Source organism: Mytilus galloprovincialis, chromosome 3, assembly GCF_965363235.1.
Source record: "Mytilus galloprovincialis chromosome 3, xbMytGall1.hap1.1, whole genome shotgun sequence".
In the NCBI taxonomy this organism is placed as follows: Eukaryota; Metazoa; Mollusca; class Bivalvia; order Mytilida; family Mytilidae; genus Mytilus; species Mytilus galloprovincialis.
The window spans coordinates 48,214,747-48,286,835 of record NC_134840.1 but is presented as its reverse complement, the minus strand read 5'-3'; the positions used below and the strand labels follow the sequence as shown (position 1 = coordinate 48,286,835).

Below are 72,089 nucleotides of genomic sequence, written 5' to 3'. Positions count from 1 at the left end.
AAAAGACCTGTACGATTTTGCCTGCAAGGGGTTAAAAATAAAAGGTGTTACCTTTGTTTACAACGAAGTCGAAATAAACCTCTACCTCTGGTATAAAGATCCTCGTAGAGAATCCCGGAATTTGGCCTACCAGCTACAGTTATTTTGACTTTAATGTGAACAGAGGTACCACCTCCTCATTTTAGCTCTTTACTGACAAACTCGTACGGGTGTATGCCATATAAGTGTTATAGGCTATTTTAAAGGCAATGACCACCTATACCTCTGGTAGCATGGCCCATGTGATGAATCTCGTAGTTTGAACAGCCGGCAATATTTCATAACGACTTTGCGATATACTAGAATACCCTCCTTTCCTTTTGCTGGCATAAGTGCTATAAACCATTTTAAAGGCAAGGCCCACCTCTACCTCTGGTATCATGATAAACGTGGATCATCTTTTATTTTTGGCCATCCGGCAATAGTTTATTTCGACTTTGTTATATACCAGGGTACCCTCCTTACCCTTTGCTGACAAACTCGTACAGATCAATGGAATAAGAAGTATGGGCCATTTTAGATGCCATGTCCACCACTACCTTTGTTATAATGGCCTATGTTGAGAATTTCTTTGTTTGGTCAGCCGGCAATAATTCATTTCGACTTCGTTGTAAACATAGATACCACCTCCCCCTTTTAACACTTTGCTGAAGCACTGGTACGGGTCTACGGCATAAGTGGCCATTTTTGAGGCTATGGCCACTTCTACCTCTGGTATCATGGCCCATGTGGAGAATCTCTTCGTTTAGCCAGCCAGCAATAGTTTATTTCGACTTTGTGATATACTTAGGTACCCCCCTTACCCTTTGCTGATTAACTTACACGGGTCTGGAACATACGTGTTATGGCTATGTTAGAGGTAATGCCTACCTCATCCTCTGATATAATACCCCGCGTATAGAATCTCTTAGTTAGGCCAGTCGGCTTAATTTATATTTTCGTTGTAAAAAGAGGCATCGCATCCCCCCTTTAACCTTTTGCTGACAAACTCGTACAGGTCTAGGGCGTTAGTTTTATCAGCCATTTAAAAGGCAATGCACACATTTAACCTAGGATTAATGGCCAACTTGGAGAATCTCATACTTAAGCAAGCCGGCAATAATTTATTTCGACTTCTTTGTAAACAGAGGTTCCAACTCCCTTTTAAACCCTTTGATGATACCGCGTACTTCTCTAGGGAATAAGTGATTTAGGCCATTTTAGAGGCAATGACAACCTCTACCTCTGGTATCATGGCCCACGCGGAGAATCTCTTAGCCATCCAGCAATAGTTTAGTTCGACTTCATTATATACTAGGGTACCAACCTTACACTTTGCTGACTAACTCGTACGGGTCTAGGTCATACGTGCTCATGGTCATTTTATAGAGGCAATCCCTTCCTCTACCTCTCATATTATGGCCCGCGTGGATAATTTCTTAGTTTAGCCAGCGGGCAACAGTTTATTTCAACTTCGTTATATACCGGGCTAATTCATCCCCGTTTTAACTCATTGTTGACAAACTCGTTCGGGTCTATAGCATAAGTGCTATGAGCCATTTTTAAGAGAATGACTACTCCAACATCTGGTATAAGGGCGCACCTAAAAATGTCTTAGTTTGGGCAGCCGTCACTATTTTTGGTGGACTGTGTGATATACTAGAGTATTCCCCTTACCCTCTTCTGACCAACTCGTACGGGTCGAGGACATAAGTGCCATGGCCCATGGACCATTTAAGAGGCACTGCCTACCTATACCTCTGGTATAATGGCCAACGTGGAGAATCTCTTAGTTTGAAGAGCTGGCAATAATGAGGTTTATTTTTACTTCGTGATATACCGGCGAAACTCATGCCCCTTTTAATTCGTTGCTGATAAACTCGTGTAGATCCAGGACATAAGTGCTATAAGCCATTTATAAGGGTTTGACTACCTCTTCTTCTGGTATAATGGCCTACCTGGAGTATGTCTTAGTTTAGCCAGCTTTCAATAGTTGTTTTTTAGACTTAGGGATATACAAGAGTATTCCCCTTGCCCTCTGTTGACCAACACCTACGGGTCTAGGATATTAGTGCTTCGAGCCATTTTAGAGGTAATGCGATATATTGTAATAGACATGAAATGTCATGTACAGATCATTTATAATGTGAGTATGGTCTGTATTTAACTCCTAAAAGGACATGGTATTTTGAAGTTCAAAATGAAACCTGCCAAAAATACACACATTTTATATCGGACATAAAGCAAAATTATCGGACAAAAAGCAAAACGGACAAAAAGCAAAAGTTTCGGACAAAAAGCAAAATAATCGGACAAAAGGCAAAACGGACAAAAAGCAACGGACAAAAAGCAAAAGTTTCGGACAAAAAGCAAAATAATCGGACAAAAGGCAAAACGGACAAAAAGCAACGGACAAAAAGCAAAAGTTTCGGACAAAAAGCAAAATTATCGGACAAAAAGCAAAAGCGGACAAAAATCGAATTGCGGACAAAAAGCACCGTATCATATACTTAAGAGACAATGAGTAATTTAACAGGGTTTTTCATTGACAGAAAACAAACTGGTTTACTGTATCTTTTGCCAACATGTTATATCATAACGACTAAATACCTCTTTAAGTGGTGTTAAGCTGCCGTTTTATTATTTTTTTTTTTTTTTTTTTTTTTTTGCATGTGATTAACCAGCATTTGCTTTTAGTGCACCACACTTATATATTAAAGTAAAAGTTATAAAAGAATATTTTTCAAATTATGCAACATAGGATCGATTTTATATGAGACTGTAAAGCATAGTTCAGGAATATGATATGTTTTAAAGCAAAATTAATGATTTAATTGATCACACTGAACGTTGCCTTCTTAAATAGCTATAGAAGAGATTTGCACTCTTACTTTGCAATTAAGTGTCTTAGCCTCTGATGGATGCCACTTATAGTTGACAAAATTCGTCTGAATAAAGATAAATGTCTATAATATTATTCAAAAGAATCAATTATGTATATTTCAGGCATTGTATGTAATTAATGTCAGGAGATTTCCCTGTGTCTTTTAAGTACTGAGTGGTGTTCTGTGGTCCAAAATGAGAGACTAATAGAAAAATGTGTTTAGCGATCTTTCGAAAAGTTTTTAACTGTTAACAGGGATTTAGTATTATAATAGTAAGAACCGACTATACAAATCATTGCAGTTATGAGACATTTTTGGTTTTGGTCGTTAGAATATTGCCTAGATTTTAAAGTATATCCTCGTAGAAATAAAACAAAAATTGTCCCTAATAATTTATTCCCAAAGTCAACGCAGACTGTTTTTTCGAAATGCTTTGCCAAGTCTATAAAACAAATACAATGCACAACTTAATACGTTAACGAGAAATCTGATTCATATATATTGCATTATTGAAGTTTTTTAATGAGAAAAAGAAAACATTACCTGCTAAAAATCTATATCTATATGAAAGACGCATTATTTCTGAATCCATATAGATAATCAGTGTTAGGAATATAAATTGAAATTAATTATTTATATATAACTTTTGATGTCGGTAACATTAGACACCATGGTAAAACATCAATAACTTCGGTCTAAAGAACAAAGCAAAGTATCTGTTGTATCATATTAGAAAAAATAATTTAAATTCTGATTGTTGTTCTTGTTTACTTAACGTCCAGTAGCAAATATTTCATATATATTCAGGACCAGAATAGATAAATAATATATTCAACAAGTATGTTCTGTGAGTTGGGTCGACCAGAATGAATGCCTAAAGTTAAACTGACACTGAATCGCTACATGCATGTTGAATTGTAAAATAGATATAGGAAGATGTGGTATGAGTGACAATGAGACAACTCTCCATCCAAGTGACAATTTATAAAAGTAAACCATTATAGGTCAATGTATACGACCTTCAACGCGGAGACTTGGCTCACACCGAACAGCAATCTATAAAGGGCCTCAAAAATTATCAGTGTTAATATGCATATCAAGTGTGCCTTTTTTTACAGAGTTCTGCAAAGCAGGCATGTACTTTCTCTACACGTATAGGTTTTGCTAATTGGTTCGACCTAGAAGGAAAGAAAACAATCCCACTAAATTATCCAAGATTTTCCAAAAGCCACCGTACTGCTTTTTGGCAGTCTCAAAGTCTTAATGGTTTTCTTGTTATAGCTGGTTTCACTCTTAATATTATATTATGTATTGTGTTTACAAAGGAAAAAGAAATAATAGTGGTAATTTTAAAAGATCACGTAATAAGACTTTTTATCAAACATTTTGTTTGTATTATTACTTTATAAAAATGACTAATTAATTTTCTCATAAAAGAAACAAAACAAAGGTATCGTTCGTATTATCTATTAATACAATTTGAAAAATAAAATTTTAAATAAACCAGCATATTTCACTAACAAGCCTGTCACAAACTGTATTATCACGAATAATCTAAAAATATACATTAAGAGATAAAGCTTGAAATGATCTACTTCAATACAAAAAAAATCTTAAAAATTTTAATGTTATTTCCTGAATATACTGCTCAAAAACAAAAAATTAAACATATTTAATTTTCTGTACAATGCACCCAAATGGATGGTTTTGTATGTGAACAAGTGAACATTTTTTTTACATACGTATTCTTTTTGGGCCGATAAAATCGATTTCATGATTTGTTCTACTGAAATAACACCGATTAACCGTCTTATCGTTTGGAAAATACCACTAATGCTTACACAACCATTTATTTGGACGTATACGCAAATCAACAATTTTGTGGTTAACGCTTTGCCTACAATGCATGCATGTATCTTGTATCAGATCACCATCAAGGTTTATGTTTAACGAATTCTTTACTCGTTACAAAGGGATTGATACAAAGCATCACCTAAAACCTGTAAAAAAAGGCCAGAAAGAAAAATGAGTAATCAATGCAAATATCGAGTTAGTAAATCCGTGCATATCATGCATAACAGCATTACGTTCGATTTTGGTATAATTTATTTATGTAAATGCACTGTATGTTGTGTGGTAATTGACCGTAACACGCTCGTTGATCAGTGTAGTCTAGCAAAACTGTATTGTAAAATGTACAGTAAACAACTTATTCAGCAATAACCGAGAAGCAAAAGTCTTAACGTTTGCATCCGACTAAAAGTTTAGACAACCTTTCGCGTGACCAGACATACATATGTTCACAAGATAGATTGTTTGTCAATAACAAACAGATCTGGCAATTGCATTTGATTATAATATGTATCAATAATCTGTCTTTGTCAAATTGTCCCAAGAAAAAAAAAAAAAAAACTTGTCTGCAAACAATCATGTATATCGTTGCTACAAAAGTTTAATTATCGTGTTGTATATTATAAAGAATCTGTACCCACTGATTGATCACATATATCGTATTAAAAGAACACATAAAAAACAAACCACAGCATCGAGTTCTGTGAGGATGAATGGATGCTGGTTTTGATTTATAAAAAGTGATTGAGTAAAATACATTTGTACGCTTCGGCACAAACAAAACCGAAACTTATTATTCGGCTACAATTTATAATGCGACCAGTAACAAATTTATAGCTAGATCAATTCATAGGATCTTAAATGCATGTAGATTAACCTGTAGAAAGGTGTAGAACTTGAATTGACGTTTGAAAACAAGATCAAGTTTAATTACTGGCTTTCTGAAAGTCCCTAAAGTCTCATTGACGTTTATAAATACCACATTTTAGCATTCGGCAGAAACAGAAACGATAGCCCTTAGGATTCACCTGAATAGTTGTTCGACGCACTGAAATCTTTACAGTTTTCTTCTTACAAAGAGCATTTCCCCCATTATTAAACATCACATCTTATTAGTCCTAAAACAAACGAGTGATGTCTGCGTTTTAAACATTCCGTACAGTCAAACTGAAGTCCCATTATCATGGTTTGGGGAATAGTTGCTGCCATGACCAAGCTACAATTGATGCCCAATCTTATATTATTACTTTTAAACTGATATGTGTCAATGTGTTCGGGGTATTTTCATTGCGAGTAAAACAATATTCGAGCAGCAAATATTTTTATGAACATCCATTATTTCAGACGCAATTTATTCAGTGACAATGTATCCACTCAAACAATCTGCAATAATTTAATTTTGGATGTAAAGCGTCTTCTGATTGGCTGACGTTATTTTGTTATGAGCCCATAGACATAATTTAGTCATCAACGTTTTTTCATGGTTTTCTACGGTTTGAAATGGAATTTAGAATTAAATTATAAGAAATGACTGTAATATTTTTTCTGTCTATTCGAAATAACATAAAAAATGTGGTGTACACTGTTAAATAACCCGCTACGCGCGTTAAATTCAGTGTGCACCAAATTGTTTATGTTATTTCTTCATAGACAGAAAAAATATTACAGTCATTCCTTAAATGTGGATAGAAATACAGCAGTAAAAAAATATTGCGTCATTAGAAATCAAATGCGCTTTTGGTAGGATAATTTAAAATGGTAAATAAGGGCTCTTCGAGGCTTTTCTTGGAATTCATATTCCAAAGGTAGACTTTTCCCAGAACATGCTTTTGATTTAATGTATCAACTCAAACAATCTGCAATGTGGATAGACAGACAGCAGTAAAAAAAATATTGCGTCATTAGAAATCAAATGTGCTTTTGGTAGTATAATTTAAAATAGTAAATAAGGGCTTTTCGAGGATTTTCTTGGAATTCATATTCCAAAGGTAGACTTTTCCCAGAACATGCTTTTGATTTATATTCCAATAAAATAATAAGTATACAAACGTGTTTTACAGCCATTAGCATTTTAAAATTTTATAAGTAAAAATGCCACTAAGATATAATTAAGTAACTCGAACTACAAGACTTAAAGACATGTTTCAGAGCATATTTCAGTAAAATTCAGTGTAAAGCAAGTTTGCACAACGCTGATCAGTTTTTTTTTTTTTTTATAAAAACTTATCTCTTCCCCTCCCATTCCTTAGTATATCTGACAAAAGAACAATCACGACTGTATCCCAACCTACCGGTGTTTTAGTGATTCTTATCCCATCCCAGATTTCTCTATGTTTGTACCATATTAGCTTTCATTTTTCGCATAAGATAACGATGTATCTGGATTATAGCCCTATCCGCTTACCTTATAAAGGGAACGGAAATGAGATCGGCATTTCCTAATCTACAAGCATTGATTTTTCCCAATTTTATGTCACTTTCAAACCTCCTAAACAATACTGATAATGATTGTCTTTCCATTCAGAATGTATCAGCAATCAACGCTGGACTGCTTTCTTGTATTTTATTTCGTCTTTTGATACTTCTGTAGACATTTGGACTAATCTAGACTATAGTAATACGTGATTTATTTCTACATTTCTGTGATTATAATGTTGATTTACACTCCGTAATATTGCTGCTTCCAATCAAAACTAGATTAAAAGATAACATTGTACTTTGAATACATATGTCCATCTTTAAAACTGTACGATCTGTTGTTGCCCTTAAGTTGTTTTAAATCAAGCGCCCCTGATGAGTCTTGCGTAGACGAAACGCACAACTGAACTCCGAGACAATCAAAAAGGGGAAGTTCATAGAAACGAACAAAATCAAACGCTATCAATTGACGAAACAAGTACTACATTCCTGACTGAGTACCGACATTTCCCGAAGAAAATGGTGGGTTAAACCTGGTTGTATATAGCTAGCTTAACCTTCCACCTGCATATTAAAATTGTTTATATTACAGTTCCATTGACAATATTGAGTGAACAACCCAAAATTACAAGCCTGTTATCTTTTTTGTGATATTTCAGAGAAGAGAAAATACAAACATTCCCATGCAGCAATGTACAATTACAGTTCTATTGGATTTACGATGTCTATATACTTCAGATTTTTAATTCTGATTTTCGGTCAGTTTTCAAATTAAATGAAAAGCGTGGATTACAATATGACCTTTAGTTGTTAATTTCTGTGTCATTTGGTCTCCTGTAGAGAGTTGTCTCATTGACAATCATATCACAGCTTCTTTTTTATATGTTACTCCCAAAAGTAGTAAAATGATTTTCGATTCTATTTTGACAGTGTACATGCACTACGTAGTAAATATATTTTCATGTATTTCGTATTATTCGTTTTCCTCACATCTTGGGGGGGGGGGGAGGGGGGAAGAGAGTAATTTTCACCTCTATATTGATTCATAAAGCAAGGAAATTGAAAATTGTTGAACACCTTTCTTATTGTGTTATACATAAGACATCTTTTAAGCGAAATAACTAATGGTTTGAAGGAAGAACAAATTTGACCTTATTGTCATAAGTACCACTTGACTATAATGACTTTTGGCATGCGAAACCCTTAAAAAATTATCATTAATCTATTTTATTCAAATCATTACACTTTAGAATATAAAGGTATTGCAAGGACTTCCTCGAGAAAAAAATTAATGATAATAATTATCTGATTTAATTCACAATTTGTAAGAACACATGCAATAAATGCCGACATTTTGTCTGATCAAGGTTTCAAATGATTGTTATAGCTTAGCCCCTGAGTCAATGAACCCTGCATGCATTCCATACACAAAGACTATACAGATGAAGTGTCGTACTTTGAATATCACAAAGTAGTAGAACTTCACACACATGATGAGAAGAATAAAGTTAAACCTTCGAGTGCTATACATATCATATAACTTATCATTTAGCCTAACGAAATAATGTGCGCTACCACTAATGAATTTGTTCTAAATCTGAGACAACCCTATTTCGTTCAAACCCAAACATGTGACATGCTTACAAAGTATGAGTTCTAGAAATAATACAGACTTCAAGTTACCTTAAGTCTTTATCCTAAGACAAGATAGATAAATTATATTAAATTTAAATGAACTGTACCATTTTAATATTTTGAAAAATGGACTAATGACACCCCACTACTATCGTCTGATACACATTTGACATGGCATTTTACTGATGACTATCAGCATGCAGCGCTGAAATCCAACGTTTTCTATAAATGTTTGTGTCTGTAGAAACTGAATCATCCAATTTATCTTAACTCAGTTATTTCCTTTTTCGGTAATTTGAATCCTAAAACTATTTGATTTTTAATGAGTGATGAAACCTTGTATAATAAATAAAGTCTTAATTGAAGATCAAATAACACCTGTCCTTATTGTCATTTATCATATCGAGGAGTTGAAATTCCGTAATTCAACGTTTCCAATTCCTTGTAAGCATACCTCCAAACAACTCTAAAATTAGATTGTCATTCAAACCCAAGATACCATGCATTAGTGAGAGTTCCATGGCAAGAAAAACGTAAAATGATAAGATGTGTATAATTCACGAACAATAAAGAATGAGAAAGAACCGTGCTGGCAAATTAAGATAAAATAACAGTTTCTGTATGAAATCACAGTAGCCTCCGAGATGTTTAATTAGATTTAAAGTCAAATTAACATTACAGACTGTGATACCAATTCAACAAGTGACAAAATACTAGCTACGTTACTGTCAAATCAATAAAGAGGAAAGTCTGAAAGCTATATTTTTACAAGATTGCAAATGGATATGGTTTACCGTCGTTACAACGAAATTGATGTCCTTTCTAAATATCAAATAAACACAATTAGACCAATTTGTTAAGATAGTACGTGTAATGGATTTATTCAATAGCTGAATAAGTTTCGACATTTTCACCATCAAGTTTAGCAGATGAACCTCTTTGTGGTATATCGCCAAGGGAGATAAGTAATGCAAATATACAATTTACCGTTAATCTAACCTAAGTGTGGTTTGTTGACGTTAAATCTCGCGAGACCTATGGAACTGATGTCGATTTCATTTGGTCATTCCAATTTCAAAGTTGTATACTTCGTGGAATCGTAGCATTTGACTTGATCCAGACCAATTAACTTGATGACAAATGTATCTTGTATTGCAGTACCTGTCATGCATGATTGGACACAGGGTATTTAAATCTCCGAGCGTTCTATGGAGATTTCTTTTCATCCAATTACAAAGATTAGTGCTGTTTGTAGATTTGTTTTGCATTGTAATTCCAATAGTAATGATGGAGATACCGGTGACAACGGCATTTTTACAGTTCAAAGTCTACACTGAGAGTGTATCGATTCCGTGTATCAATTTCAATGTTTTACGGCCAAGTTTATTTTCTTACGCATAGCGACTTTGTCATTATAATTTTATTATTACAAGCATTATTTCCTTAAAGCACATTTGAAGATTTTTTTCATACTTTTGTGTTTAAATATATAATATTATTAAGTAAAAGACAGAAACATAATGACTTTTTATACCACTAGATGTAGACAGTCTGTAATGTGAAATGACCAATATGTCTAAACAGTCACTGACGGATAATGACCAAAAGCTACAAACTGCCTGTGACGGGTTTAAATTAGTTCCATTTTTCTGCGGATGATTTCTGGAGAGTTCGTACAATCATCTTTGAATAATCAAAATTATTGAAATGTCCAAAATGTTAATGATTTCATCCTTTAACTGATGACTGATGTTTGATCGCACATTCGGTTGTTTATCCTACTTTATATTTCATTGAATCTCTTAGGAGTATGTATCGACAAGTTTACTAAGCTTATTCGTAAAAAGGCTAAATGCTGGTTTTTCCTTCATTTCCATTTAGAAATCTAAAATAACCATTTAAATTAAACATAAAAATAGTGTATGAATTGTTTTCATATCAAATATTATCTTTAAATTGCAGAAGTACATACGAGAATCATTTTCATAACAGCGTGGACAATAGCAATGCTTATGTTGGTAATAATACTGAATCATTTACCTTTAACTTGTTTGTCATCGACTATCGATAACAGTGAGGCCTTCCAACGGGGATTTAAATGGAATAAAAGAGAAATTCTGTATAAAGAGTTGCACAGAGAAGAAAAATAGAAAGTTTAGGTATTCAACATTAAATAAACAGACAAGGGTTAGTGGGCGTTACAGACGAACGTTCACCTAATCTAATCCAGTTGATTGATAACCGGAGCTCGCCAAGAAATGATCTTGTTCACGCTATTATGAAAATGATTGTACAAACATTTACTGAGACGGTACGGAGAAATCAGATGTGATAAAATTCGACTTTGAGTCCTTTCGAAAGTACAAACATACAGGCACTCTACTCATTATATTGAGGTTTTTCTTTGTTTCAGTTAATAAACTTATTATATTTTTATGGTCCATGGGCTTATTTGAGTACAACAATACGTGTTACACAATGCAACTTTTTTGTATAAATATACATATTATATCTTAAACGACATTTGGATCTCCAACCCTTAAGTCCTTATATTTCTTGCCAAAGGAAAATCAGAAATTTGTGCTTATACAAACGAAGCGGTTTTATTATTGATTTTCAGTTGGTATTTTGTTCAGTGGTTTATGAAAGAAACAATTCTTACAGACCTATTATTTTATTCTACCTTCCTTCTTGATGTTTTATGAAGTGGAATCCTCATTGTAATTGGAATCTTACGTAATTTGATTGTCTTATGTCTGTTTAATCTGTAATCTACTGAAAATTCCCGTGCAAGTATTAAATCTAGGAAACGTAACCGTTTGTAGAAAAAAGGTTATGATTATCGTACTCATTTTCTTTTACGAAATTTTAAAGGGTATATTGAGAAAACCAAGAGTATTAACATTTTTTTAAACAGACGGAATTGTAGCAATCAGCCATGGATATAGAATGAAATTCAAACACTGTGGCTGTGGCCATTGATTGACACATTAAATTCATCCATTGACTGGGACAATTTAGGTGAACGTTTGTATGTGACGACCACTGCTCACTATGTACTTTTTAAAGATACTTAAACTATGGGGTCACCAAAGGTTCTCAACACCTTACTAAAGTAATTCAAAAAATTAATCAGAAATAACACGATGTTTTGATTTATATCAATTATATAAATCAAAACATAAAGGTTATTCCTGATTAATTTTTCGAATTTTTTTATAATTAAAGGCGTTAAGAAACCTTTGGTGACCCCACAGTTTAAATGTCTATCGTAGGTACGTCGTGAACAGTGGTCGTTACAGACAAACGTTCATGTAAATTGTCCCAGTCAATGGATGAATTTAATGTGTCAATCAATGGCCACAGCCACACTGTTTTGAATTTCATTCTAATTGTCCTGTCTGTTAGTAAAAGTAAAATCACAAAAATACTGCACTCCGCGGAAAATTCAAAACGGAAAGTCCATAATCAAATGGCTAAATCAACAGCTCAAACAAACGAATGGATAACAACTGTCATAAACCTGACTTAGAAGAAGACTTTTGAATTCTGTGTTTCTGTTTTGGCTAATCTGCATGCTTATTAAAACTTTTAATTTTGACATAGATTTACTAGTTTAAGAAAATAAAAAAATTCTTACTTATCATACTTTGAATATAACATTGAGAAATTTATTTACCATATCTGAAGTATTAATTTAAAAATACTCCCTATCGATTATTTCAAAATTCTTAAAATTATAAAAGCAACATTGGATTTGTAGAAAAATCATATTGTTGTGTATAGTAAATTGAAGACAGGGAAGTCTGCTTTCAGCTTATGTCAAATGATGAAATACAAAAGCTTCTTTCCAATCATTGTATTCATTGCAGCTGTAACGTGACATTTGCTCTTGGGAACTTACATTCAGTAGGGGATTAGAATCATTTTCATAACAGCGTGGACAATACCATTTCTTGATGCGCTCAGGTTATCAATTGACTGGGTCAGATTAAGTGAACGTTCATCTGTATGCCAACTTGTCATAATGTGTTATAGACATTTAAACTGCGGGGTCACCAAAGGTTCTAAACGCCTAAATCAAATAGCAGAGGATTAAACCTTGTGTGTTGATTTAAATGGTGAAATAAATTACCTAAACTTTCTTTTTTTTTCTTCTCGTGCACCTGTATGTGTTTACTGTTTTATTCTATTTAAGGGTATACGATACAGTTTTGATCCCATATTGAAACTTTGATGAAAATTTGCATATAGGTTATTTCTTACCTGATTAAATCAAATATGTAATAAAAAAATATACCATCATGTACTACTTTTTGAGTAAATTGAGGTAGAAAATTACAGATATTTCCTCAAAATTCGGATTTGAGGACGTATTTTTTGACAGAAATACATAACTTTTTTGCATTTTAAAAAAGACAAAAACAAGCTGTTTTTTGTTAAATTATTTGTAATTTAATTTTTATATTTATGTTCTATAAATTTGAACATTTCACATTTACTAATAACTCATATTTATTAAATGTTCATGAATGTAAAAAAATAACGTCATTTTTTTGCTGTGTATGTATCATATTGAAAAAATACACTATTGACATATTCAGGAAAATGGTTTAGATAATCTTCATACGTACTCAAACCAAATTTCACTTTAAAAAAGAGGTGTCAATGAACTCGTTTTCAAGTTAAATTAGTTTGCATGATAACAATCAGTCGAAAACTGTATCTTTTCCCGATAACTTGCGGATAAGTCATAGTTTCACGTTGCAAAAATAACAATTTACGCTAGCAACGCAATTGCCTCGCCTATAACTGTATCGTATGCCCTTAAGCCCCAGTCTCACTAGACCACGATCGCACCACGCTCATAAATATAAATTCAGATCGTGGTGAGGTCGCTACAGGCTACGATTATACCACGTTCTCACCACGCCTTTTCTACGATTATCACGATCCTACTACGTTCATCACATTCTCACTACGACCATACCACGAGTTATCCGATTGCAACACGATCTTACATCGCTTCTACTGCGATTATAGCACGATCTTACCACGATTATTCTACGTTCATACCGCGATCTTACTACGTTCTCAGCACTAACGTCAACATCGTGTTCAATATCAATACTGTTCAATTCCTTCTACTTCTGATTAATACGTAGATTTCTCGGAAACAACTCAGTCATGCCACCAAATTCTACCAGAACACGTGGGCGTGGTGGTATGAGTAGATGTAGAGGCAGTGAGACCTTTGATAGTAACGAGTCCTGATCCAGCAGAGATGTCGGACCGACCAATCCAACCTGAATCACAACCTTATGCTGGTCAATCAAACTTAAAATAGCGATGTTTTAGTGAAGGATAGCAGGGATGACACATATTTAGAGCCGTTAGAGAAAAAGAACAAGAGGTCCAAATTATATATAGACAAACAAAACCTGGAGAGCTTATATATTTTTTATGAGAAATTGACAATGAGCAGGTCGTAAGAAGAGCGTGACGAGGACGGCATCGGCATGCTAGAATCGTACTATGGTCTTGAACAGCGTGGTGTAAACGTGGTATAGTCGTAGTGGAAGCGTAGTTGGGTCCTGGTGAGAACGTGATGGTCGTAGTGAGCTCGTAATAACGTCGCTGTGAGATCGTAGCGAAGTATCTCCGAATAGAATCACTACGCTATTGCTACGATGGTACACCGATCTTTGAGATCTAACCACGTCCTTACTGCTCTCGCACTACGCTTCTACTACGACCTGATTTCGCCACGACCGCACCATGATTGTTTTGAACTTGTTCGAGCCACGCTCATCACGATCTTGAAGACCTCACCACGACCGTGATACGACCTTACTGCGATCTACACGATCGTGTAAATTTGCATGTTTTTCACAGATCGTAGTGCGATCGTGGCCTAGTGGGACTGCGGTATTAAAGACCTCTGACAAGACTGGGTGAACGTAAAATCACTGTTATCGATAGCCGACCACAAACAAGTTAAAGGTAAATGATTCAGTGGTATTACCAACATAAGTATTGCGTTTGTCCACGCTGTTGTAAAAAAGATTATATATACCATAACACCCATTGGCAAATAAAGATATCTATAAATTAAGCCGTTAGATGTTCTCAATTGATTTGTTTCATTATTGAATGCTGTATTGTTGCATTTGAGTGCTTACACTCACTTCATCTTAACTTTGGTGGATAGCTTATTAAATTGTATCATTGGCAATTGCACCACATCTCCATATGTTTTATATATGTAGTTGATGTAAGAATAATTTTCTAGAATTAAGACACTCTAAACAGTATTACTTGCATATATATAATATGTAAGCATTTACAAGGCTTTGAAATTGTTCTGTTTGTTTCCAGGTTCTCTGTTGTGTGTTGCTGTTCAACTGTTTCACATGCTGTTGAAAACTGTAGTCGTTGACATCATTATTATACGATTTCAGCGAGTTATCGTTAAAAGTCCTATGACAATTTTTTACAGTCAGGTTGCTGTGTACTTTATAAATATCTCCCTTTAGTCATATGAGAATGAAAACTAATATTTAACATCCCGTGTCTGGTCAATTTTCAATCCACTCCTTTCTTAATATAATAAGTTAACTATTTTTTTAAGTCTATATATATGAAATTATTTTGATTTTTTAAAACACTTTAGTTCTCGGGACAATTTCTCAATTTGATCAAGCGTGTTTATGTCTCATATATCTAAAGTGTCTAAATGTATATTACAGTACACAATTCAAAATCGGACAATAGAGAATGAGTTAAATCTAGTATTGACATTTTTATAAAATATACGTTTCATTATATGTAATTTAATTGTCTTTGTTTGATGTTGTATTAGGTAGTCCATCATCCCTTCCAATTCACCGAAAGACAACTGGCATTGTTGTGGTCATATGGTGGTGAATGAAAAATGCTTTTATACATCGTAAACAATTACAAAGATAGGAATAGTGGCGTTTTTATAGAGACAGAAATCAATTACCAGACTAATTGGCACGGATTGAGAACATATGTCACTTTCCAATGGAACAACTTTCCCCATTAATTCTATCTTGTCCAGCAATGGCTGTCGTCAATTCTTCGGTTAACTTTGTTTTTTTTTCAGTTTGCGCTTGAGAGTCTTGATATACGTGTCAACAGTTCCCTGACAGAGTTTAAAAAATACTTATCTTAAAGAGCAGATGTTGGAGTGAGCAATATACATTTGGATAGAAAACCCTTTTAATACAAATGTATGAATAGATGTTAATCACGAACTTGACAATGTTTCCGGTTCTGCTGTAAACGATAATAGTTGTTCATGTCAAATACTTTTGCTGGTAGTGAGAAGCTACGGTTTAGTAGATCATTGACTCTCAGTCTTTGTGTAACAAATCTATAGACACAGAACAAAATATTTACATTTGGTGTTTTTTAAATTAATAATGTAGTATACATCTATTTTGAAAGAGGTATATTAAAAAGGAACACTTTTTGATGACCGTCTAATTTGCTGATCAGTTTATAATCTCTGAAAATAATCTCTTCATAGCTACCAGGATTAAAGGTTTGTACGCCAGACGCGTGTTTCGCCTAAAAAAGACCCATCATTGACGCTCAAATAAAGTTCAAGAACATTGAGGATTATTCCCGGGGTAGAAAATCTAATATGTTTCAAGAAAGATTGTTAACTATCAATTTAGAATTATGACCACATAAATGATAATTCATGTCAACACAGAAGCGCTGACTATACTGGGCTAGTGAGCAATTGTACTAGGGTCAAACATAAATCGATCTGGACACATTTAAACTAATAAAGACCTGAACCAATAGATACAGTATGTTTCTAACCGTACACAATCCTTTAAAAGTGATATTTTCACACTAACCATTTTCATCTTTGCCAATTTAGATACCACAACAGCTTAAATATTGGTCACATGTTTGAACACCTTGAATGGTCTACCCATCAAGAATGAAACTCAGTCTCTTAATAATGCGTTATAGGCTACAGAACAACTATGTCAAAATCGATAGATCCTAAGCTAATACCAAGTGAGCGCGCGTCCAGAATTAACAACAAAAAGGCATTTAGAATTCCATCATGTTCCAACTGTATGGAAGGAGTCGTTAACTTCTATCATTTAACAATCAGAGGTTGGAACACCTTGCTCAACTGTTCTGTCTCCGCCCCCAAGTCCTGAATCTTTCAAGGCTCAGCTCCGTCATTAAATTGAAATGGCATGTTTTTAATTGCAACTGAATATATATAGTTAAATTGCACCCCATGTTGTTTATTACATTTCAATAAAATGTCATGCACTCACTCAATAATGTGACAGAATAGTCAGTTAACGATGACCGCTTACTGGAAGATGAAGAAGATAAAATGTATGCATGATTTTTTGGTCATGTTTCGTCAATTACTTATAATGTGTATGTCTATTGACACACGTTTCGGAAGTTTTAGATTATACTTTTTGGTTTAGATGTTGTAATGTACTATTATATTATTTATAATTTAATTATTCTCTCCTGAGTGTATTTGCGTTTATCTGTACTGTATTTCTGTCACGTAACGTTGTGTTTCAGCGGTATTTTTAACATTGTCATATAAGCGGTTGGTTTGGTTAGCCATAAAACATAGTTTAACCCATTATGTTTTCTTAAAATGTCCTGTATCAAGTCAGGAATATCGCAATTATTATCAAATAGTCCGTTTCTATGTATAGTGACGTTTGTTTTCGTTGCAGTTTAGCGTTTCTGTTGTTCCGTTGTTTTACCTTTCTTACTCGATGCGTTTCTCTCAGTTTTGTTTGGTAACCCGAATTTATTTTCGCCTTTATATTTATGACTTACAGCGGTATACTACTGTTGCATTTGTTTAGAATAACTTCAAATGTTCTAATCTTGGCAAAAATCAAACCGATGAAAAAAAAGTTATTTTTAAAAAATGCGTTTTTCGGTTTATTAGGAACTTGAAAAACGAATATTGAGATCAAATTCTCGAGTGTTAATTTCACAAGCATGATCCTTGAAATTTAACTTAAAAACATTGTATCAGAAAATCACTTGTATACATCAAGGGCTGTCATTATATCGTATTCTGGAACATGAAATCAAATTGTTAATGCTTATAAATGGCTCAAAACTCTAACCCTTGTTTCAGAATTTCGAGTATTCATCTATAACAAAAATAAGACATTCCTTCCACAAACAAGATTATATTAATGATAATGCTATCGCATTTTGTCTTTCAGATAGAAATAAATTAAATTTGGTCCGTTGAGACAAGAATCCAATTTTAAAGATCAAACAGCTGCGTTAAAATTTTTGTTATCAAAATATGAATGAGGTCCATATCTAATACATTACTTTTAAAGGGCAGCAACATTTTAAGTGTAATTACTTAGACCGAAGGAATGCAATGTAATTACATTGCTTGTATTCAGTGTCTATAAATTACTCAAACGCTGTATTTTCAAATCATCAACATCAACCAGTTTGCCTTTAACAACACTTATATTATATATATATACATATATGCCATATATAGCAATAAGGTTCGTCTGGCGTATCAAATTATATTAAGCCTGGTACCTTTGATAACTATTTACACCACTTGGTCGATGCCACTGCTGGTAGGCGTTTCTTCCCTAAGGGTATCACCAGCCCAGTAGTCAGTACTTTGGTGTTGACATAAATATCAATTAAATGGTCATTTTTATAAATTTACTGTTGCAAAAGTAGGAATTATTCGAAATACTAAGGATTTCTAATCCCAGGCATAGATTACCTTAGCCGTATTTGGCACAACTTTTTGGAATTTTGGGTACTCAATGCTCTCCAACTTCATACTTACTATTTTATCTGAGCGTCACTGATAAGTCTCATATAGACGAAAAGCGCGTCTGACGTAACAAATTATAATACTGGTACCTTTGATAACTATATTATTGCTGCACACTTAGTTTTTTATCATAACAATGCTGTCACATGTAGGTATAAAAACCTGCAAATAACATACTTGTGTATCTATAGGTGACCTATTTATAAACAGAAACTTTACTGTGACAGTATACACTAAGTGTGTGTATCATATCGACTATTTATAAACCAAAGAATGTGCACCTTACTTGATGTAGTCACGTTCAAAATATAGTCAGAAACGTCATTGAAATTAATAGGCTTTAAGTACGTGTCTGTTTTGACGGTTCAAGTAGACTACCCTCACAAGTCAGATATTATACCTTTTCTCGTGTTGAGCGCTACATCTGAATTGAAACACTTAAAATGAATACTAGTAATTAGTAAACGACTAAAAATATCTTTCTTTAGCTTAAACGACCGAGAAGATCATTCTTCCTTCAGCTTTGAACGAGAACAAGTACATTTGTCTCCTTAAATGTTAAATTCAATGTTACTATGTCACATACACGTGAACTTACATAAAACATTGCCCATAAACTAGACATTACTATATATAATTAATCTATAGTTATGGATGAATTTATAGTTTTGAATGAACAAATAAAAGTATACCATGTAAAAATAGAAAATATCAAGATAACAAACAAAAATCATAGTCAAAAGAAAGGCAGGCGGACAACGTCTTTGTCAAGAGATGATAAGAAGAAAAAAATGATTCACAAAACGCTGAACGCAAACTAAAGAATTACCCAACACTATTCCAAACAAGGTCCGGATGAATTCAGATGCTCTAGAAGGATGAGAAGTTCCTGCTCCACTAATGGCACATATCGTGTTGATCATGACACATACATATGTCTGGTATTAGGTCGGAATTAAAACATGTCAGTGGTCAACAGATATAATTATACAATAGTCAAGCAAGTCATTATGGAGAACTTAAATCTTCGAAGGACTGCCTTTTTCTTATTCAGCAATGGCGTTTCCATTTTATTTCCGATTTATGAGTTTGAATGTCACTCTGGTATTTTTTGCCCCTCTCTTTGACATATTAAACGAAAGGACATCATCTGTATAGTGGAATGTGAAGGTAAAGAATCAAGATATGTGATTTTGGTACTGAGAAATAAATTTAAAGCGTATATTCTGTAAAATTGTTTTTGCAAAGATGGTTTGTACACGAGTGATGGAATGCTGCTTTAAAGTGCAACAGAAACATTGCTATCATAGGAAATAGCCAACGGTTAATTGATATTATATCGGATTTTAAAAGAGAGAAACAAACTTCTTTGATTGTACAAAATTATAGCAGCTTACAGTTAATCCTCCTTTGAAATGGAAACATTATTATAATTCTTTTAACCCTAGTGTGCTTACTTCTCAGTTTCAAACGGAAACACAATATGATTTCCTGTGCTGGTAAATGAAACCTGATATCCGGATAACATTTTATCTTTTACATGGACATTTCTGAGAGAGATTCTCTTGATATCACAGTGCTGATGTTCAATATTGATCCCATTCTTTTAATGTCTTTGAAGCCTGACTAATGTAATTACGAGTTTGCATTTTCTATATTGCCTAGAAATTGAAAAATGATAAATATATAGGCATTTTACCGATAGGATGTAATAAATTACATATTGATACACTTTAATTTTAAACACAATCATCGTTAATTATTTTTCGAATATGCCTGGTTGTATAAAGTTTGTTCAATCAACATGACTAAATCAAAAGCTACCGATAAACATCATTTCATCAAGTAATTCGAAAAATAAAACTCCCTTTTACAGCTTCCTCAAAAATGCTATGGCAACATGACAACCCTACATTTTGTATGACAAAATCACCATTAAGAGCTGGAAAACCACATTTTTTTTGTATTTCGATTTTAGCCTTTGTTCAAACTGATATATTCCAGCCAATATCAGATTCAAAAGTAAAAGCTTAAATTCATAAAACATCTGATCCATGCAGTATCCTAGATAAAAACGTTCTGGCTTTGTGTTGAAATGACAATGAAATTGACATGACTACGGAACTCCTAATAAAGCCTCGAGACTTATGCCATAAACTTGTCATAAAGGTTTTATATGTAATACCATTTTATAGTTTACGCCGTTCGATTTCGTTTTATAACATGGATAAAAATTGATTAATCAAGCAATTATTTCAAATCTAAAGCGTTTGATAGATCGTCGAGGCAATCATCCAAACGTTTAATGGACAATATAGCCAGTTACAACTTCCGTTTACAGGATCAACGTAAATATATATGCGCATGCGTGGGAGAAAAGTTCATTTCAACCGCACGAATTCTGCATCTAATACATTGAACAAATTGTCTATTACTGTGACTCTTTCAGTTCTGTTATGCAATAAAAGCTATATTTGGGTTTCAAGTTAATCCATTGTCAACCGTTTTCTGTCTAATCAAAGCTGAATTACTGTCCATAGTTCCAATATCTAGTTAAGTGTAGCAATATATGTTCTTAAGCTTTAAATGTGAAGAGGCAAAAGCAAGTAATTATTTTCATTAAACTCGTCTTGGAGATAATATATTTGGCAGTATTTTTTTAATTCTCCCTTGTATTATTCTTTTCACGTTTATTTTTATCTATAACTTGTGTAGTTGTCTTGTATTTCGAACATCGGTATACTACTGTTGCCTTTATTTGCCCCCATTGTAAACAAAATACCATTCATGACATTTTTTTCCAATATCTTCTGAAGATCATATATTGATATTTAAGAAGATAATAATAAAACGAATCATTAAATTTGGCTCTACACTGTAGTTTAATGCCTAAACACAACCTGGTCTGGAGCCTCTGGCTTTTGTTAGTCTTGTATGTTTTTTGTTAATTTTAGACATATTTTGTTGAGGAGCCAGCTGAAGCTCGACTCCGGGTGCGGGAATTTACCGCTGTGTTGAAGACCAATTGGCTGTTTTCCACTCTCTGGTCGGGTTGTTGTCTCTTTGATACATTCCTTATTTAATATTCTCAATTTCATTGTTTTGCTAACTAATTAAGAACATAGTACTAGCAGTCTTCAATATTCAAAAATGTTCAATTATCTTTAACTTCATTTCAAAACAGGCCAACAAATTCTCTGAAGATTCGTTTCAAAGATTCTTAAAACTCAAAGAATGCGATATCCTCAAGATAGTGTTTATGAAATAAAATAAGAAAACATGTCGCCCTCAACTTTCATTTGGGGAAAATATCACTTTATTCATAATCACAAGGAAAGACCCTATCAAAAGCATGTATTTTTTTGACACGACTCTTCTTACTCATACAGTGGCAGTGTAAAACAAAAATGATACGTGGCACTGTGCAAAAAGCATTGCGTGGTATACTAAAGTCTAAATAAAACGCAGGATGTATTTGCATCAATATAAATCAATCTAACCAGGAATCTATGTTGTATTTAAATTTTCCATTTTCTTTAAGTTCTTGGATTTATAACTTAAGTCTTTCTTGATGACTCTAACATCAGTTTTATGAGCATCCTCCGATAGTTTACATGTAACAGTAATTAACTTTTAACGACCTGTCTATTTCTAAATCTAGCTAGCACAGTGTGTTAAGGTTTTACTAATAAGTGTTGAACATTTATTTTAGAAGCTTTCAAATAAAATTGTTGCAATTAGTAAGACAAAGTTAAGTTGATAAAATGTTTTTAACTTTCAGTGTCAATTATATTTCATGCATGCTAGTATCTATGAAAAATAAAATTAGAAATACATGCGATAGTCCGTTTATTCAAAGTGAGCATATATGCATGATCAAGTTTTGACTCATGGAAGATGCTTAGTAGATGCAGACGTTTCGTACCTACACGTTCAGACAATGCAGTGTACAGATCATAGAGATCTTTGTAAACAATTAAGATATTCAAAGCATTGTCTGAAAAGTACCACATTTACTTGATAAACTCGAAAATCGACACAAAGAGTCTGCAAATGGTGTATAGTTCGGAAAGTACCAAATTTACCGCAGTTTACGGATCACAGAGATCATGGTAAACAATTAAAATATTTAAAGTATTGTCTGAAAAGGTACCACATTTACTTGATAAACTCGAAAATTGACACAAAGAGTCTAATTTGAGTGTTCAAATAAAAATCACCGTTACCGACATTTTTTTCAATTTGGTACAATATACCTGTATTAACAAGTTTTAAAATCGCCTAAAGTCAGGTTAATATTTATTTACTAGTGATATATCAACCGCAATTCAATATCTATAAGCAAGTGATATACCAATGAAATCTCTGTTCAATATGTATTTGCAAGTGATATCTCACCTTGGTTCAAAATCAATTTACAAGTGATATCCAAACTTTGGGGTTCAATATATATTTACAAGTGATATCTAAACTTCTGTTTAATATCTATTGACAAGTGATATTTTAACCTTGGCTCAATATCTAGAATCATTTTCATAACAGAGTGGACAAGGCCATTTTTTGGCGCGCTCAGGTTTTTTATTTACTGGGTCAGATTAGAAAAATGTTCGTCTGTATGCCCACTTGTCATATCGTAAGTGTTATATACATTTAAACTGTGGGATCCCCACAGGTTCTAAACGTCTAAATCAAATTAGACGAATAACTATATGTGTGTTTATCTTAATGATGAATACTTCAACTTTGTTATTTTCTCTACTCGCGCACCTGCATATACTTTAATACTTCTTTTAAATCACCATTGGAAACCTTTGACAGACTGAGTGAGCGTAAAATCAATCTAATTAAAATATGGATCTCTGATTACGTTATATTACATATGTAGTATAACGTAATCAGAGATCAATATTTTAATTAGATTGGCGTAAAATCACCGTTAAAATCAGCCGATAACAAACAAATAAAGCATTTGCGTTATTCACGTATTTAGATACGTGTATGAATTGACGTATACGTATCGGGAAGATTTGTTTAAAATAACGAATTAGCCTCGACCTCAATTAAAACTAAATTAAAAGTATATGCATTATAACATTTCTTCATCGGACCAACTGGACTAAATTTGACTAAAAACGATACGATTGCGGTTGTCCACAGTGTTATGAAAATGATTCCATTTAAAAGTGATATCTCAACCTCGGTTTACATTTTATTGACAAGCAATATCTTAAAATCGGTTCAATGATTTTCTTTATAAGATATCTTATAAACTACAAGAGATATCTTATAAACTACAAGAGATATCTTATAAACTATATGAGATATCTTATAAACCAAATGAGATATCTTATGAAGTATATAAGATATCGCATAAAGAATAGTATATTAATGATATTACATTATTAGTTTAAATTATGTGTCCTAGTGATATTACCCTCGGTTCAATATCTACTTACTAGTGATACCTTCTCATTAGTAAAGTATCTACTAGCTAATGTTATCTGATTTCATCTTTAGTTTAATATAAATATATATTGTATTAACTAATGATATCTTAATTTTCATACAATGATAGCACACAATACTTATTCATAATTGTTTGTTGATTTATGATGCCGTCAGCTGACCATACCTATCTCTTTTGTAAATCCGTATTTGATGTCATATAAGATGTGTCCACAACATTACAGAATTACTCACACCAACCATTTTGTATCTTACAACCATGCCGTATGGCATTACCTTCGGGTACCATTTAACGTTGTTTAAGTAATGCTATTCAAATCCCACATGTATTATTTGCTTTCAAAAGGCAAGCTAATAAATTCCACCAAGTTAATGCATCCTTTGTCAACATCTCTTTTGTTCAAATGAATTCATCATTAACCTGAAAGAAAGAGAAAATGATCAGGTAACCAAATTTCCATATTTGTCATAAAGAAATAAAAGATCTTTATTTTGCTTACAATAAATATCTGTTTTAGGTTGACAAGGAAGTGATAGATTATTTTCACAACTTTTGTAATAATCTTTATTTGCATGCAATATTCAATTAAAGGATTTGGAATATTAAGATTCTTAAAAAAATAAGTTGAACTAGTACACTGCTTGTGTTTTTATTTTGCGATGTTCATGTAATCCTTCTTGTGATTGTAAAAATATATATTTTACAGGATATAACACTGTAACGTGGGCATAACTTCACAAAGAACATACAAAAGGATTAAACCTACGTATATTCAACAGATCATTATCGTTATAAATAATCACGATTCGTTGGAATTTCTTATTTTAAACTTGTTAAAGTTAACATAAGACTTTAAAACACGTGGATTAAAATAATATAACATGCATGCTTACTATTTCAAAAGTATATTTTGTAATAATGAGTTTTCCGCTCCAATTTCTGGACATTTGCACAAACTATGTTAAGGACCCAATCTTTTTCCACATAGAAATAAGCTTAAAGATGCCTACTCGACAGTGTCTAAGAGCAGTTTTAGATCACGTGGTGATATTTGAACAAACTACATCATATGGTGGATAGACATAAAAGGAAACATTCGAAAAGTAAAAATAAACAAATACAAAAGCAACAAATAAATGAGATGCTTTAATTTTTTCACATCATGTGCATTTTAGGAACACAGAAAAACAAGTATCATCGTGTAAGTTCTTTTACCTGGGCTACTGAATATCTGTGGTAAGATTTTGTATAGAAATCTTGAAAGCTTAAGAACTAAATCAATCAAGTTCTATGTCTATAGTTGCTTGAGATAGTGGACAAATATAAGCAGTACATAAGTTACCTTTATTTTATGCCAAGATGAAGACAGATACATATTGGACGGAAAATATTTTGTGATTTATTTTGTCTGTTTGTTTTGTTCACACATTGCTGTCAATGTAATGGAATTTAATGCGACTATCATATAAGTAAGAGGTTTAGCTAGCTTTAAAATCAGGTTTAATCCACCAGTTTCTAAGAAAATGATTATACCAAGGAATATGACAGTTGTTATCTATTCGTTTGATGTGTTTGAGCTTTTGATCTTGCCATTTGATTATGGACTTTCCTTTTTGAATTTTCCTCGGAGTTCAGTATTTTTGTGTTCTACTTAAGAATTCAATACGTCGTTATGCATTTTCATCATATCATACCATTACCATCACGTGACTAGTTTGAAGCGTCATAAGCAGAATATCTGAAACGCAATGAACATGTAAATTCACATATTAGAAACATAATAAAAAAAATTCTAATAATTTGAACCACAAAAAGATTAAGGATCGATGAGTTGAAAATAGACCACTTTACAATATCGGTTTTTGATTTCAGCCTTTGTTCATAATTTTGGAAAGTTTTGGTGACCTTCTAATGTTATGATAATACTTTTTATGTTCTTTTTGGTAAAAATGGTCCTAAGGTTTCCGCTCATTTTTGCGACCCCGGCTTTCAAATGTGTAGGTTTGAGCGTTCTCGATTGCACTAAATGTGTAAAGTGTTATTTTCATTATAAGGTACTTAAACAGCCTTTACCTATGTAAATCTACAGGGTATTGTTAATACTCATAAATCTGGTGAAATTGAAGACAAAAATAAAAACTTCATATATTTTTTTAAAGAATCTAATACTTTTGAGCTTCGGTATACATCTGAAATTTTAGATTTATTCACATATGAAAGGAAAAAATCAATCTGCTGTTTATCACTTAATTCAAAGGTTAACAGTGATATATTATAAATGCCGGCTAACAAAGTGGATCTTGTTATTCAAATATTATAGATATGTTGAAAAAAGTCTACCTCCAAATTCAACAAATATGTTGTCAATAAGATTTGTACTAATCACTTGTTCTTCTGTGTAGCATGTATTACTTTTTTGTTCCCTATTAACAAACTATGTCGTATGGTACCCCAAACATATTAGAATTATTTGTCATTAGACGTTAAGTAATCATCAATCAATCAATCCAGAAACCCGAGTGGAGTGTAGATTACATGTACTATGTTTACTGCACCATTAAAAGAGGGACGAAAGATACCAAAGGGACAGTCAAACTCTGAAATCTAAAACAAACTGACAACGCCATGGCTAGATCATTATCGTTATAAATAATTTGTTGATTAATCGTTTTTGACCTTTTTATGTATATAACTATTTACAGAGACTGTATACAACCGAGAAGTACATGTGGATTGATTGGAATGGAAGTAATCCAATCAGGTGTAATGTCATAGCAGCGTGCAATGGATGGTTCTATATTTATTGTATTGCATGATTATATATCATATTCAACTTATATATAAAAGTGAAAAAGACAGACAACCTCAGGGTTTTTTGTTTATTTATATTCAGCTATTTTAACTTTAATGTACTCAACACGAGGAGTTACAAATATATTATATATCAATATATTAAACTAGGACATGACTGCGACATCGCGGGTCCGTGACTTGAAGTACCTACGCCTTATATTAAGCGTGGATTTTTAGTATTCGTATTGTCAAATCATAAAATAATGCTGATTCAAATGGGCAGTTTTCTCTGCTTTCAGAATCTTTCTTTTTGAACAAGTCTTGGTTTTCTCACTACAATCTTATCTTTGTACATAACTGGTTTTACCTTTTATATTCGGTATTTTATTTATATTTTGAGAATGATCGAATCAGGTGAGTGTATGTTTGCATGTTTTATTGCATTGTACATATTTTTAGGGGAAAGGTTAACTTTCTGGTAGTGCGACTTGTTACGTCCGGAATGGAAACTGAGAAGACAGATGATCACATTAAATCTGTAAAGAAAAAAGTAAAATAAATAAAATACCGAACTCCAAAAGCTCAAAATCAAAAACTCAGCATATTAAACGAATGGATAACAACTGTCATATTTCTGACATGGTAACAGGCATTTTTCCCCCATATAATATGGTGGATAAAACCTTGTTTTATAGCTAGGTAAACCTCTCAATTGTATACGACAGTCATATAATATTCTATTGACAACAGACATGATAGGTAAACATTTCACAAATAGGGGCACAGTAGTCAACATGTTTTAATCTTCATTACTATAAAACAAACTAATAAGTCAACTAAACAAAAAAAAAGGCATAAACACAAAGCATATTAGAAAATTACGGTATGTATAGGTATCATGCCACGTCAAATGAATATTACCAAAATAGATGAAACAGTATGAGAAATAATTTTACAATTTTAGAAAAAGGACGAATTCGAGATGTTAGTATAAAAAAATGGCAGAGGAAGCCGTGTCTGTTGTTTTTTTTTTAATTTCTAGTTCTGGAAGATATATTAATGGAACCCAATTGTAAAGTTTGGATTTTTAAAGGAAAGAACATCAAAAATACATCTGAAAGTGAAATCGCATAATCTGGCTTCTTCGATCTTCTTGCTTTTGGCGAGTGTCTGAAGGAACTTCGACTCGTATGAAAACAAGAAGAGGTCTGCAAGGAGAGGTGCACAGTATGTTCTCATATGAATGCCGACAATTTGTTGAAAAATTCTACCTCCAAATTCAGCAAATATGTTGTCAATAAGAAACTCCAGCATACCTATCACTTGTTCTTCTGTGTAAAATGTTTAATGTTTTGTTCAATATTAACAAAATATGCCGTATGGTATTTCAAGGTAAATTTTTTTTAGCGTATTCTACCTTTTCGGAAGTATTTAGAGTTTGTTAGAATCCACATATGGTTAAAACCACTACGAGAGTTTCTCCCACCTTAGTAGCAATATACCAACTTCACCTGCATATGGGACAGTGTCTGAGTAGAAAGTTGATGAACCAGGAGTATGTCAAAGAACGTCTTGTCCTTTTTCTAAAAAAGTTCATCGGAAGGTACCAAGACCTTGTTGATAAATATTCCGTATCAACTTCACAAATACATGATGGTCTGGATGTATAGATTCTGCGTACTGATGTTGTTTATCATCTTAACAACGTGTTATATTGATCCTACATTTGTCTTTGTTCTATTATTAATATTACTTTTACTGTTGGATTGGTTTGTGTGATATCTATTTAACGTGGCTCGGTACTTAAGCATTCCTTCAATGTGTTTGTATTTTCTTTCATTTTTTGCTGGTGTGTTTTGTATATGCGACTTTTTGTGTTTCTTTGGTTCTTATAACGTGACTCTGTACTTTAAAAGATCCCGTTTTGTCAATCTAATGTACAATTCTTTAGTCGAACATGTAGTTGTGCCGGCAATGTGCCGTTGTTTGTACGGAATTTCGTGAATCTTAGGCAATACCTCCGATTTGCTGTTCAATATAATGTTCATGGAAAACATGAAGGACTTATGATTCGCCTAAATATCATCCTTGTCCTTATGTTTTTGTATGTGGGATTACCTGAGTGCTAATTTATTCGTAAAAACACTCGTAGGAGTATTATTTACATACAAAGACAATATTATTTGAGGCTTTTACCGCAGTAACAACATACTTATCGTGAAGACATGATAGTCATTTCACAGCCTCTTTGGTACGGACATTGGTCGATCATTCACACAATTCTGACAAAAGTGTCCAGTTTCATTTCTTCCCGTTTAGGTTATACATTGTGCTACATGATCCTCCTGTAAACTATACCCTATGGTGGTGCTTAATCATGTTAAAGGAGGGAGACACAGGAACATCATACAATCGGAAGCTACATATTACATATACTGTTGGTATCGGAGTCGACCCGGAACTTGAATAAAAATTGGTAATATTGGTTATATGGTAAACAAAAAGGCCTGGAATGGTGCAATTTTAATCATTACCATTGTCCTCTATTAGTTGTATATAAAATAGAAGTCTTTGGCTCGTCGTTTTCATGTAATGCCGGATAACATAGTGGACCTCGTTGTTTTAGTATTGTAGATAAGATAACACCTTCAATAGCGAAAGTATCATATTTGACATACGCGGTCATCTCAGTACCAGAATGTATGACAAACGAGACGATTTTAATTGAAATTCCCCCACCTTGTTAGCAATGTACCAACTTCACCTACAAAAGAGAGATATACATTTTTACTTCCCAACTTATTCGTTATTCAAGAGCTTGCCTCTGGTACCCAGAATTTGTAAAACGTCACCATTGTCTGAGTAGAAACTTGACGAGCCAGGGTTAAGTCAATGTACGTTTCGTCCTTCTTTAAAAAAAAAAGGTTCATCGAAAGGTACAAAGACCTTGTTGATAAATATTCCGTATCAACTTCACAAATAATACAAGATGTTCTTGATGTAAAGATTATGGGTACTGACGTTGTTTATCATCTTAATAACGTGTTATAGTATTCTTTTGTTTATCTTTATGAATCTTACGTTTACTGTGTAGACTGTTTTATGTGATATCCATTTGACATGGCATTGTACTGATTATAACGTCATTGTGTTATTGTCCTATGGTATTTTTTGTATTCTTTTTTTTTTTCTTATTTCTAATGTGTTTTGTGTATCCGATTTTTGTGTTCCTTTGTAACATATGACGTGGCTCTGTACTTAAACATCTCGTCAGTGTGTTATTGTACTATCAACGGTATATTCTTGCATTCCTGTCTTTCATTTTGACTTATATGTTCTTTGTCTATTTACCTTTTTTGTTTTTATATTGATCAAGATAATAACACAATGCGGACTGATGTACCCCAATTTTTGACATTTTTTCATAAAAAGTTTGTATCTTTTTGTTTTCTATATAATGAATTTGTATGCGACTGCCATACAAGTGAGAGGTTAAGCTAGTTGTAAAACCAGGTTTAATCCAACATTTTCTACATAAATAAACTCATCAGAGATACCAGGATTAAAATTTTGTATTAACGCCATACGCACGTTTCGTCTTTAAAAGACTAATCAGTGATGCTCGAATAAAAAAAAATATCAAAAAGGCATAATAAAGTACAAAGTTGAAAACCAATGGGAACCAAAAAAATCCTAAAAGTGTTGCCAAATGCAGCTCTAAATGCCTGTAACAATATTGTTACGCCCTGTTATTTGAAAGCTAACATAGTTTTACTGTGGTCTCCGTTCCACACTTGATACACGCAGATGTCCGATCCGTTGTTGTGTTCTGATTTGTATTTTACAGCTTACTTTGACCTTTAAATAAATATTATATACTGATTTCTTTAAATCTATATATCAACTTTATTTATCTGTGTAATTGTTCATTTTGTATGGGTTTTTACTTAGTTTCAGTATAACGCGCCAAATGTAACGTTACGTGTTCTTGTTTATGAATAACTTGTGTATTACGTCACACGTAGTATAAAATACGGAACGCATGATCCTACGTTGAGCTTCTCTCCAAAAACCTCCATGCAGTTAGCAGTCACTCTAGAATTTGCTGCACCAAGTAAGAGCACTTGGTGATAATGCAGTGCACCAAGTAAAGTTGCTTGGTGAAAGTATATAAATGCAGTGCACGTGTTCATTGATGACAAAACTTATTATTGAAAAATAATGGATTCTTTCCGTTTCAAATTTTTTCTTTCGTCGTGTTCAAATCTTAACATAATCCTAACATTAATCTTAAAGTACCTTTATTTAAACTGTTATTTCTGTAATATGTTTTCGTTGAATACAAGGCAATGCAATATCGGAGAAACCCAACCAATAAAAAAGAACACCACCATTCATTTTACACAGAAAGCATGTACGAAAACAGATGCGACATCAGTCTTCATCTTGAATATATAAAATATGTATTCTTACATTTATATTATGTAATATGCGTAAGGTATTACAGATATGAAACTTTGAATGCTTTTGATTTTAACAATATAAATAATAAAGTAAAGTTTTTATTTGAAAATTAATCCCTTCATGTATCACTATTTTCGATATGCAAATACACTTTAACGAGTTATAAATGCATAGAATTCGAAGTACCCTCCAAAATAAGTATACCTCGCCTAAACCTGTGATGCTATGTTCCTATCACATTGACGTCAGTTTACCCCACATATTCTTTATTCAGGAGACGTCTGCTATTTTTGTTTTAATGCATCTTTTATGACTCTGGTTTCAAGGCATTTAACCTGAGAAGTTTTTTTTTTATTTTTATTTCTTTGTCAATAGAGTATATAAACAAATAAATGTTTTTCCTGAAATGGTTACAAATATTTAACAGCATATTCTGAAATAAGCGAATCTGACAATCTTTTCCCATTGATATACTAATTTTTATTTAAAATATCGTAAGTTTTCCTGTCTGTTCAATATCAAGCTATACATCCCCATTGATACTGATTGTTTTATATACATTTTATATGACTCTTAGGAATAATGAAATTATAAGGTATTTAGCATATGTAAGCATTTCACACTACAGTATTTGTATGGTAATCTATTGGACAGCAAATTGTTCCAAGATTGACACGGTTGTTAATTTTCTCTGATATCAAAGTATTGTGTTTCTGTTTGTTAATTCCATAGAAATTCCATGGGAATAATACAATTTCAGCTATGTGGGAACTGAATGTCATTTAGGATTAGACAAAGGAAACAATTGGTAAGACTTCAAGACAAACTTGTCAATATGACTAAGGCTGTAAAGTTTGTTAGTATTTTAGTTTGCTGTGCAAGTTATATAATTATCATTGTAGTACAATGTATATAAATATATTTTTTCTCATTGTCAGTGCCCAGACTGTAAGGTATGCGCTATTGTCTGTTTTCAGTGCAAGTAGCGTTCCAAGACCGCAATTCAGCCTAATGTGGCTAACGACAAATAGCTTGTAGTGAGGCTTTTTTTATATTCATAACCATTATACAAAAATGTATTTTCATTGGACATAAATGATCAAAATGTATCATTGTTTCATCAATGGATCAAACTCCACCATGGCATCTGTTATATTTGGTAATAAGAAAAATAACATTTGTTTCAACGTTTTAAAATGTGTTGTCGAAAATATTTTTTCAAATCATATTTCAAAAAGGAGAAAATCAGATTTGATACGACGTTCATCAACAGACAAACGCATGAATATCATCAAATTTAATCTGTATATTATTTTCCCCTGAAAATATGATATCATTAGTTTCTAATAATGAACGGAATCATCGAACCAATATTTCAAAGACTATTTGTTAATCTCCTTATAAAAGTACTATTGTTCCTGGTTTGAAAGATATCATTCTAAAGACGCCAATAAATATCACCTTTTCTGTATAATATTTCATATGATAATCAGGAAAAAAATCCATTTCACATAATTCTTTTCATCTGAACACGTATTAAATTATTAACTCGATTATCAAACGAACATTTGGAATGGAGATAGCTCCTACAATCTAATATTTATTACGCATTAATTTTCTACAATAAAATAATACGAAGTTAATCTCGAAAATTCTAAAATGGGAAAAAATGAGGGTTTATACCACTATATTGACGTGGATAATTATTGATAGGAAATCGTAAATGAAACTCACTAATATTGGTGTAGGCGATATGATGGCACGTATACTTTTAAAAAGAAATTGTCAAAGTATTCAGTGACATGTTTTAAGTGAGTGTAACATTATATTTATTTTGGTATTAAGCAGAGATTTTATTTTTTCTCAAGAAAAATGGTAAAATTAATTGCTTGTTTTTTGCCTAAATATATGGTGCAAAAAGAGAAATACTCTCTTAACAAGAATGAAAAATCACAAAAATATACTGAACTCTGAGCAAACGGGAAGTCCCTAATCAAATGGCAAGAGCTCAAACATTTCAAAAGAATGGACAACTACTGTCAAATTCCTGACTTGGTACAGGCATTTTCTAAAGTAGAAAATGATGAATTAAACCTGGTTTTACAGTAAGCTACCTCTCACATGTATGAAATTCCATTATATTGACAACGATGTGTGAACAAAACAAACAGATATAAAACATTTACTAAAGTTTATCCTCGGTATAAGGACATCATTCGTAAATATAGCTCAACATGCAGACTTCTTATACGTTCAGGTATTTCGCATCCAATATTTTATGGAAATATTCTTTATAAAGCACAAAAATGTCAGTATTCACCTCAGAAGCTAACAAAACCTTTAAATAGACTTATTAAGAATGGATATAGTTACGATACTGTTGTCAGGTCATTAAAGATTGCATATTTTGGCGTTAATATTGATTCACTTGTAGGGTCTTTGCATCGGAACTAAACACATTTATTTAATAATAAAAATATGCGGGAATTTCTCGCTGCATTGAAGACCTGTTGGTGACCTTCTGCTGTTGTCTTCGCTATGGTCGGGTTGTTGTCTCTTTGACACATTCCCCATTTCCATTCTCTATTTTTATAATAGGTAAAAATGTCAAAAATAGGGAAACAGCAATCAACATTGTGTTCTCATCTTAATCATTATAAAAACAAACAAGTTTGTAAAGAAACATTTACCAATGCACAATAACGAGATCAGAGGACTCATATTTTATAATGCACACGCAGACGAAAGAACATGCTTTTTATTGCAGAAGATCTAAACGCATTTCTTCTAAACAAGACTCACGAGTGGCACTCAATTCAAACATTAAGAAGGAGAAATCAAATACGAAGTTAGGTAAACCTATTTCCAAATATAATTTCATCGACGCGCTTTCAATATACACATCACGTTATACTAGATAAACACGAGCAATTTTAAAACTAGCCGAAATGAACAGCCAAAGCTATTTAAGGTCAAAATTGCCTTATGGGATTAGAACTTTCGATTGTATTTAATGATTTATCAATTAACGGAGAATTTAATGTGTTCTATATCATTTCAGTACCTAGCATATACAAAAGCAATTTAACATCATGCAGTGCCTACAATCATCAGCTTTGCACATCTTTCCTTTGGTGACAAATCCTTCTACGCTGTTAACAGAAACAAATAATTTTAAAACAACAGATAATCCTTATATTTGACTAGGGTATAGATATTATATATACGGTCATCCTTTGACTCTCCACACAGGCAGTAAATCACATGTTAAAGAGGGACGTGCGTTTGTTTCTGTTGAATAAACAAAGGCAGCCATTTCTGGTCTAAACAGGGACTTAAATCCAATGTGTTGAGCAAAAAATCCATCAAATCATCATTATTGCTATAGAAGGCGATAGATTGACACATTCCTGGCAAGGTACAGCACTATATATATACAAAATGAAGTGATGGGTAAGGTTGCATCAAGCTAAACTACGCACCGCTACCCTTTACAATTTTAATTCCTGCGCCTATCATTTAAAAAGGTACATGTCCACATTGAAATTGCCTTTTCAAATAGTTTTCTTTACATTTAAACAAAACTACATTTACTTTAATGGGTGGTGTAATGTTTTCAAATGAAAAGGTCGCATGAATATCTTTTATATAAAAATTGAATGCAAAAAATTGTAACAAGGTTTTTCCATTCTCAATTTTATTTGACTCACTTTTTCATCATTTAACCCCAGGTTTTAGGTGAGGTTTGAGTTGCTCAGTCTTTATGTTTTTAATGTTGTGCTAAATGTATACTGTTGTTTGTCTGTTGGGTTTTTTCTATTTGTTAGTTTTATTTTCGACTCATGAGGTTGAATGTTCCTTTGGTATCTTTCGCCTCTCTCATAATATTAGTACGAAAAGTTTCATTCCGTCTGTCATCACTCTAGTGTGTATTGGTGCTTTCTTGTTTGCTATGCCGGTACTCTTCAATTTTGAACGAAGGCTTTCGATCATCAATACAACGGATGAGTTGAAAAACAGAAAAATAACACAGTTTTTATTGGAGGAAAGCTTAAAATTATTTCATTTTAATTCTTGTCCCCAGAATAGTCGTATTTCTTAGCTGATCTTCTAAAAGAAAATTGAAAGTTTCATCTCGTCAAAACTTCGTTCAATATTTCGAAAAAAAAAAATCAATTGAACCATTTTTTAAGGGAATGTGGAGCTTGTAGAAATATTGTGCTTTAAAATAAATCTTGTCATAGGGTAGTGCCTTGGTTTTTTTTGTATTTTGTTGTTTCTTTATCAAATCTTCTCAGTCTAAGTTGAAGGCCATACGGTAACCAGCTATAATAAAAAATTTAAGGTCCGAGTCACTTTGGACTTTGTTGAAAAGTTGTCTCACTTTGCAATACCACATCTTAAATCTTTAATCTTGAACCTCTCTGTCATTTTCTGACAATTTATTTATCTCTACTTTTTTATCATTCATCATAAAATTTACAGTGACATTCAATGTGTTAAAGGTTGAAATCCAATGCAGGGGCGGATCCAGCCTTTTTAAAAAGGGGGGTTCCCAACCCAGGACAAAGGGGTGGGGGTTCCAACTATATGTCCCCATTCAAATGCATTGATCGGCCAAAAAGGGGGGGTTCCAACTCCCGGACCCCCCCTCCCCCCTGGATCCGTCAATGTAATGAGTTCATAGTCAAGCAAATGAAGCAGGTTTTTTTCTGGCAAAAACTGGATGTTTGAAAGTGAAATATAACTGATATTCTCATCGAAGCCCTCAGTCAGACAATGTGTTTGTTGTATTGCAAATCATCCTATCATGAAAAGAATATTGACATATAAAGTCTGCTCATATCAAACGTTTTATGGTCCCTTTGAAAACGACGATTAATTAACTTTTGTGACACACCGAGTGTAAATAATAGTCAAAACTAGTCTCGTTGACAATTTCTCTTGTTTTTATTTCTTTTAAGCGTAATTTTCCATGAAATATTTAATTGGAGGACAGAAAAATTGCGCATTTCTTTTGATAATGCCTTGTATTTCGTCGGCAGATATGCGATTCAGTATCGAACTAATAGATAACGTTTAAGCAGTCTGATAATTGTAGTATTAGTGTCACCGACATCGCTTTTATATTTCATTTCGATTATTCATCTGTTTTAATCTTGTTAAATCCGATTACGTTCTCATGGAATATTACAAGTTAAAACGTTACCACGTGCTGGCAGAATGATGACATAAGTTACTCAGTATAGAACAGTTCATTTATCTAGTTTACAAAATATTTGTTGACAAAAGAATAGATAGCATTAGAGTGATCTGTGAAGACAAATTACTTTTTTTGTTTTAATATTTCACCAACTAAGTAACATGAATACTCTGAAAAATGCAAACGTTTACTACGGATAAAAAATTGAAATTCTTTAAAAGAAAATTGTGCAGATATCGTCCTTACCCGAAACACGTTTACGGTACGTCATGGTTCTGATAAAAATAACAAACAAGATATCTAGAGGTCACTGTTACATTTCAAGGTCGACTAAAGTTTAATACGAAAATTAACACTTTTAAAAAAAGAATCATTGTAGATGTGTATCAGTTTTCTCTGGTTTTCGCTGATCTCTGAAATTATAAATATTGCTAAGTTTCGGTCTGATTTTAACTGACCTTGCTCATGGGTCACGTGAGCTTGATAAGTAGCGTGTCGGCTTTCTCTTCGTCGTTGTAAACTTCATAACTATTTTCCTCGAAAGTCACATAGGCAAATGTTTTATCTATGGTAGAGAGAGTAACGACTTGATGTTACCGTAGATTTCCACGGGGTTATAAGGTTAAAAATAGTGCATCTCATAATCTTAAAGATATTGCAATTTTCATCTGGTTTTCGCAGAAATAGAAATTAAAATTAAACATTCTCAGACTTTCAGGTTATATTCATGTAGAGAATATTTATTTTCCTTATTTCGGGAGTTTTTACATTTTTTCTATATCTATGGTTTGAAGCATTATTTGTCACGTGTATTGTCTGTTGTCGCGTTAATCAACACTGTGCATACTTGTGTTAAAAATACGAAGTCTTTTGATGTAATAAAATACTTCATTTAATAAAAAAAAAAATACATATAATATTATTGTAAAACGTAAACTATTAGGAAACAGCATTCATTAAATCTGACTCTGACGAATCGTTTCGAAGAAGTGGCGTCCCAGAATGTGCGGAGATATTTGAATTGAGACGTTCAAAGCTATTTATATTGTAAGTGTCATTAGAAATCAAAACAATGCTTTCGTTCTCATCTATTTGTGTTAAATACATTTCATTCGGTGATTGGTTAAAACATACTGGATTGTCATTATCAACACAATTTGCATCTTTGTTATTTCCGGGTTTCCTAAGTGTTTCATAGTCATTTGAGGGAAACTTGGAAATGTTATCGCTGCATATTTCCGCTGTTGAATCACATTCATTTCCTTCTGGTTTCATTAGCACTAAATCTTCATCTGTGTTGCAGTATTTTCTATACGACTTTGAAAGAATTCCTGTATTCTCATTTTCGCTTTTGCAACTGTCAATGTCTTCATATATATGTTCTGCTAAACGTTTGCAGATACAGCGAGAATCGGACGAATGTTTGTGTATGGAATGTTCGTTGTCTGAGCAGTTTTCTGCTACAAAAATCTGCAATAAAAATAAGCAGTACCAGGTGAAAAATGTGTCATAAAAAGTCATAAATCATTAGCATATGAAAGGCATTTTTGCCAGTCAACTCGTATAAAAAATAAAAACAATAAACATATTTCTCCTACGAACCTGTAGACCTGGAACATAAATAATACTTAACGATTTCAACTTCAAAGAATTATATGATGTAATATCCATTGTATTGAAACGGGACAACTCTTTTGTCATTTATTAGAAAACACATGGTATAAAATAAATAATGACTTTTATTATGCCCGCGTCACACTGTCCCGATTTTTATATACGATGGACACCCGAATGCGAAAATTGTAAGTTCGTACGAAGTTGGTCCCGATCTCGTTAAAATACCAAAAAGTGACCGAAGCAAGTACGATGAATAACGAAGTCTATACGATGGTGCCGAAATTATATACGATAGCAAAAGATGGACATACGAAGGTAAACCGAAGACGGGTATTTAAGCTTCATATCTCAGCCGAAGCCTACACGATGGATCACGAAGGCTAAACGATGGATTACGAAGGCTAAACGATGGATTACGATGATGGTGCGATGGCCATACGATGTCTAAAAGATACGAACAGAATTTCGACAACATATCGTTTCTGTACAAGTCTGCCATGCATGGCGGGAAATCGATCTTTTTGTCTAATTCTTATAAAACTTAGTTTATTATCCCCTCGGCTTCTACGTGTAAGTTGCGTGTAGATGAAATTGTTATGGACACTCTAGAACCAAAATGATCAAAACTTTGTATGGTGTTACTCGTTAAGAATATCTTAAGCGCTATTGACTTTAAAGTTCAAAGGTCAAGGTCACAGTGGCAGTTGTAATACAAGGCAATATCACCCTTGTGGACACTCTAAAACCAATATGCTTCAAAAGATTTTAACCACATTTGGTATATGTTCCTCCTTGTAATGATCTGACATTTTTTACGTTCAAGGCCAAAGGTCATGCAGATGGACTTGTTTTTTCTCCTTGAAATAGCATAATACACAGGAAATTGGTTGCTCATTTTTTTACCTGCTGGTTCTAAAGACAATATTAAAGGTATTTCCAGTTACTGAATGTTTTGGTTGATTTCTAAAAAAATAGTTTATAAATATATGCATATTCAATTTACCATTTTCTGCATGTGTCATATACAAATATAGTGCACGGTCCATATTTGTCCCCAATATGTTACATACGAGGGGATGCCACGCTCGGCATTGCCTTGTTTGAACTGTAAAATGTGTGCACTAGTCTGAATAATCACCCATAATTATGCCCATGTTTACTGATCTATCTTAATAAAGGTAATAATGGGTTCGTTGATCCCTTTTATTCAAAAAGAGCTCTTTCCAGGAGAATATCATAATAATATAGACAAAAGGAAGGATGTGGGGAAAGCAACAAATGCGGCAAAATATGACATATAGAAAACAAAATGGTTATGGAGTACATTCGTGTGACAACAACTCAGACGATACCTAAAAAATTAGAATAATGAAGAAAAAGTTGGTTTCCCTATATGGGCGTTTTTCAATAAAAGCGTATCTTTCAGACCTAAAAAAAGTGGGAAATCAACTAGTCTAAAATTTAATTTCAAGAGTTATTTTGAATACCTCTATTATAGACCTGTTTGTAAACAAAAAGTGCAATCTTAAATATTCTTTAAAATGATATTATTTTCATAATTTGTGTACTGTTTCGTAGGGGACTTTTGTCCCCTACGAAACTTCTTCTAAACACACATTTTTTTTGCAATTTTAAATGTTTCCTATAGACATTCCAGTTTGTTTACTTTGAATACTAGAAAAATCTCATTTTTTTCTGAATTGGAAAACCATTTTTATCGATAAAGATTAGACAGTACTTCACATATGAAGGTACAACTCATGTTACGTAGTGAACATTTTGATGCGTTTCGTAGTGGACAAAACCGTTTCGTAGTGGACAAAAAGTTTCGTAATTGACATCAACCCTATTATATGTTAATAATAAAAACATAATAAAAATTACATGAAACTAACCCTTTTTATTTGTTTTGCACGAATATAATTGAAAAAAGATTTAAAAAAGACTGCATGGTAGTGGTAGTGTCCACTACGAAACGTTTTTCTCCCATACTTGTTTCGTAGGGGACCGTTTCGTAGGGGACGTATTCGCATATTTTATTTTTTCCCCACAATCCCTATATTGCAATAGTAACAAGACTGATTGTATTCATCAAAGCATTTATTAAGCTGTACACTGATATTTTTTTCATAATTTTAAAACCAGATACTGATGGAGATTTGACCCGTTTCGTAGTGGACATTAACAAAAATACGGTATCACTCTGGTCCATTTGATGTGCTCAATTTTTCTTACCAGCAATTTAATTGCCGTTATAAAAGCATCACTTCTTTTGTAAGACCCTAATGTTTATATCTCTTGCAAACAAAAATTACATTGATTTTATAAAACTGTTTATTGGCAAATTTTAATGACTTCGTTTCGTAGTGGACATTTGGTGAGGGACATACCTTCTGAAATTAAAAATCCTATATTGAAAGCTGTTTATTAAAATATGTTGGCTCTGAACATACTTTTGAATTATTAAAGAACTTATGTAAAGTAAAAATAACATTTATTTCTTCATTTTTTTACGATATTTTAGAGTATGAATGTTGAACAGGCGGTCTAGGGACATGCCATTTTGGTTGTTTTGGACAATTCAGGAGTCAATATCTTATCAATCCCTCTAAAAATAAACTGTTTCTTTGCTTAAAAATGTTAAATCTAATTCAATGTACTGACTGCACAAAAAAGTACTTGCAAAGATCAAACACATTTTTTTAAAGTGGCTGGGACAAGAAAATACGTTTTTATCGAAAAACGCCCATATACGTGTAACTGGTGTACGAGGCGCGTTTATGATTTTCATTATGTTACTTAATATGAAAAATTGACAAAAAATAATATTTTTCTTGTAAAAGTAAATCCTGAGCCTGTAATAGCTGCTCTCCTTGTTCCATTTGAATTAATAGAAACAACGCTGTCGCCTTTCTTGTTCTCATAGAATCATATGATATGAGCTCCATGTTTTGTGAACGTCTTTCTTAACTGTCGTATTAGACTGACCAGTGCATATCGCGCATGGCACTTTAAATGTATTTTAGCGCGAAAATTAACTTACATTTAGCTGGATTTATTGCCGTCGTAGTTCCATCTTGTCGCCTTCGTACTTTTATTCGATGGCAACACGACTGGATTACGAGGTCTTCACGAAGTCGTGTTGCCATCGTAAGACCTTCGGGTATCTTCGTGATTCATTCGTGTAGACATCGTAATGTCAAAACTGCCCGATGGAAACGATGGAAACACGAATGCAATACGATGTGCAAAGATGCATTCCCGGTGACATTACGATGGTGAGGATGGTGAACCGAACTCAATACGAACCCTCAACATCGGACGCACCTTCGGGGATTTTTTAACATGTTAAAAAATTTAGAACCCTTCCCGAAGTTTTCCCCGAAGGCTAGAAAAAGTGGCCGATGGTTAAAGATGGTTAAAGATGGCACTACGAATAGCCCGATCTGGATACGATCAGTCCCGATTTTGAAAATTTCCATTATCGTGTTGTCATCGGCGTAAAAATCGGGACAGTGTGACGCGGGCATTAAGATACTACAATGCTGTGCGGCATGCTATACTTATACCCGCTGTTAAATTATATCATCTTGGTAATAACTTCTATGATTATCGTTTCATATTTAAGAAATATTATACATCATCTGAATATTCATGAATTACTTTTTTTTTAAAGCTGATGTATTTTTTTCTTCTTATTATAACACGACGAGGTGAAGATTAAAATACCCGTAAAAAATCATAGCAATATTTTAACTATCATGGTAAGCCAAAACAACACGTTTATCTAGAATACTTTTCATTATAAGTCAGATTCCACGAGACTATCTGAACTACGAACGATGAAACGGTTTTAAGCCAATCATTTTTGGAATAAATGTATAGATAAACTTATCAATAGTTTCAGTCCACACCAGATTGCAGAAGGAAATACGGCATCTTTAAAACCGCGATCTATACCTGCCCCATTGGCACTAGTCGTTTTCCCGATGAATTCATTTTCCCTTTATAAAAAATCTGCGAATTAATGTCCCAATTTACACTACCTTGAACCATCTAGCAACATATAGTGACGATAACTCATCATCCTGGCTTTTTGTTGTAAATTTGTATTCACTTCCATTTCCATCTTCGGATATAATTGTGCTTATGTGTTCTATGACATATTTATCACGTGATAACTGGAACCAACCACACTCACGCCTGTAAAAAAACCAACATTATCAGTTATCTGTATTAACAGATTTTATGTATAAATATGGAAAAGTATATAAAAAAAACAAAAACTTCGAAAGATATATTCCTCCATTGTAAGCATATAAATTTAGATCCTTATGAACAATGTATCGCTCACCTTAGCTCATGACCACACTTCCGGGTTAATAAAATACGAATACACTTCAAAGCAGAGAATAACTTTGCAATTCTTGGCTTGTATGTAAAGGCACCTGTCCCTGTTTATTTTTTTACCCTATATAATTAAATATGAAAAATTTACCGTGATGACATTCTCAAAATGATAAATCATTTTTTTAGATAAGTTAAAGCAAGTTGGGATGGGATAGAAAACCGCAGAACGAGTGACATTTCTCAAATATGCGAGTTATGTTCCTTGTATATAAAAAAAAACAAAGACTGTGGTAAGTGCCCGTACTTGAATAAAAAAAAAGAAGATGTTGTATGATTGCCAATGAGACAACTCTCCACAAGAGACCAAAATGACACAGAAATTAACAACTATAGGTCACCGTACGGCCTTCAACACTGTACAAAGCCCATATCTCATAGTCAGCTAAAAAGGGCCCCGAAATGACAATGTAAAACAATTCAAACGAGAAAACTAACGGCCTTATTTATAAAAAAGAAGATGTGGTATAATTGCCGTCCTTGGACCTATTCAAACGAGTTTTATTACCACTTGGATGTTTAATTTAAGACTGTTGATGATAGGATGTTAGTGATACAGACATGTCTGAAATTGAAAGAAAGTTGAGATAAGAGATATAGCTTTCCTTTGTCACATATGATTAAAGGGTTAAGGGGACGCGAAAGATACCATAGGATTATTCAAAGTAAAAAAAAAAACGAAAACGCCAGTGCATACAACAAAACAAAAGCGACGAAAAAACAAACAAGTCTTCAAATTAAAACACACCATTAGGCAGAGCAAAACAGTCCCAGAAGTGATGTCATGTGAACCGGAAGGGTAAGAAAGTCTGATCCACACGTGATACCTGTAGTTTCACCCCATAATACGTTATCTTGTTTTAGATGTAAACAGCTTGTGTTGGTCTTTGGGTTTTTTTCATAGACATAAAACTGATTGATACAAGGAAAATCCCAAATGACAAACCGACTTATATCGTGACAAACATTTCTTTTTGAGTTTGAATTCCTTCAGCAGCTAGATTTCAACAAATTGCGTGCCAATTGTTCAATTAAAGTACTATTAACTGATCTCAAAACGTATTTTTTACCCCGAAAAAGTAAAATCAGAGCAAACAATGTAGCTGTAAATGTTGAAAATGTGTTCACTTATAGGGTCTTTGCATCGGAACTAAACACATTTATTCAAAAACCAGTCGTTGGCATGACACGGGTTATGTTCTTCTCATATATGTTATGATGGTATGATACTAAACCCCTAACGGGAAGGATTGTGCCTGATGTTCATATGATGAAATCATAATCTTTCAGTCAGTTTAATTGAAGTCTGGAGCTGGCATGTCAGTTAACTGCTAGTAGTCTGTTGTTATTGATGTATTATTGTCATTTTGTTTATTTTCTTTGGTTACATCTTCTGACATCAGACTCGGACTTCTCATGGACTGAATTTTAATGTGCGTATTGTTATGCGTTTACTTTTCTACATTGGCTAGAGGTATAGGGGAAGGGTTGAGATCTCACAAACATGTTTAACCCCGCCGCATTTTTGCGCCTGTCCCAAGTCAGGAGCCTCTGGCCTTTTTTAGTCTTGTATTATTTTAATTTTAGTTTCTTGTGTACAATTTGGAAATTAGTATGGCGTTCATTATCACTGAACTAGTATATATTTGTTTAGGGGCCAGCTGAAGGACGCCTCCGGGTGCGGGAATTTCTCGCTACATTGAAGACCTGTTGGTGACCTTCTGTTGTTGTTTTTTTCAATGGTCGGGTTGTTGTCTCTTTGGCACAGTCATTCCCCATTTCCATTCTCAATTTTATCGTATTGCTGGGTGTTTAGTTACTGAAGTAATGGTTTATTATTTATATAAAAAGAAGATGTGGTATGATTGCCAATGAGACAACTCTTCACAAAAGACCAAATGAAAACCCCAAATGAATGACAAACAGACTTATATCTTGACAAACATTTCTTTTTGAATTTAAATTCCTACAGCAGCTAGATTTCAACAAATTGCGTGCCAATTTGTTCAATTAAAGTACTATTAACTGATCTCAAAACGTATTTTTTACCCCGAAAAAGTAAAATCAGAGCAAACAATGTAGAATGAAATTCAAAACAGTGTGGCTGTGGCCATTGATTGACACATAAAATTCATCCATTGACTGGGACAATTTACGTGAACGTTTGTCTGTAACGACCACTGTTCACGACGTACCTACGATAGACATTTAAACTGTTGGGTCACCAAAGGTTTCTTAAAGCCTTTAATTATAAAATAATTCGAAAAATTAATCAGGAATAACCTTTATGTTTTGATTTATATAATTGATATAAATCAAAACATCGTGTTATTTCTGATTAATTTTTCGAATTACTTTATTAAGGTGTTGAGAACCTTTGGTGACCCCATAGTTTAAGTGTCTTTAAAAAGTACATAGTGAGCAGTGGACGTTACATACAAACGTTCACCTAAATTGTCCCAGTCAATGGATGAATTTAATGTGTCAATCAATGGCCACAGCCACACTGTTTTGAATTTCATTCTAGCTGTAAATGTTGAAAATGTGTCGTGTTGCTGGGTGTTTAGTTACTGAAGTAATGGTTTATTATTTATATAAAAAGAAGATGTGGTATGATTGCAAATGAGACAACTCTTCACAAAAGACCAAATGACACAGAAATTAACAACTATATAGATCACCGTACAGCCTTCAACAATGAGCAAAAGGTCCATATCGCATAGTCAGCTATAAAAGTCTTGCATTGCTAAATGTCTATTGATTTATAGTATTTGCTTACTCAGTACGACATTCTAATATGGTATATGATAAAAAAAAAATACATGTATATGACTTTACATGTAACAAAGTATAAAACTATATATATAATTAGATTGCGGCGTTACTTTCATAATAAATGCATGTTCTGTCAAATAATATCGCTTACCTTGCAAACCCGGCGAGTGTTATAACAACCATGACTAGAAGAACAGAAAGACAAATTCCTACAGTAGTAGAGATACAGTCCTGACCACACGTGTCAAAAATCCAAGCACCACTCACGTGACCCGATGTCGGAAATAGTTTTGGCACTTTAATATCACATCTTTTAGCTATATTTAGAATTATTGACATCCCTTTTTCTGGTCCCAATTTGGTCAATAAATCGTTAGAGAATAAATCGTCCTTAAATTCGTCTGGTGGGCAGGGTATATGTTCCCAGATTGTTAATGGATCTATTGGAAGTTCTGGTAACTCACAAACATCACAAAATTCTGAAGTCATCTTTCACATAATGATGTCATCTGAAACAAACAAAAATCAGTCAAGTTTAAAATGCTTTTATTGCTTTTACTTTTAGAATTAATTTTCAGAGGGATTGTATAATTTAAATCTAATATGCACATATACTTAAATGGTACATGATGTATAAAATTGAAGCAGAATCCGGGAGCAGAATAGACAACCGGGTGCTGGATTTTCTTCGCTGTGTTGAAGACCCACAGGTTGCCTTGGCTGTTTTCTGCTCTTAGGTCGGGTTGTTATCTCTTTAACATATTCCTAATTTCCAATCTCAATTTTATCGTAATTAACTATATCCAAATGTTAAAATGTATAATACATGTATGTTTCAAAATGTTCTATAATTTATTTGAATATGACTTAAAATGAGAATAGAGCACACATTCAGTCCAACAGCCTGTAACAGTACAGTTCCTGAATTGTACCTTCAACATTTGTAAGTATACCTTAACCCTTTACTGTATGGAATGTGAACGTTACAACATATTTAAGACCTGGGATTTATATAAACAACCATTTCATCAAATTTAGAATTAAATTAATCACTAATGGACAAATTTGTCTAAAGCCTTTAGCAAGTTCTTTTGTTTCATTATTTTATAACAAAATGAAATCTGTCTCACATATAGTAGGAAGAAAAGATACATTTCTAATAAGCCATCTTTAATTAAATTCGTTTATTTTAACCCAGAGCTAGTTATGTTGTTATTGTATTATTTGTATTTGAAGGATTAAGCAGTCTGATTATATTTGTATCAAGTTATGTTCAGATAGACTAGACAATATCCATCGCTTATTTGTTTTTTCCGACGTGGACATGATGGTACGAGCCCAACAGTTAATTAAATTTTTAAAAAAGACTATAGATAATGCGCATTGAACTATGTTTTATACATACAAACATGAATGATATCAACGGAAGAATTCAAACCATACACTTCTTTGTAATAGTGATATTTTTCTTCCTGGTGATTTGCATGGAGAGGATTATATTTGTAACGGTTTAAATGACTTTAATACGAGTCTTTAGACAAATAAATTCGTCCTTGATATGCATGAAATATTTGCCACTGGCAAATATATAAAATTCATCACGGAGTTATACATATCTTTAACTATTTAAATACATGAAACCCAGTTAAATGTTAGAATATATTTCAAGACCAGCCAGAACCAGACTCCCTTTTTATCATTATAAATGTGTTTGGTGAATATATCTTAGTGTGATCCAATATGCATGTAACACGAATACCAGAATTATCGACAAGCAATCGATTGAGTTATGTCAACTGTTTTTATTTGAAGACTATAATCCATAGTCTAACAATAATACAACATTGTTCTGAAGTGAACATCTGTATACTTGGCCATGATTACATATTGTGCGACATAATATAAAATTAATAAGGATCAGAAATGTAAGATGAAATCGACTTATCCTTACCTAATGAACTAAAAATAAGATGTAGTTGTATATGTCTGCAACATTTGTTACATGTGAGATATCAAATATCAAATTCTTAATTATTTTTGTGCAAAAAAAATCTAATAAGAGTAAATGTCATATCGGTATTTCAATATCTAAGTCTGCAAGATTATATATGTAGGACTCTAAAGTGCGATAGGGACGCTAAAGTGCGATGGCCACGCTAAAGTGCGTTTGTGTACGCTAAAGTGCGATGGCCACGCTAAAGTGCGTTTGTGTACGCTAAAGTGCGATGGCCACGCTAAAGTGCGTTGGTGTACGCTAAAGTGCGATGGTCTACGAAAGCATAGATGAAAGCGACGTCATTTCATTATGACGTTAACATCTTTTTGACAAACAAAAATGGACATGCCTGAAAGTAAATTAAGTATTTTTGACAATCTTCTTTTACCAAGGGTTACGATATTTAACAATAGGTTAAAATTTAACCAAAAGATGAACAACCGGGCCCAGCAGTCCATGACTTACTGAATTTTAAAACTAGCTGTGTTATACCGGCGGAACCAAATGTATTTCTTTTTGGAAACTTTCCTGCAATCTACCATTTTACTTTACAGTAAAGGTGAAGAATAGTAAAGAGTCTTGATAGGTGGTCGTTCAACTCTGTATTCTTTATTTTTTCAGACACTTTTCTCTAGTCTTTATACATTTTGGCAATTATTCTCTATTCTTTTTATTTTAGCATCCCACTAATTAATTTCTATTTAAGAATTGAATGCTCTTTTTTGTAAATTTATTGGGGTGTAAAAGCGTTGAGCGAAGTACATTTTGTATGAAGCGCGGAAGCGCTTCATACTAAAAATGTGCGCACGGTCAACGCTTTTACAACCCTATAAAGTTACAAAAAAAAAGCATTCAATACTTATAATTACATTTTTACCTATAGGATCATGAAAACACGCCTTTTATCAAGGTTTTTATTTCGTTTACCTGTGCTCTTTATTGTGGGACCTCGTGTCATCATGAATGAAAAGTTGCATTGTGTAGTGCAATTGATTAAGGAATATCGCGAGATTGCTAGTTAGCCAATCAGAATAACGTATTATAATGAAACATACATCTAATGTAATCATTCTTTAATATTTTGGCCCATTATTCTCTATTCTGTAAACCCTATCCACACCCCATATATATAATATACATATGCCTTAATACTAGTCTTCTTGTGTCCTGTTTCTGTTGCTGGCTATTGGGTACATTTATATATATAATACTGTTAAAGTCGTTCATCGTTTAAATTAAATTATGTTAATATAATTGAAAATCAACGTCAGTAAAAACAACATACGTTCAAAGCGAATAAAATTTAAAATTGTAGCCTAAAACAGTATTTGTAAATTATAAAAGTTATGCTTAGGCGCCCTACTCGCTAGGAAACAGGAGAAAAAACTCGCCTATTTTCTCCGTTTCTTAAAGTACAAATCATAGTTATATTTCCGACAGACAATGTACAAATATTGTATATTTTTTTATGTACACAAAATGTAATTAATTTAGACTGAAATTAAAGATTGTTAAAGGAAGGTGTTCAATGTACTGTTAGAAAGCTGCGTGAACGGCAAGATAGATTCTATATCAATTATCCAAGCACTTTATTTACTACGCTCGAATTCGATTTGAAAACTCTTTTTTATATTTCAAAACTCATGTCATTTACTTGCATAAATAAAGTCAGCATAGTAGAAAAACTTCAATTTAAAAACATCTGTTTCAAACATAACTGTGCTATACCCCATTAGCAAACTAACTTATGTAATGTGACCATCACAGTGTTTTGGTCAAACACTGTACTTTTCGTTTTAATTCATTGTACTTTAGCCTCTTTTAAGCAATCTTACGTTAGCCGCTGCGTGTTATACCATCGCACTTTAGCGTGAAACATCATCGTACTTTAGCGTAGACCATTGCACTTTAGCGTGACCATCGCACTTTAGAGTACCATCGCACTTTAGAAACTTACATATATAATGCAAATACAAACTAACTTGGTAAAATTGAAGCAAAACTGATTCAACATGACACTTTTTTCTGATTGTCATTTTATAATGTACAAAACTCTTACTTATCAAATAAGGTCACCACGTTATCTTGACAAATAATGTCCTCTTTAAAAAGATTCACCAGTTAGACTTGTAACAGAACATGCCCAGTACTAAATGAGTTGTATAACAGGATTTGAGATAGCTGAGTTGGGCTTATATAGCCCCAGTCACACTGTCACTTTTTATTCCGTTTTAAAATGCTAAGTTTTAACTACGTTTTGAATAAAACTGTCCCGTTATTTGAAAACGTTTGTGCTACGTTCTTATCACGTAAATAATAATATATTTTATTGTTATAAAATTTAATATAATAGTTATATAAAACACATGTTGTGTTAGGCTCTGATCCTGTCCATAATGTTATAGTATGGCATTAGTTTTCTGTTTTGCTTTTTCCAATCATATTGTGTTGTGAAATGATGCCCTTTATGGGTTCTTGATTAGATTAATAAAATTCTTATCTTATCTTATCACGTTGTGCTACGTATTAGTACGTGTAGGCCCATGTTTTCACCACGCATTGATACGTTCCGATACGTAGTAAGCACATTTTGTTACGTTCCGCTAGGCTTTGATACGTATATACTAGGTTTCTACTTTGTTTCAATTTTCACTACGTTTGTTGTTAAATTTTCAAAACCTACGGGGCAGGTCCCGTTTTGAACAAAGGATCACTACATTTCGATACGCTTCGATACGTATATTCCCGTTTCGCTTCGCTTTCAAAACGTAGTAAAACGAAGCTCTTGAAACGTGACAGTGTGACTGGGACTTAAGGGGTTTCTTTGGGAGTTAGTCAGGAACTTTGTTTTCAACCTTTTGTTCTTGTAAATTCTACAATTTAAAAACTTATCAGTGCATGCATATCAGGAATCTGATTTTCAGTAGTTGTCGTTTGTTGATTCGGTTCATAGTTGTTTCTCGTTTCTCGTTTTTTTGTATAAAGATTAGACCGTTGTTTTTCCCATTTGGATGGTTTCACACTAGTAATTTTGGGGGTCCTTTATAGCCTGTTGTTCAGTGTGAGCCAAGGCTCCTTGCTGAAGACCGTACTTTCACCTTTAATGGTTTACTCTTATAAATTGTGACTTGGATGTAGAGTTTTCTCATTGCCACTTATATCACATCTTCTTATATCTATATACTATACTGTTTTCAAACTTAAGTGAAATGCTCTTCATAACTTCAGTGATAGTAAGATTCCATATGATACAACACATATTACAAATGGTTAAAGTACTTAAAATGTATCTGCATCTTTAATAAGCGTTACGTAGACATTTATTTTTGCCTATAACTCGCAAATTTACGGGAAAAGGTGTAAAATAATGACCATACATTAGATACTTTTGACAGGAACAAAAATTGTTGGCGTCCATGAGGAAATGGTATAGTGTTGGAGACTTGCGTGCAGTGAAGAAAAGATTATTTATGAAGGTGTGAATATTTTGATGATCAACGGGCTTCAATTACTCATGGGAGTTTAGGCTTTCTCTTTTTGATATCATATTTTATACTTTTGGCGCAAAATTATTGATATTTCTTTGCATATCTATGTGACATTAACATCGTATCTCAAGACAATGCACTGTAAGGAAACAGTACAAGTATGCATTTGATATATAATTTATAATTTACATAAAGTGCTATAATTTTTCAGCAAAAAATTTACATGTTGGCCATTAAAGTCATAAGAAAAGAGTGACCGGTGAAAAATAATGTTCTTCCAATTCTTGAACCAATGCATACAAACATCATAAACTTAGTCTTCTGTGCACGAATTTATCATTTTTTTCGTGTAAATTTCGTATAATCGTTAATTGTCTTTTTCAATCGGTCAGTGTTGTTGTGAAAATATGGCAGGTAATTAAAGTTCGTGTTTTGAAGCCGAAGTTTAACGATTGTCACTTGTTTGTCAACAATCGATAAAAAAGCAACAAAAAAGCATGGAAATTGAGCACGTGTTTACATGTAAATTCAGATAATAGTTTATTTTAAGGACACCCATGCGTATTGTGATCACCGGATTTTTACGAGATGGTTCACACTGAGGTCACTTTGCATACGGAAAATATGTCGGGGGAAGCAATTAAAAAAAGTAAACTTCTTCTAAATATGAATAAATTAAAGAATTTTCTTCAGAAAAAAGTATATGTACATCAGTTTTATAATGAAAACTATCCATTGAGTTATAAAAAAACGTATGCATTATTTTTTTGATTTGAGGTTTCTTATGACTTTAAACAAGAAAAGACAAGATAATACAGTGATTCATTTTACCATACAAAAGCAGTGAAACGTCCTCGTTCTTTCTGGACTGTCAATTAAATAAAAGTGTTTTTTTTTAACCTGGTTCAACTTCTAAACTTAAATATGACAGTTTGGTATAAATTTTGGGCAGGTTTGTAAAACTTTTGAAACTTGAAAGATGAAATGTCCTAAAACGAGTCTGTGAATCTTTTTTTGCCTAACTCGAACAGCTAAGGATACTTTACATGTACTAAAATAACATTCAAAAATAAATAGACTTAACAACCACACCATAAAGTTCATTTTAAAGCAAATTATGCGGTATGGGTTTTTCCTCATAATTGAATGCCGTACACCGACATATATAGTTGTTCACTTATATGTCATTTTGGTCTCTTGTGGAGAATTGTCTCACTGGCAATCATACCTCATCTTCTTATTTTTAAATTGACTCAAATCAAGTCAAAATATTTGTTGAATAGCGTTATTCGTTTTGGTTTATTTTGAAAAATTTTGTTGGTGATTTATCTTCAATGTTATTATAATCTTCTTTTGCTCACCATACCATAAAAAGATACTGTTAATTCTGATATAAATGTGTGCATTTATAATTTGATTTAATCTGATTTTTACATCATCATATTAGCATGTTATTTTGTTGGAGGAATAGTGTTAAAAGGGGAATAACTCAAAATTGTATTTCGTCAGCTTAAGTTTTGTCGCCACAGAAAAAAAGTATAACTTGTAACAGTTTTCTTAATACAGTTTTACTTTAGATAAATGTATTTAAAAATTCTGTGCTATCTTTTGATTGATGAATTTTTCGTTGCTTGTTTAAGATACAGTGGTAAAAATTAAATTCCAATGTAGAACTTTAATACTTGATGATGAAAACATATCATATGGTTCTGCAAAATGGGTCGACGGCATGAATAACGAGAATTTTGATTACCACTTGAAAATGACTATATATGATGGATAGTGGTAGAAAATTTGCTTTACAACAGGTCACAAATGAACCTTCAAAGCTGTTGTTACAAGGGTTTTAAACGTTGAAGACATGCTGTGTAGCACAAACCCTATACGGGGTTCGATTTATGACCCTATTCTGACTGGACGTTTTTGTGTACGTATACATCCTACACAGCCAAACGGATTTAACAGACATGTTTTACCTCCAGTCAACCCTTTTGTGTATGTAATATTTTTAAAATGTTGTAATTTGTGTAATCAATCAACAATGTCCTTAACCTACATATGTACATGCAGTTATTCGACTTAATAAAAGGTTTTTTTGCAGACCTTTTAAGATCAGTATGAAATTATTCCCTATAACCTATAGTCATCACATTAATTTCTTATTAGAAATGATTTTAAAACAATTGATAAATGTGCCCTTATGATTAAACAAAACCTTGTCAGAAAACGGAGGTTGGAATTCTTTGTTGTGGAACTGATGACCTATATATAAAGTATCTGTATATATATTTTTCTGCCTTCATCCTTCATTTTTCTAGTCTTCGATGTTCTTGACATTTTTATGTCTTCATTATATGGGGTCATGTCAGTCCTTGGTGTGGTACGTGAGGCATAAGCGAGTTACGCTTGACGTTTTTTTTGTTTTGTTTTTTTCATTTATATATTATAAATGATTTTAAACAACATTTATGATATATGAAAACAACACGTTAAATTATTTTATGCGTCTGAAGAGGTTTTCTGGAATTTCCTTCATCAGGAACGCTCGAATATTTGTATTGAATGCCGAAAATATATAAGAACCGAAAAGTTAAAGAGCTATGACAAAACAAAGTACCTAAAAATATCCAAATTCATCTAAGGTCAACTTTGCCTGAAGGATTTATATGTTTACTTATATCATAGCTAATTTATAACACTTTTATACAACACAAACACTTACAAAATGTATTTTCAAAATAGCCTTATTTAATTTGTCATCACATCATTATAATATTATCAATATATCTTATAATTTTCATTTTGTCCTGTATATTTTGGTTAAAACACGCGATCTCATCTCGAATACATGTTAAACATTATTTGTGTAAAATGTATATAAAATTCTATAATAAAAACTTACCTTTACAAACATATGTAAAATGGAATAATACTTGTGTGGCAAATTTTGTTTAGTAACCACTTTTCTGAAAAAGTAATTATTCCCAGATAAATCAACAACTACTTGTTAAAATGCTAGGTTAAAACACAGCGGTAATACTCATAAATGTGCTATTTGAGCTACCTTGTGAAAAGTGACTTTAAGTTTTTATTTTCAACAAAGAAACCTGAATGTTTTAGTGACATGCGATATGTAAAAGCTCATGTAGGATAATGATACATGTCTACACGACTAAACGTAGTAATGGCCTCAATTTCGAAAATTTAACAGTAAATGTATCTTAAGAAGGATTTTATTCAGACATAGAAGCCCCGCATACACAGTAATAAGGCTTGCAAATCGGATTTAGTATCACTCGGTTGGATTTAATATAGCATGATATTACTGCAATAGATATAAGTCTGCAATAAAACCACAATCACTGCATAGCAGTACAATATAATAGATATCTTTTCTAAGGTTATATTTACAGAGATGTAACATAATTATATAAATACTTAGAATATTGACGGTTTATGGCTTGTACAAATAACATTAAATAAGTTTCGTGCATTCGAAGCGTTTTTTTTTTTATTTACCTACATCAGGAACGCTCTCACCCAAACATTTGAAAACCAGAAATGTTTAAATATATATACATATGTATACGTAGAAATGTAAGGAGGTATATGACCAAAGGGTATCTAAATAGAAAAGAAAATCCAACTTTGTCCGAGTAACCTCCAAACTACATGTCAGTACAATAATCCATGATTTGGATTAATATCATTTTTAAAACTATATACGCTTTAACCGCTTGACATTTTTTCAATTTACATACAACTTTCATGTATATGAAAAAAAAATATTGTATGCATAAATAATTTTAAATCGGAGCTTACCAGAAGCGTGAGAGAATTAACTGATTTCGTAGATGTAAAAAATTAAATCAAATTTGCATCTAAATTATACATAATACAGAAGTATACCATATCTAATAGGAGGGGAAATTGGTACATTAACATTCATACGTCTTACTAAATGTACCGGGAAGAAGGGGTTTGACAAATATGTACATATCTACTTGAGATATTATACCATTAGTTTTAGTAATTGACATGAACTTAAATAATACACTCATCCTCAATCACGGAGAAAGATATTTAAGGATATATTAAGAGATACAGTCAGAGACATTTCTCGTTACGTCCGCCCTGTTTTCTAGGTAACTTTTCATATGAACACGAATAATTTAGTAACGTCTTCCTCTTTCAATTACTTGTAAATCATCAAAGTTTTATCTATTTTTTTTTTTAAATATAGAGTTTTTGGTTCAATTAGATACATCTTTTCACTCATAGCAAACGTCTACTCACAGGAATAAAGTCAGAAGTAAAGAACGCGTATATAAAAGGTCTTTACTTCTACTGGCCAGTTAGTGCCCATATTATTGCGTTTACGTATCTTATACAAACCCAAAGGACACCGATTTAGTTGTTTGGTTGATTTGGTAGGAACATCAATACCCTTACATAAATATAACCACAAAGCCAGCTGTCGCTGTTTCCCACATAATAAATATCAAATGTTCACCATTTGTAATAATGAGGTACTTATATATAGAAAATTACTGTCATCTAATCACGGTGTTTTTAACAGTGACAAGAAAATAACGGTAGATACTGGATGAAAATGGACATAAAATTGTTGCTTGGTCATTGATAACTAAGAGCGATAAATAATATACTGAGGACAATAAGGTGTGACCTAGCTGACATTCCCAGGCTGGCTTTTTTTACTACAGGAGATCCACCTTATAGAATATTTTAAGTCTTAGGTATGGCTGTACTATTCCCTCCCCTTCAGAAATTTCTGGGGTCTTTCTTCGTCCCCAGGCCACATTGTAGCAGCTAAAAAGCTTTCTATTAGAACACAAAAAAAAACCCTCTTGAAATATTTAAGAAAATTTCTATATTGATGTCTACATCCCCGTCACATTATAATAGATAAATGCCTATCATCAGCTTGTCAACAATTTGTCACGATAGTCGTGCACATTTTTGAAAAAATCAGGTATATATAACCAACTCGTTTAAACGAAGAAAGATCTATATAACTTATGTCATTCGATGTATATTTTTTTCACAGCTGCATAATAAAACTCAATGTTTACACATACCCTGAAGGGGGTCAACAAACAATAGCGGCTTTACCTTACAGATAAACCACAGATATACATATGTATGTATGATAGTCATCCTATCAGGCTTGCTGCTCTTCTTTGTTTTTGATGTATATCGGTGATAAACTCCCGACTAATTGCATTATCTTTAATCAGCCCACTCACCTTGTAATTCCGTATCTCTTTTCCAATCATTTGTTACACGGTAGTGATCAGATAAAATATTCCCCATGGCTCATGGCATATATCATATGATTTTAATGTTTTCTGTGTCTCTCATCACATGGTATATCAAATTGATGTCTATAATTGACCTTTTTCTTCCAATTGATATATAATTTGTGTTCATCAACTACAGTATCTTAATGAGACCTCACGCCTATACAATAGAAACCTTATACCTTATGGGAACATGGCATATATACATTTTGAAGTACAATCCTTTCTCAGAAAGTTCCCTCGCCACCGTTCGACAAAGTCGTGACAGTTTATTGCAAAAAAAAAATAATATTGCATAAACTCATTTAAACCTTTAACGATTTTTCACCCACAAAAACTATAATTGATCACATGCAATGTCCCTTTAAACTTTTAGGCTGTACTTATATATATAATTTAGAAATGTTTTAACACGATATATTAGATGAAAAGAGTAGATTTCGAAAATGAAATTTTCGGATATTTGAATAGTAGTTATATTTCGCAATGTTCTCACTAATATATCATGATTTTTTTATATATCTTAATTGAAGTCGATTACACGTATAATTAAACTTAAGTCGTCGGATATTTATTATGCTTGCTGCATGAGCCCTTTTTAGTTTGAACGGTCATTAACAATTAATGAATATTTGATTACTTCGTTTACAGAAAGTTCGACCTGGATGAGGAATGAGAATAACAGGATAGAAACAGCAGAAACATAGGCAAAACTCAAGTCGGATTCTCTAAAAATGTCTTTAAATGCTGTGCCAGGAGATGACTTCATAAACACCACATTTGCAAAGCTTTTGTCAACGTCCTATTCTGATGATGGGTGTTTTAACGACCTTGACTAGCTAAACATTCTGGTCGGGTGATGCTGCGTATTAAAAGTTATTACATACTGGCTTATTTGATATTATATATATGTTACCATAATTGATATTTTATTTTTATTATTACATAATCAAACAAGACGAGAACAAAACACATCCTAATTTGATTTATTTAAAAAAAAAAATATTTCATTGCCTAAACAAACACTAGGATTTCATCCAAAAAGATTTTTCTATTCACATATAATGTTGGTTCTTTTGAGTTTACCACCCAACAAAATATAGCAGAATTTTATATTTAGAGAATTTCCTGCTGAATTTAGTTCACACTGTTGTTATGATAAAATCTTCGAAACATGATATGTTTTAAATAAAAGTATTTAGGGTTTTCCTTTTGCCTGTAGATCTTCTTCTTTCCTGAATTCTTCGTGAAACTTAAAATCACAGTTTTTTGACGTCAGAGTTAGCCCCAGACTTTGTAAAATTAACGAACTAATCGCCTACGTGATAATGATTGACCGTGCTTATCAAGACTTCTTCTGGTCCCTGGTAAAGAGATAAAGAGAATAACATCTGTACAAAACTTAGAAGCATTTTTTTGAAAGATTAAAAAGTTTCCTATTTTGGGCAATTATGTCCAATTTCGGGCGAACTATTCTTTAAACAATCACCAAATGAAATCATAAGTGGTTGAGTGTCATATGACTTCTGGACTTCGTATACATGGGCTTTGCAAAAACATTGTCCAAGTGATGGGTTGAAACAGGCCCAAACTTTGCATAAAATTCATTTTCCAAACAGCAAAAATGAACCATGTTGTTAGAACAAAATAGCCATCTGGACGGTATATGAACAAAGTGAATGAAGTATCATACATTTTACTTCCGAGCTATAAACATATAGTATTAAAACTTTGATCTGTTTTACATTAACTATACATAATAGAGACTTGAACTTTCTAATTAAAGTACATCACTGTATGTGCAAAGTATATTATAATTATATATTGAATTAATTAATGCAACGTGAGAACGATTTGTTTTTGATGTAATATTTATTAAGTGGGTGATAACAAAAACAACGTGTAAGGGAAATATATTTTATGCAATATTTGAAATAATTAAATGATTGTAAACATCATGATTTCATGTTGTGGTTTACTCAAAGTGTCTTATACTTAAAGACCTGAAGGACTTTGAATTTAAATTTACAATACGCCCTTCCATTTACAATGCCGCTTTGTACTTGGATATTCAGAACAAGCGGTATTTTCGATTTATAAGAGTGAAAAAAAATGGACAGCGACCCATCACATTTATTAACAGAAATCTGAAAGCAAATTGCTTGACTCGAAAGATCTGAACTCATTGTGACGAAAGCCGAAACAGTGCTGACTACATGAATTTGTCTATTTTTGTTTTAGGTCTTTTACGTTCACACGGCTCTTCAAATATTTCGGCTCGTATACATCATGGCTTTCAAATTATCGGCCTTGAGCGTTCCTCGTGAAGGTAAATCCAGAAAAAAGCGCTTTGAACGCATGCAATTTTTATAGCTTTGGTTTCATTGTTTACTGTATAGTTTAAAACTAAAGCAGGTAAGAGGGAACCGCCGCATGGAGTTTATGAATTACTTTTACTTACAGATGTACGTGAACGTACGCTTCTTATGGGAACAATCGTTATTCTAATGACTATAATCCGAGATATAATAATTCTAATCAGATTAGACAAACGTGTCTGTTGACTATTTCAAACAAGTATACAGTGTATCTGGTTCCACGAACACACCTGCTGGTCACAATGAGCAAAATCGGTCCGTACAGACTGTTTTAATATTGCATTTGGCAGTAAAATATATCTATATCAATTCTATAGCACTTCATCCGTTTTGAAAACCTATATAAATGTATGATCTGTTGTATACATTGCTTATTTTCCTGTCGTTCTTCAGGAGTAATTTTCATATAACTACTTGAAACCACTTGACTTTTACTACATTGAAATATGACTATACCATGCATTATTCCTATTAATAATCATAGTAAAGTGGTGTTATTATTTATTTAACATTTGCCATAGACCTTGTAACTAATGCAACTTTCACATCTGTCATAGTAACTAATTTCAGCTACGCTTACATTCAATAACTTTTCCTTTATTGAAGAGTCTTTCTTGGTTATTTATGTAAGAAGAGCAAATGAAATTTTGTGATAACTTCGCCTATTGATCAAAGATGTGCTGTTCTCATTGGGTCATGGTTTCATTTTGTAAATATTGCCGTGTACACAACAACCCCTATCCCCCGCTCTTAATCACCTTCAAGTGCACTTTGTCAATGCGATGTCTTGTGAGAGTTATTATATCTATAAACTTAATGGGTGTCGATTCGGAAATTGATTTTTGATATAACAATATTTGCACAATTTATGAAGTCAATATAAGTCTGTCTGTACGAAATCGTAGAATCATTCTATCTAATTGGAAAGAATTCCCGAGTCCTATTTTGTCATTTGCAACAGTTTATACCAGCAATTGTTGTGATAAATATAAACACAAACATACACCGAAGCTTCAGATGATATTACGTAAAATATTTTGAAGAACATTCATTGCATTGATGTTTTTTTTTTTTTTGCTAGGAGGTTTACTATTTCTTTTACTAGTAGTTGTTGTCAAATTTAATTCCATCACCTCGATTGTACTAAAATTATTAATTGACGAAACTGTGTTAAACATATGTCGAAAAAATAAGACTATAAAAGAATTATAACCCATCAATGTATATATTGTTGACTGGCATTCAAATAATACTGGTGTTTTGTAGTTAAATGTTTATGACACTGTGAGTATGCAAACACCCAACGAATATCATATGGTATGGTTTTTCTCATCATTGAAGGCCGAACGGTTGCCTATAATTACTTACATCCGCTTCATTTGAACCTCGTTAGATATAATGGTCCCATTGGCAATCATACTCCATCTCCTTATATTTTTACACCATACAGTTACGACTATAAGGCACAAGAACCATATACAAAACATTTAGAGATTATTCGTGAATACCAAGCATAACATTAATCCAGTAAAAGTGCTCATGTATCGCATAATATGTAAAAGTCATTCACATCAATTTAAACAACATTTAGGAAATTATTGGGTATGGGAATTCTCCAAGTTATGATGCAAATAAAATATTGGGACCATCTTACCACTCCTTTTCCCTAGATTTTCTGTAGAATTTCTTTGTACAAGTATGTCATTTTCATAAAACAATCGAATGATCGTTATAAAGTTAGAAGTATTCCAACTTGGACAAACTAGAGAAGATGTTTTAGTCTTAGCAATATGCATACTTTATATCAATAATATGTACAAGGAAGTTTGAAAAAAGAAGCAGGCAGAGGGTATGGTATGACCGTACTTAAACTAGAACATAACTTAAGTGACATGCATCCACTTCCTTGGTTACACTTAGGAATAGTGATAAGTATTAACATTTACTCATCGATACTTTACTGTATTTCTGAACATGTCGTGTAGAAATATGTCAGTCACATTTCAAATGTTTGCATGATAGATGTGAATTGAGGAAAAAAGAAAACTTTTTAAACACCAAACGTTACAATGTAGATGTATACGTTCAGCCACAGCTACTTTCGATTATTTCATGAAAAGGGAAAGACAAAGAAAGGTGATAGGGAAATTGTATAAAGTTTGTGTATTTTAAATACAAAAAATCGCATACAATATAAAAAAGAAGATGTGGTATGATTGCCAATGAGACAACTGTCCACAAGAGACCAAAATGACACAGACATTAACAACTATAGTTCTTTCTATAAAGTTCTTTCTATTTGTATATTGTACCTTATTTCACGTGCATTTAGCTTTTCCATGCACTGAAAGTCACTAAAGTTCTCATGTCAGAATATTAAGATATAAATTCATAATTGTGATGAGCTTCCTGACGAAGTATATTTCAATTGTATTTCAATTGCTTCGTAAATACTTTTATTACTTTTGTATATAATAATTGAACCACTTCGTCAAGTGCTTGTATTTCCACACGAGTATGACAGTATTGCTCTTGTGTAATAAAAGAACACGGGGACAATGTATGTGTTACCCTTTTCTGTCCGTACGTATATACGTCCCAAAATTAGTTTCCTCTAACTTTGCTTTGCCTCAACCAACTGTTTAGAAACTTATACGCAATGATTATTACCATAACACACATATCAAATTCGAATTTGGGTGGTGTTACTTTTACAGTTCTGTTATTGATCACATCATTTAACATTATATCGTTATTGCGTTAGTATATAAAAACTCAAGGACATTTTTTACATCGTGCTATTTTACAAGGAACAGTCCACAGGAAGCCGAAATCACCCTACCCAGACAAATTATTCAAGCCACTATATTTGCTCTTATACTTCTACACCCCAATGATTGCATGGTGAAAAACGGTGAATACCAATGTCCAAGTAGGTATATTGACCTCGACAGTGATTGAACCCACGTCATCTTGCATTCGAGACGAATACTCTATACGACGATCATCGAGGCGGTTTTAAACATACAAATGTTATGTATTTTACAAGATGAAAATTTCTTAACTAAAGTACTTTTAAGTTATTAAAAGAAGAAACGGCAGAAGAATCTTCTTTTGGAATCAATTAAACTAACATACAATTTTATATTCGTTTGATATACCACAGCACTGATTTTAATATATTTTGGCATTTAATCTTAATTGTCAGATAAAACACTGTAACAAAAAAGTGAGTCTCAAGTTTAATTCTTCTATAGGAAGTTGATACTTCTTTTTAGTTGTTCGCGTGTCAATGTTTTATATCTAAATAGCATGTTTTCTTTCTAAATTGCTTCTCCGTTTATATATTATTATTATACGAGTCTAAATTGAAAACTACGTTCAAACCTATGATTGCGTTGGATAAAAACCGCAATTTTTATACGTGTGCATGTAAAACAAATTTCGTTGTAGAAGGGTCTAAAAACAGCACAAACAACATTTTTCAAAAGACCAAAAAAGTGAAAAAGTATATATAAACAAAACGCATTTGAGTAACAGGTCGAACAACTGATGTTCTTTAACCCTGGTGACTGCCATTGGCGATTGCCAAATTAAATTGATCACAAGATGTAACAAAATTGATCTTAATATAAATTTAATACTAAACAGAAAACAAAATTTTAACTTGTGGCCACGATGTTATGCCACAAACATACGGTGTCAATATTTTTTTAGTACACCAGATCCGGATTTAGACAATAAATGTCTCTTCAGTGATGTTAGGGGTCGAAACGGTATAATATACGGTATTCCGGGCGTTTTTTAAGAAGAATTTATAGGGGGAAAAGTTTTCCAAGCTTGCATCTTTACATAAAATTGAGAATGGATGAGAATTACATACCTTGTCTCGACATTAAATAAAAAGAATTTTGATTGTAGGATCAATGTTACTGATGACATTGTAAATATACTTTGTAATTTTAAGCTTAAATTTACAACTGTAAAGTGTATGCAAAAATCTTAAATTTATCAAATAATGTTACTTAAAACACATAATATTATGTACTATACAGAGTTTCAGTTTTACGTCTAATAGCTTTCTAGCTTAGTATGTTAGGCCACAAAATGAACTGAGCTGTCTCTAAAAAAGCAGTCAAATTTTTAGATAACATCTGTCAGAAGGGTAAAACTCACAGAGGACAGAACACTGATCTTGTGCAATCTTTCAATATTTCGTTCAAAAGAAAGAACTGTATTTAAGTTTATGTATGGCCAAAGGTATAATGAAATAAACAAAACATTTGATCATTGATTGTTATTTTTGTTACAATTTCTTTGAAACTCCTTATCATCTGCAAATTGTTGCCTACCATACACCAATGATACATTGCTAAAGATACTGAGAGTGCATAGTGACCAGTATTGTTTATATTCCATTTCATCACCGAACGAGAACCATACTGTATATTGATACAAGATTGATGAAGAGGAGGCTAAAAATTGAAAGATATGTAACCTTTAATTCATTTAGCCCGTAATCATTTTCCTTAATGAGAGTAATTAGTGTAAGAAACACATTTTTCGATAGTTTTCCGTCGTTATCAGAATATTTTGAAATAAATCATGTAATAATCGTATCAATAATATTTTGTAGTTATTTCAAAGGATGGTTAGCAAATTGTTAGAGCCTCGTTAAAATAAGGATGCAACTAGAAGAATAATTAGACAGCGGTGAAACAGACTCATTTTTCCTCTTAGGTGTAAACTACAGCAAATGAGAATTAATGAATACTTAGGCGCACACGATTGGACAGAAAGAAGGAAGGATAAAGAAACGGCATGACAAGTTAAAAAAATAATATCCAAGTCTTCTATCAGCACGTTTATGATATTCAGGATAAACGATAAAACATATGGCTAAATAAATGAAAAACTTCTAATCTATTATACTCTAATATATATTATCAAAAGATTTTTCCAATTATCTGAACTTTCATTTTATCTTTTTTCGTGCACCAAGATGTCGGAAATTTACATTGATGATACACGATCTTGAAAGCAGAGTGGATATTAATGTTAATGAAATAAACATGTTATTATTTATTAATTACGTGCGTGATATTAAAAACGCGATAATTGTCACTTTTGATAAATCTTTTAGAAGTATAATGTATGATTTTCTGTAAATTTTTATATTTGGGGAAACTTAACCCCTGCCATTCGACTCCATCCTATATCGTTTTTACGAAGATTGTTACTTTCTGCATGCACACATATATAATCTATACCTTTCAATGTTGAAATAGAGATATGTCCGTTAGAATTTTTTATGTACGACTCTGAATAACGTTAGGCTTCAGTATATACATTTGTATCCACCGGAAGGAATGTTTTGTCAATAAAACTTTTAATTATTGAATAACACTGTTTTGTGTTATATTAATATATTGCTAAAGTGTCAAAAACACAAATTTCTAAGAAAAAAGCACAATGGAATAGTGGGAAGGTGTTGACCGTGGAAGACCTAGCACACCTAGGATATTTTTAATCCGTTTAATTCAAGCGGCAGCTGGGTTTTGGAGAAGCACAGTTTAACAATGAAATCAAATCGTCAATTATTTTCGTACTCCTATGAATCCTCTCAAAATCAACCATTTATTTTATTGTCCCCATGTCACACAAACAATTGCTCTTGAACAATAGTCTTAGTCGAAAAGACTATAACGCGACGAGAACATACACATGGTATGACAAATAAAGACTATAACGCGACGAGAACATACACATGGTATGACAAATAAAGACTATAACGCGACGAGAATATACACATGGTATGACAAATAAAGACTATAACGCGACGAGAATATACACATGGTATGACAAATAAAGACTATAACGCGACGAGAACATACACATGGTATGACAAATAAAGACTATAACGCGACGAGAACATGCGCATGGTATGACAAATAAATTTGATTTAAAGTTCTCTATTATTGACTATAGCATTGAAACAAAAAAAAAATATAAAAAAAACAATGTACTACAATTAAGTCAAACCCGTAATACATATTTGGAAAAAAATATATTTGGATTCTGGAATATATTTCAAGTTCTTTAAAAAATGATTTAGTTTTATGGCCTTGAGTATTGTAAAATAAATCAAATATACTTGTTATGTTAAAAAAAAACTCCTTCCAAATATCAACATCATCTTTAACATGATATATATTTTAACTTCGTACTTTATTTGGCCTTTTAAACATTTTTTGATTCGAGCGTCACTAATGAGTCTTTTGTAGACGAAGCGCGCGTCTGGCGTAAATATATAAAAATTTAATCCTGGTACATTTATCTATGATGAGTTTATGTGTACACTTTAAATGCCACTTCAAGGGAGCCTGTTTAAAAAAGAAATTCGTATGTTATTCTATAGTATGAACTATACTGCATGATCCATCTATATATATACACACACTTCTGGATTTTGAATCATTTCATTTTTACCAATATTTTGTTTAATATCATGGAATTTGGGTCTTTCAGATTTTACTCTAATTTTTAGGAGCTTGTATGTTTCAGTAATCACTATATTTGATTGATTTTCGCGTCTGTCCTTAAATTACAAATAAGCTCCAATTCCCAACACTCACTTTCTTATCTTTAAATATTTACGAAGCAGTTGGAGATATAAGCATATGGCTTAATTAAATGCTACTGGAACAAACTATACATGTAGACACGAATTGAATTTACAAGATAATATTTTCTTAATCTTATACATATAGCTTACCATATGTAAGGGCGAAGTACATCTTTAACACGGATCCTTAACTATAAATATTCTCAGTATAGTACTGTACTTATAAATTGTGAAAGCCGGAAATTCGTAGTTTTAGGTATGGATCTGAATTACAGCCATGTATGATACTTATGCTCTCAATTTTTCGTCACGTATTGCTTATTACGTGATAAATTGAACTTGTGTATAGTATAAACAAAACTTATGTAAGCATGAGTTTAACATTTAACATTAAAAGATATAAAAAACAAATTCTTTTGTATTTGACTTACAAAATAATAATGAACAAGGCATCTATTCAGAAAAAGAAAACGATTTCATATCTTCATTTGCTGATCTTACTTAACCTGTTGACAAACAAAACACTTATGGTTTGTCAAGTGCTTGAATCGAAAGTAATATTCTCAGGTGATTAAAGACCTAGTTTGACTTGGATCGGATCGTTTATGGCAAATCAATGACGAAAATATAGAATTTGGTCAATTAGGATTCTCTTAGTATCCTCCCAAGTTTACATAGCGAATCTTATATAAGCTTATGTCACAAAGCAACTTCAGTCTTAGGCTGACCACTCTTAGGCTGACCACTCTTAACCTTATCGAAAGTCTCTTAGGTCGACACAATAATTCTAGCTGCGTTAGTATGAACTAATTTGTCTGACTTCGTGGTTTATGACATCCTAGGACATCCTGGTTACAAAAAAATAGTTTTCACATCAACAGATTGTCTATTTTGTTTTGTACAAAAACAGCAGAAAAAAAGAAAAAAAAAATGATTGATTGAGTCATTGTTGGCTGTAGATATCCTTTTTTAAAGAAAAAAAACATATACCAGTGTGTCCCAGGTCTTATGAACAATATCTAAAACTGCATTAACAACGATTATTGTGTTTCACTTTAAAAAGAACTTTACAATCAAATATTTTGAAATGAGTGCCACCAGATGTATGTAGCATTTATCCACATCGTCTCACCACAATTCATACAAGTTGGTGAAGTTGAAATCATCTCTTTTATTTTTATGATATCCCGAGTTGTCCCGGGCTGAGCGTTACATATATGGAATATCTTTTACATACACGACGATTAATATGTTCCAGTCGTCGTTACCACAATCCTCTTTACCGAGAATGTGACCTACCAAATTAGGCTTATATCAGTTTCGAACTTACACTGACGAAATGACGGTGCCACATGTGGAGCAGGATCTACTTACCCTTCTGGGGCACCTGAGATCACTCCTGGTTTTATATTGGGTTCGTGTTGCTCAGTCTTTCGTTGGTTATGATGTGTTTTGTTTAATGTTGTTTGACATTTTGTCATTATTTTGTTTTGTTTTATGTACTGGCTGTGTGTTTTCTATATTTTTAAACAGTCAGGAATGTCGTCTCCAACTTATTCTTTTTTAAATTTAATTATGTTATAGTTTATGCGCAATAAAACAGCTTTTCTCGATCAAAGATTATATCAAAGTGAGTATATTTGATTTTTATTCTTATAAAAAAAAATCTGACGTTATAATAAGTAAGAAATGGTTGTTTTAAATGCATTTTATATATAAGCTTTATAATTATTTTTGTAATCTCCGCTGCCAAAAGGATTCAAACTTCAGAAGATCGGATTATGTCAAAAGTGTATCAATTTAAAGCGGATTATATAAAAAGATGTTATAATATTGCACAATTATTTATGGAAACAGACACTGTTTAGTTAATCTTTAATTTCAAATAACAAAATATTTTCTGTTATATTTCTAAGTTTTCTTTGGCAAAACGTTCATTATAGGAAAACATATGTACTTTTTAAATTTCCTGCCAGGCAAAATAATTTATTCTACTGAGGCTGCATAACCGAACAATTTCACAATTTTGAACAGGTCCTTCAAACTTTTAATGCTTTGGTCATAATGTTCCTCATTTGACCAGAACTAATTATTTATCATTTATACGTCTGGTTGATCAGTTTAATCTACTTTTAATGTAAAACACTTATTTTAATATGATTGAAGTATGCAAATGGCACGTTCTGGTACGATCGTAACATGCCCTTGGCGGCCTAAACTACATGTCGTTATGTTTCACAGAAGGAAGTAATCATAAATATTTTTTTTCAAGAAAACTTAAATATTTGAATTAATGAAATATCATGAAATCTAAAATTATTTTGAAGATATCGGAAACATCAATGTATCATAAATATAAACTCTTGATATGTTCCTCCTTAAAGAAGACCTAGTATGCAATTTATGTACGTAAATTGTAACAGCGTTGCCTGAGAAAAGTTACCAGCCATTCCTATTTCGTGACACAATGTTAAAAGAATACTTGTTGTATACATGCATGTTTTTATTTAGTTTTTATTTTTTGAATGAAATACTTTTCTATACATTTACTCAAAATTATATCAGAATCATTACAATCAAATAGGTATTAAAATTCTTCTTACCTTACATGTCCGAAATTTAATTGTTGTATTCCAATACACCAATTATATATGTACACTAATTAAATTAAACAATAAAGAAAATGTCAACTTGGAATATGAGCTATCCACTTCAAACGTGAACCGTATATATTATACTTTTGTCAATTTTATTGATGGGTGGGCGCCGTATATAGCATTCCATTTTCCTAATTTCTATACAGTATATAATTAGCAGTTGCATTTATCACAACGTTTAACATAATGTCGATTTTACGATATTCCTTCCTGTACATTAATCGCTACGGGTTATTAGAGACTGGGGTGTCATGAAATTAGGCGTTAATATGTTAGATTGGTATGGCTAACGGCAAATATAACTGTATCTTGATTTTTTCCTGATTGTAGATATTTTTACTGAAATAAGATCTAACTGGCGAACATTGTCAATATATTTTCAGGTGAAATGTTATAATTTTGATTGTTTCGTTTGATAATAAATAACATATGTGAGGTATGGATTTTATCATGTTCTGTGTTTTAAAATAGTTTACCGTGTAGATATCGTATAATTTCAAACAATTTTTGACATTTTGTTTGTCGCTAGTTGAAATAACTGTAACTGCTCTGAATAAATTTGTGAAATTGCATCAAAAACAAACTATTTCTGACCTTTTGACATATCCAGATGGAGAATTTATACATATTTAAATATCAAATTTCATTATATAATCCTTCTTTTCACTGCCATGCTTGCGAACTGATTACGTATTCGAAACTGTTTTTGTCGAAAAGACTCTCATCCTCTGCGATTGAAATATGTACGTTTTTTACCCTGTGCATCACACAAATCATCTCTACCTGGAACTGAAACCGGAAATCTCATATAAAGTACATCCACCTTTAAAAAAAAGTAAGGAATTTCTACCCCAGAAATAGATTACATGTACCTCAGCTGTATCTGGCTTAACATGTCGGAACTTTTGGTCGTCAATGCTTTTGAACTTCGTACTTTATTTTGCCTTTCAACCTTTTTTTCGAGCGTCACTGGTGAGTCTTGTGTAGGCGAAACGCTCGTCTGGCGTACAAAATTAGAATCCTGGGATCTATGATGAGTTTAATATCTATAATGAGGGGGGGGGGGGGGGCAAGGGGTTTAACTGTTATGCTGTTATGGGGCAATTTAATTCTTTGTTATCTGTTATTCTGAAAATAGATTTGTTGTTAGCTGTTATTGGACTATTAGGTTTTTTGTTTTCTGTTATTGTGATAATATATATGCTGTTAACTGTTATTGAAAATTGGAATGTTAGCAATTTTTTTTTTTGACAGCCAATATTCGGTAGAAATTGAAGATTATTGGACATTGGGGTCTACCACTAGTAATATGGTGGTCCCGTATTCGGTGAAGGATTTCATTAATATATACCCATCACAGATCAACACATAAACATATTAATATCAGTGAGATCCAGGACAATTCCAGTATATCTTATGATTATCCTTTGTAATAAAATCCATTTTTTATGAACATGTAGCATGCTGTTAGGTGTGAGCCAAGGCTCCGTGTTGAAGGTTTTTTTTTTTTTACCTACAATGGTTTATTTTTATAAATTGTTACTTGGATGGAGAGTTGTCTCATTGGCACTCATACCACATCTTCCTATATCTTACAACTTACAACTTACAACTCCCGTTAGCGCCATGTGTCTATATCTATGTATTTAGAATTATTATTTTTGTATGGGGATAATGTTCCTTGTTTCCCGTACGTACATATTAAATTCGAGCATTTCTTAATATGACAAAAAGGAAAATATATGGCCAGGGATATCTGATGAGGATCTCAATTAAGAACTACATGTAGGTCTTAACTACCAGTTAACATTTTATATAATAAAGTACACAGACTCAGATCTGTGATTATTTTCAAAGCAGAACCAAATAAATTGTACAATGAAAGTTCAAACCATGTACTGGGTTCCGAAGCTGCGCAAAAATCATTACAAACAAAGATTTATTTCGTCTTTAAGCCATTTTTCCACTACTAAACTATGTATTCTACTTACTAGTACACTTGGTACACTCAAAAACCTGATAATAAGTTGTTCAAATAAGGCCTTTGAAAATAGTGGAATAATTGGAGTGTCAAAATTATTTTGAAGTACTTGATAAATTGCATGCTTATAATTTGTGCTTTTGATTTTTCTACCCTATATACCACTGTGTCTCGTAGTCTTATTAAGAAAAAAATCACACACCTTATGCATTGAACGTGCATTTAAAAAAGAATCAGAATGCAAATATATATATATTCAAACTCTTTCAGGTCATTTTTTAGTAATAACAAACAAAAGAACTATGTCAATTGGACCTGCTTTGATACCATAACTGCCCTTAAATTTTTACTAGATATCATTTTTGTCTGCTATGGAGTTTACGTATATTGTCAAGCTATCAGAATTCCAATGGGGAATAACTGTGAACCACTTATTGCGGACCTGTTTCTGTATTGTAGTGAGTTACAATTAATGAAAAAATTCAGCAACGGAAGGGATTGTGCTTGATTTTCATATGATGGAGACATAATCTTTCAATCAGTCCTGGACCTGACTTATTTTAATATTTCATTTACTGTTATCTGTTTTTGTCCATTTTAATTCCTTGTTATCTGTTATAAGCCAAATCAATTTGCTGTTATGCTGTTATTGGGACACCCCTTGTCCCCCCTCTATAATAATTGCCAGTGAACGTAGATATGGTTTCATGTCAGCAGGTTAAGTCCTTTGAGCTCAGTGTTTTTGTAACTTGCTGCATCATTCTTTTTGTACTCGTGTAGGTAGTTAGCAATTATATAGTTAAGTGATCTGCCTGTACTGGTTTCTATTGTGTTTTCTATTATGTATTTCTTGTTTGTTCAATGAACCAGATTAAAAACAGAGAGGATTGAGATCTGAACATCGATTATAGTTTAATACTGTCACGTATCTATGTATTTGAGTAAAGACAGGAACAGCATCAATGATTGTCTTTTACAATTCAGTCTGAAGATTTTTTATTAAGATTTGGCTTTTAATTTTTTGTAATTTCTATTAAACGTTTAAACATATTTCTCTGGACTCCTGCTTTAGTGCTTAGATATATCGGGTAATAGTGTACTAATTTTACCTTATGTATCCCAGGTAATATTATGTTGTTAAAGTGTTTTTTAAATATGATTTAATAATTGCTCAAATTGACAGGCCTAACTACCAAAAAGTAAAATAAAACAATAAAAAACTGAACTTCAATGAAAATTCAAAAAAGAAAGTTCCTAATCAAATGGCAAAATCAAATGCTCAAACACACCAAACGAATGTATTACAACTGTCATATTGCTGACTTAGTACAGGCATTTTCTTATTTAGAAAATGGTGGATTGAAACTGGTTTTGGAGCTAGCTATAAACCTCTCACTTGTATGTCAATCTTATCAAATTTCAATATATTGATAACGATGTGTGATCAAAATAAAGACATAACAAGTACAAAATGTCAAACATAGGGATACAGCAGTAAACATTGTGTTATAATCTTAATCACTATAAAAACAATCAAATATGCAACAAAGAAGCACAAAAAGGCATATAGACAAAGAATATTATGAAAATTAAAGACAAGACTACAGAAATTTACCATAGCACAATAACACAATGACGGGTTGTATAAGTACAGAGCCACGTCATAAATATAAATGAAGAAACTTAAAAAATGCATATATACAAAGCACGTTAGCAAAAATGAAAGACAATATTACAAAAGTGTTTTACAATAGCACAATAACGAGATGTAAAAGTACAGAGCTACGTCATATGTAGCAAAGAAGCACATAGACAAAGTATAATAGCAAAAATTAAAAACAAGAATACAGAAATTTACCAAAGCACAATGACGGAATTTATAAGTACAGAGCCACGTCTTAAATATATCTAAGAAACTTAAAAAGGCATGTTTACAAAGCACTTTAGCTAAAATGAAAGACAAGATTACAAAAATGTTTTACAATAACACAATAACGGGATGTATAAGTACAGAGCCACGTCATATGTTGCAAAGAAACACAAAAAGGCATATAGACAAAGCTTATAAGCAATAATGAAAGATAGGAACACGAAAAATGTCATAGAACAAGAATACAATGACGGGATGTATAAGTACAAAGTCATGTCAAATGAATACCAGTAAAATCCAACTAAACAGTAAAAGTAATATTCATGAAGACAAATAAAGCAATAAGTAATAACATGTTATTAAGATGATAATGATGAAATAGCA

At 32.5% G+C, this 72,089-nt stretch overlaps 1 long non-coding RNA gene across 4 annotated transcripts; it reads right to left on the bottom strand.

The window, feature by feature from the left end:
* Window positions 1-37,458: 37,458 nt before the first annotated feature.
* On the bottom strand, window positions 37,459-68,127 carry LOC143068174 (uncharacterized). 4 transcript variants are annotated; one of them, XR_012976124.1, is made up of 5 exons: window positions 67,801-68,127; window positions 53,776-53,839; window positions 45,541-45,898; window positions 42,254-42,410; window positions 37,459-38,060 (listed from the first exon to the last, which is right to left on the bottom strand). It is a non-coding gene; the product is annotated as an uncharacterized LOC143068174 (long non-coding RNA). The 4 variants fall into 4 exon arrangements; XR_012976125.1 differs by lacking the exon at window positions 67,801-68,127 and adding an exon at window positions 65,348-65,438; XR_012976126.1 differs by lacking the exon at window positions 67,801-68,127 and adding an exon at window positions 56,141-56,280.
* Window positions 68,128-72,089: the final 3,962 nt, after the last annotated feature.